The sequence below is a fragment of the Chenopodium album genome, chromosome 8, assembly GCF_948465745.1.
Source record: "Chenopodium album chromosome 8, dcCheAlbu1.1, whole genome shotgun sequence".
Classification (NCBI taxonomy): Eukaryota; Viridiplantae; Streptophyta; class Magnoliopsida; order Caryophyllales; family Amaranthaceae; genus Chenopodium; species Chenopodium album.
In genome coordinates this window covers 11,066,554-11,138,642 of record NC_137841.1, presented here as the reverse complement: position 1 = coordinate 11,138,642, position 72,089 = coordinate 11,066,554, and the positions used below count along the sequence as shown (strand labels likewise).

Genomic DNA, 72,089 nt, shown 5'->3' with positions numbered 1-72,089 from the left:
TAAGAAGTCAGAGGCTTCGAATATAGCGGCTCTTTTAATGGGAATTAATCCCCTGCTTCTCACTCCACAAATCATGCGCATCACAACCTTTAAATCATCAAATTTATAGATCACGACCAACATTTTAACCCAGATTTATTCAAGATCAACGCATGCACTAGAGGTCAATAGGCTGCTAGTTGCGGTTGTTGCAGGTGGCAAGAACAGGGGATGTGGGAGAGAAGGTATTAGGGGGCGGGTTGGCTTGAAAAGGGCACGACATCCGCGCCCGCGGGTTAGAAGCCGCACCCGCGGGCAGACCATGGTGGCTTACTTCCTGATTTGGTGCAACCAATCCCGCGCCCGCGACTTGCAAACCCGCGTCCGTGGCTTGCAAGGCTGCTTTTCTGTTGCGGTGCGCTGCCTGCTCAAGGCTGCTTGATGGTGAAGAGGTGCAGCAGGCCGTGGCTGGTGGTGATGCAGTGCTGGTAGGTGATGGTGGTGCGGCTGCTCTGTTTTTTTGCTGCTAGGTGGTGCGGCTGTTGTGTTGGCTGGGATAGGGGAAGTTGGTTGTTTGGGACCCAAAGCTTCAAACGTTACTTCAAATATAAACACATACCTTGATCCAAACCACACCTACATACACGCAAACCCAAGAGGGTAAATGTAGACAAAATAAAATAAAATAAAAATAAATAAAGTAAAATAGAAAATAAGAGAAATAAAGCTAAAACTATGAATTAAGGACTAAAATCATGGAAAACTAATAAAAACTAATCAAAACCCAAAATGAGTTATTAAAATAGAAAAACAAGGAAAACTAAGAAAAGTATATGAAAATAAAAAAAAAGAAAATATAGAAACATGACCTAAATCTTAATCTTTTGAGTGCCATAAATAGCTTGCATCACATGCCTTCTTCTTTTCTGATGTTAACCATATCATTGTCACTCAAACAAAAAAATTCTTTGAAAAATAGGTTTGGATCTGACAAGCTAGGGGTATATGTCACAGGGAGAGTATTTGCATGGAAACCTCATAGGGCCTCAAACTCCCTAGGTAATGGGATAATTTCATCCCCTTTGAAAAGAAAGAGGTGGTGGTTCGAGTCCCAATGATTAACAGCGGCATGAAGACAATAAAAGTTTATAAATAGTTGCATATAACTCAATAGAGGGTCAAGGTGGTATATTTTGAAGGCTAGTTTATCCTTAGTTAAAAGTGAAGTGATCCATTACTTCAACCGTTGTTTAAAAGTTTTTGCCATTGATCAATGTGTAAAGAAAAAGAGAGAGGGAAAGAATTAAGAGAGTTTAATTCTTTTAAATTCTTCATAGCACTAATTATTGAATGAATGCGAGATGAGCAAAAGCTTACACAAAATAATCATGGACCCTCTATTGACTAAACCATATCCCAAACTTTAGAGAACTAGAGCCATGGTTAGGTTGCAAACTCATTGCATCATATTGTGCCTACTTGACTAACTGTGCATTATTTGTTGTGCATATACTATGATTTCTTAACCGTTTGTTTGACTTGTGTTGAGATTTAATAAATTAATGACTTAAAGAACTTTGCCTAATTAATTAATTAATTAATTAATTTGAGTAAATAAAGTTTAATATTTTAATCAGAATTGACCTAGTACGACTTTAGGCATACCCCTGTTGATTAATAACACCGAAAACAGTCTCAGATTGAAGCTCCAGTAATGGCGCCAAAGTCTGGACTGTAGCGCCACTCTGTAGAGTGTGGCGCCTGGCGACAACTCTATCGTCTGGCGCTACACTACACAGTGCGACGCTAGTCCTGTCGTTTTGCTGACAGTTCAGGTTACTGATTGAGTCATCACCTGGTGTCTAGTTAACCAGTTTACTAATTAATTCGGTTAAATTTCGTTGTCAATAACACTTTGTTAAGTCATTAACTGAGTCTAGTCACATAGTTTAGCCACATGGTCATAACACGAGTGTTAACATATCACCTACACTCACTAGTCTTAGCACACTTTGATTATATGTCACCATGACCATGTCTTAGGTTCATGCATGAGTCGGTTTTTTCCGTCATTTAAGTTGGGGGTACATTCTATTCCTAATTTTCCATATCCCTCCATCTACATCATTTTTCTTCACACTCTATTCCAATCTTTCTTCACTTCCTCCATCCATTGCATGTTGAATAGAGTTAGAGTCAAATAATTAACAATAAATATCCCCAAATTCCTTTTCCACAGTACTTAGTTGAGGAGAGAAGGGCGATTAATCAAGGACAACACCTTAGTTCAAGTTTCACTTTTTGATAAACTAATTCGTCAAAAGAGGAAGGCTAAAAAGATAATGGCAAGTCAAGAAGAAGTCAATAAACTTAGGAGTCAATTGAATGACGTGACTGAGGTGTTAAAGGCTTTAACCCTCAAAATTGATGACCCTGTGAAGCAACAACAAATGAACCTCATGCAAGAAAGTTTGAGCAAGCTATCTAGTGACTATAAATTTCAGGGCATGAGTTCACAAGGGGTCTCGCTGGACAAGGAACTTCTTCCACATAAGTTCAACGCCACTAACATCCCTAAATTCAAAGCAACAGATAACCCTTACTTTCATCTAAGAGCCTTTGAAACTATAATGAACATTAAGGGTATCGATAAGAAGGTTTTCCCCTCACTGTTCTCACTATCTCTTGAGACCGTTTGCTAGCAATGGTTCTTTTCTCTAGAGGAAGAGAAAACCTCTTCTTGGGAATCGATAACAAACGCTTTCATATATAGATATAAGTGCAACATCCAAGACGAAACAGACCACAGACAACTTGAGATGTTAAAACAAAAAGAAAACGAAGGGTTCACATCTTTCTTCAACAAATGGAGGGAAACTTCTGCTAATATGGTCAAAACTCCCACTGAAAAGGAATCTGTGAGGATGTTTATCAAGAATCTCCAAGGAAAGTATTCAAAGCACTTAAAATACCAACACAATTTGAATACTTTCAAGGCTGTCTATAATGTAGGCATTGACATTGAAGATGACCTTCTGAAAGATAATAGTGCGAGATCAAAGAAGAACGACCATCCTTCTTCTTCCTCTCCCATTAATGAAGTACATGCTACAAACACCTCTAAATCGCGAATCCAAAGTTCAAAAAGAGTGTTCACTCCACTTGGTATGAGTTATGAAACAGCTTTCGAGAAGATACATCACAAAGGACTAGTCATGCCCATAGGGCCCATCAAAGATCCAGTTCTTGAAGCCAGGCCACCCAAGTGGGATCCTAACAAGCACTGCAAATATCACCAAGGAAAGGGTCACGACACCGAGGAGTGTTGGAAACTCAAAGAAGCTATTCAAGATCTGATCGATAACAATGAAACTTTCGAAATTCTAGCCATCGAAGAAGATCAGACATCCTTCGATCCATCACTCTTTATCACACCTGTAGGAGAACCCATGATCGAGACAGCTTATATAACCTCTCTCGATGAAGTGGCCATGATTGAGGAGAATGAAAGTCTTTTCTTAGATAATACCAGGGAAGACTCGTCAAGCCTAAAAGAGGACGTTCGAAAACTGCAAGATGTCGTCGCCATGATCTTGAATGTGGTAGAAGGATTAGCAAATCGAGTGATGGCCATCGAACAAAATCCTCGCCAAGGGTTTAATGAAGAACTCAATGCTCCTAAGCCACGGGCAAAACGGACTATTAAAGAATACACACCAATAGGAATGACTCACAACAAAGCTTTTGACTGTCTTCATGATCAAGGTCATATTCACTCCATTGGTCCCAGTCAATACCTTACACATGAAAAACGTTTTCCCAATTGGGATCCAAATTCCTATTGTTGGTACCATAAAGGTCGCGGTCACACTACTAAAAAGTGTCTCACCCTCAAGGATCGTATTCAAGACTTCATTGATTCAAATCTCCTTCATGTTCCTCCGCGCGACAAGAAGGCCAAGATTAATAACAATAGTAATAGTGGCTGTAAAGGGAAGAAGAACGACTATCCTTCTCCTTCTGAAAACACCTACTCTAGCAACAGTGTTGGTACTTTAGACCTTAATGAGATCTTAGGATTTAGAAAGCAACAAAAAAAGGATTTTACCCCTATTGGAATTAGCTACGATGATGCTTTCGATCGACTCCATGCCAAGGGACTCATCACTCCTATTGGACCTCTTCAAGATCCCCCACTTGAAAAGAGAGTGCCTAGTTGGAATCCAAATGTGTGCTGCAAGTACCATCAAGGTAGGGTTCATGCTACTGAGAACTGTTGGAAGCTAAAGGAGGCTATCCAACATTTGATTGATAATAACAAGCTTCCCATACCTCCAGTTAACAAGAAGAGCGAGTGATGGGAAAGCAAACAACACAAGACAAGAGGCGAGCTTCAACGACGAGATCTCATGACATATTTTTTCCTTTTTATTTATTTACCCTTTCCCCAATAAGTCTAGCATAGGCACCTTTTCTTTTCCCTTAGATTAATTTTGTAGATTCTTTATTTTCCCTTTTTTTTTTTTAATAAAGTGAGCATTTATTCTCTTACATATGATCATCACATTGCATTGCAAAAAAAATAAATAAATAAAAATCCACGTCGAACTAAGCACAAGGTATACCAATGATTTGAGGCACCTCTTGTAGCCACATCATATCTCCTTTCACCTTTCAAATATGCAATCCTTTTTGGTAAACCACTTTGAGTCTCGTCTAACGATAGACCCTTCATTTTTTCAAACCATATCTACCTAACCTTGGGATGGGACAGTGTGCAACTTATGCAATTCTAAAAAAGGCTTGAGTGAATTCAAAAGATTAAAATAGCAAAAAAAAAATTAAGCAAAAAAAATATAATAAAAGTGTACAAAAGGGCAAGTGTTCCAATGTCTTTGACATGAAAATGTCTTTGATATGAACACGTCTTAAATTGCGTCTCTTATCGAGTGCTCGGTACCGTGCCTGAGAAACATGAATGCCAAGTGAGTGATAGACCGCATGATCGGGATTGTCCACACTTATAAAAATGAAATAAATGCTAAAGCAAAAGAAAGAGCTAAAAAAGAATAGAAACTCAAGTATAAAAACAAATATTCAAAAGCAAGGTTGCACACCTTGGCGGCTTATCGAGGGTCTTGAGCCTTTATCCCCTTCTTCTTCAAACCTTTAGCCTAACCACGTTACAACCCTTAAAAAGACCTTCTGAGGTATACACATACTTGTGCGAGGTTCGGCTAGAGCTACGTTCGGCCTGATTCCTAACGGATACGTAGGCAACCTCACATCTAGGTACGGCCGTAAAAAAAATGCATTCATATTCACATTCACACACCATGATCATATCAAGGGATCTCCTACGCTCATCCCTATTCATGTAGAGCTGGACTTGGGGGCTTGATCCCTACATCATTAGCTTACCTAGCGTAAGAGTCACCATCATTCGACTCTTCTAAAAACAATATTTTCCCACACACTTAGCTCTTGCGACCTAACTTTAGAATCACTATCACACACCGCACAGATACATGACCAAATATACTTTCCCTTAAGAACCCTTTGTCGTGAAATCTTAACATAACGTTGAAGCATGTATTGTCATGTCAAAATCGCTTATCAATCATAATTGACATTGCATCACGAAGTATGAAGTGCTTAGCCTCCGTGCCTAAGTTACCCAAAATGCTTTCATCATTGAGTCAACAATTGAGATAGCCTAGGATGGATTAATCCTTGCACCTTGAGAGATAGTATCAAACAATATTTGACTAAGCTCATTCAACATGCACCTTCAAAACTTCGATTCTTTTTCGCGTCTTTCTTTTTCGGGAGAAAGTCGGTACCCTCCACAAAAATGACGAAATTTTTTTGCTTTTTTGCGTTTTTGAGTCACATTGAATCAACACTATGCACACACGGGTAATGAGTCACACGTGTCATTTCACCTCAAGTCAGTCAATCACGAGTCAAGTTTATACCTTGAGTCGTGTCAAGTCAATGAGTCAAGCGACATTAAACCTTAGGTCAACCCTAAGATAATTAAAGAGATTAGCAAAGTTCTATAGTAAAAAATAAATACAGGTGTAGCAGAATAAGGAAGATCCTACTCCAGCGCCAGACGAAAACATCTAGCGTCTGGCAATAGTTTTTAGCGCCTGGCGACAGAGTCAATTCTTGGCGCCAGAGATATTTCAGCAGCGACAGAGCTTGAAGCCTCTCAGAAAGGTGATTTCGATCTCATACAGCAATTTCAGTTTCCTTGGTATGCCAGTTAGCTCCTATAAGAAATTTGACATGATAGTCGGTTTGATTACAATCACAATAAGTGATCGACCTGATGAAATATCGTCTCACTTAGCTTAAAGCGCCTAAGAATTGGCTCATCACGGAGACACCGACGTACTGGCATAGCGAAAGCAATGTTCAAGCGAGCTTTAGAGATCGACAGGCGTTGGTCTTCGGAAATTTTTCTTCGGAATATTATCGCAATAAACATTCAAAGCTCTTTTGTTCAGAGACGCGTGGACATATCATTCAAAGCTCTTTTGTTCAGAGACGCGTGGACATATCATTCAAAGCTCTTTTGTTCAGAGACGCGTGGACATATCATTCAAAGATCCTTTATTTAGAGACGCGTGGACATATTAATCAAGCTCTTTTGTTTAGAGATGCGTGGACGTATTATTAAAAAGCTCTATTGTTCAGAGACGCGTGGACATTTTCTTTCAAGCTCTTTTGTTCAGAGACGCGTGAACATTTCCATCAAAGCTCTTTTGTTCAGAGACGCGTGGACATTTCCTTCAAGCTCTATTGCTCAGAGACGCGTGAGCATCCTATCATCAAAAGCTCTTTTGTTCAGAGACGCATGGACACATCATTCAGAAGTTCATGTTAAAAAATAAAGAAGCTCTTCGTTCAGAGGCGCGTGAACATATCCTAAGAAAAGAAACTCTTTGTTCAGAGACGATTGAACATTGAAACAAGCAAGATGGCGTTCCATAGATTGTGGAAAGTTGTCAAAAAGCAACTGAAGGTGATTTCAGGTGAAGTTGTCTTCGATCGTGTTCCCTCAGACGTGGAAGATGGTCATAAAGCGGAAGGGGGTGATTTCAAGCGAAGTTATCTTCGATAGTATTCCCTTGGACGTGGAATATTATCAAAGCGGAAGAGGATTGTTTCAAGTGAAGCAATATTCGATAGTATTCTCTTGGACGTGGAATATTATAAAAGCGGAAGAGGATGATTTCAAGTGAAGCAATCTTCGATGGTATTCCCTTGGACGTGGAATATTATCAAAGCGGGGGAGAATCGTTTCAAGCGAAGCAATCTTCTATATTGGAAGCAGTTACAAGCGTAGCGGTTTTCAAGCGGGATGGCATTATCTTGGCAGGACGTCATCAAAACAGTAAAGCAACGACAAATCGGTTACCTCTAGTGACGTGTGCTCAACGGTGCAAGATACGCATTTATTAACTCTTTTATCTGTTTAACTAATGCTAGTTTTGCAGGTATCGGTGTTATAAGAATGATTTAGGATCGCAGAACGTTCTGAATCATTCTCCGTCCCTATCGATACTTTGACTTTTGTTTTCAAAACTTGCGTTTCTCCAAACTCAGTCAAAGTGGGGGCTTCTGTAGACACCCATTTGTGTCTCCCCAAAACCAAACCCAGTGATGAGTACCTTTTGCGTCGAATCATAATCGAATGAAGTGAAAGTGTGGAAAGTCTAGTGTTGCGGATAGTTTTAATTTCTTTTCTCTTCTCTCTGTTTTTGAAAACTTATTTTAAGAAAAACAGCCAGTCCAGTATGGTTGGTCCATGATATGGGCTCAATAGTAGTGTAGTTGGATAGGGCTTGACAAGAGCTTTCCAACGATATATTATAAGCCCAATTCCGATGAATATTGAGGAAGTTATGGCCAATTTACTAAACTAGGTCCGGTTTGAGCCTTATATGCGGCCCAATGATCTAGGGGAGGGCCTAATATAGATTTATCATTCCTAATACAATTAGGAATGGTTTTAGTCTTCTAGATTCTTCTAGAAGGTTCTTTTCATTCCTAATTTAATTAGCATTGATAAATTGACTGTTGTTGACTTTTCAGAGTTTTAATTAAAATCAAAGAGCATTTTTAAGGGAAATACGATTTTATCCTTCTGTACGCCAATTTTTATCAGATTTTTAGAAAACGCGTGATTTTCTGAATTAGCGCCAAACGCCAGCTGTAACGCCTGACGCTAGCATTGGCGCTTGGCGCTAATGTTGGCGTCTGGCGCCAATAGCCAGCGTTGGCGCCAACATTGTTTTTTGTGCGCCAGAACTCTATTTTGATATTTTATCTTTTTGGCTGATTTTCTCTATAAATAACGTGCTAAAAAATCCGTTTTCATTCACCAACTGTCATCAAGAAATTCTTAATTACTCTCTCTCTCTCTCTTTTCTAAACTAGCTTTTCTCAAATACAAAATTCCGCATTCGCAAGACTTAGATACACCTAGCCACATTCGAAGTTGCCTTCGCCCTAGACGTGAAAGGTTTTAATTTATGAGGGTTTAATCCCAAATCTCTATTTCCATTATTTAATTTAATTGTTGTTTATTATTTTCGTTGAAGTTACTAACGTGTGTATTTTGTTATTAGAAAGAGGTACGAGGCATCAAAGTAAGTGCTTTAATGGTTTTTTTTTTTTTTGATGTTATGATGTAGAGTTCATGCTTAGGTTGTTATTATAAATTCCTAGTATCATGTCTAGGGTAATTTTAATATCAAGTATGATTAAAAGTATGATGCCTTTTATTTTCTTCCTAATATTTATGATCGTTAGTATCATGTTAGGGTTAAAGATTTGATTTTTATTGTTTAGTGACATGCTAGGGTTTGTTATTAATCTTGTTAGTATCATGCCTAGGATCTTGCTATTATTATGCTTTAACATGATTTATGATTATTGGTTATGATTATTTTTATGATTCGTGATTATTGTTATTATTATTATGATTATTTATTATGTTGCTTGATATTTATTGTTATTGCTTGATCACGCCTTTTATGCATGTTTAAAGGGAATTGTACTTGTAATAACGCTTAATAAAATGATTAATAATCTTGTTTAGGGTTAATTTGATTATAATTCAAGTGATCGCCAATATTAGTTTTATTTGTGCATTAAATTCAACCAACATAGATAAACAGGTTTAGGCTAATCCTATTGATTGCATGTTAGTCAAAAAGCGCACATGAATACGATCGGAATAAAGTTGAGGCCTATTATTAGGGCAGGTTCAATCTCTTTTAGGTTGGATTTGTACCTTCATCTCCGAACCCTATTTGGTTCAAGACCTTATGGAGTTGACGATCTCTTGGATCGTTAAGGGGTGTAACCTTCACCTCGTGAAAGGTTTACAAGTTCCTAAAAAAACTTGTTGGCGACTCTTTTGCTTTATCTTCTTTACCTTTGGACGCAACCGTACTTTAGTTTATGATCATAGTGGGGTTCAAGCTAGGGGGTTGACGCTTGAAATATTCCCTACAGGAAGAAAGGTCGAACCACAGGGAAACAAGTCAATTTACTCCTAGTTAATTAAATGCAATCTAAATTATCAAGTAACAATTTGTTGTAAAAAGGTAATTAAATACTAAAAGTAAGAGTAGGAAAGGAATAAAAAGGGTATAAATCAATGAAGGGAAACCTAGGGCATAGGTTCACTAATAAACAATATTCCAGGGAAAATCATAATAAGCAATCATCAAGCATCAATTAATCAGATTATAAAGGGCTTTTGCTACGTATTATAATCACAGAGTTAATTTAACGGTATTAAATCTCATCCGTCGAATCTCGACTTAACCATTTATAAAATTTCTGCCTATTGAAACTAAGCCTAAACATCAATTCTCATCTGTCGAATCTCAAATTAATATTGCTAAACTCATACAATTAAATCTGGCCAAATCTAATTGCTTAGCATTAAATTAATCAATAGGAAATTAATCAAGCATTGATAACTAACAATCACAAATTTATTGTATTAATTTGATTAACCACCTTCAACTATGGATGTAAATGAGGCAAATGAAGTACAAGATTTTATCCATCCTTAGATTGGTGTATTATGACATTCAAGTTGGTTAAACATTTCAGGTCAAACGCTTCAGATCATATTTAGATTGGTTAAAGACTACGAGTCAAACTCTTTGTGTCCAATTTGATTGTTCAACTTCGGGTTGGGTCATTTCGAGTGTGTGGTTAGGATTAGGTTAACTCAATTTTTGGGTCAAGTATGGGTTGGGTTAATTTTGGGTTTTGGGTCTTTTTTTCGGTCAATGATTTTGGGTCAAATTTGAGTTATTCGATTTGTGTCAATTATTTTGATTTGAATACTTTTTCTCATTTCTCCCTTTATTTAATTATAATCATTTTCTATTAAATTAACAGTATTTTTTTGTACTTTAAAATTTTTTAAAAGTTTTTTCCTTTTGCTTTAAACAATGTATTATTTACTTTAATAGTATTTTCATTTACTTATAACATGTTTTTGACTTTAATACTTTTTCCAATCTCCACTTCTACTTTTGATTCATTTTTTATTACTTTAAAAGTATTTATCTTTACTTTAAAATCGAACACCATATTTGAAAGCTTTTTTTTAAAAAAAATTTCTTTTACTTTTAACATATTGTTATTTACTTTAGCATTATGTACTTTTACTTTTATTTGTATTATCATTTTGGAGAAAGAAAAATCCTAGTAATTTAATTAAGATATATAATATGTATTCTTTTTTTAACACAAAGTGCAAATATTATATTAAGTAGCTAAAGCCATAGTTTTAATTACAAATAGCATCATATATTTTTTACATATATAATTGATGCTAACCAAAATAAGGCCCAATATATATACCAGATTGCAATACAACAGTCCTTGAAATTCATTTCCCTAAACCTGCACTAACCCAAAAGCTATTTCATCCATCACAAAAAAAAGACCTAAAACTACAGAGACATAGTAGTAGCTACTGTAGCATTTCTTCAAATTCTTTCTTTTCTTCCCAATCCTCAACATTTGTTAGCAGTTTCTGTTTCATTTGATTTTTTTCACTGAGAAGTAGGTCAAGCACTGTTCTTACATGATGATGATTCATTCTTGCAAATTCCTGTAAAAAATATAAATTATAATTAATTATACACTAAGTATAGATTAGTTCTAAAGTATAACGACTTCAAAAATAAGTTTGTTAATTACCTCTGTTATTGTTCCTAATCCTATACCATTTGCACCATCATAAATCTTCATATGCAGCAGTATATAGCTTGCTGAGAAGTTTTCCTCTCTTTCTTTTTGGAATGGAAGTTCAATTATTCTCAGCTTGTAGGTCAGTATATCATTTGCCTGTGGATGCTTCCATTTTTTAAACAACTTTTGCACTTGTATCACCTGCAATGCAATGAATATTAGTATAATAAATCATATTGAAAAATGAATTTAAAAATAATTTTTTAATCTACTGATTCTTTACCGTTTCTAAGATAAAACTCTGTATAGGCTCATATTCTTTATTTGTCTCATACAAAGTGCTGTCTAGATGATCAATTGTTTCATCTTTGAAGTTTATCACAGCAAGAAAATAATGCTCTTCTAACCTCAAAGGCAAATATACTTGCATATAGATTTGTTTTACATATAGTTACTTTAAACCTGTTTTTAATTACTTTAAACATATATTGTTCTACTTTAATATTAATTCTGTCTTACACATTGAGTTGCATCCATGTCCAATGATTGTGAACTGTTCCAATCAATCCATAGCTTTTGCAGACTTGTTACTCCCTTTTTTCATGAGCATTCAAACACATTGTTAAAGCATCCTTTCAAAAAAAAAAAATCCAATTATTATTTCTAATATTTATTTAATGTAGAATTTTAAATTATAAAAGTTAATTTGAAAAACTTACCATGAAGTCAAATCCAAAAAAGTATCTGACCAAGTCATTTTCAGACCTGTCTCTTTCCATTTCAATGTTATTCAGGTGGTTTGACCAAGCAGTGATCACATTACTTGAAACTTTCCATTCATTGAGCAAAGCATTACAATCTTGCCTTAATATTTCAATTGAATTTATAAACCAACCTACTACTTCGCTGTAATGTAGAATTAAAGTTAAAGTTAAACTTATGCCAAACAATTTTATATATAATGCAATATGATTATTTGTTTTTCAGGAAGTATAAAATATACCTCTTGCTTGGAAAGTTTTCACCGTCATTGATTGCTAAGTAGTCAATCACTTGGTGACATTGCAAACTAATGTTATGCATTACTTCCTTGTGTTTCTTCAAGAAATCATAAACACAAATCATATCTTCCACTCCTTTCTCCTTCTCTAGTTTTCTAACTACCCTGAACCTTGAAATTTTTTTCTCAAGTTGTTTTCTTTTTGTGTTTATGTCTGCCAAAGCAAGAGCAGCACATAATTCTGCACGATACACCTTTCTCTTATTTGCTAAATCAAGGTCAGAATCAAAACTCTCTCCGGAGAAACACAGCATATGGATCATTGCAAAAACACCACAATCAAGAGTATATCTTGGTGTCTTCCACTTGAAGTTAACTTCATCAAACTCATATTCAAGAATTTCATCAGCTTTTTCATGATTAATTCTCTTCAGAAAGTTTGACATTTCCTCCACCTTTAACATTTGTAAAGCAATATATGAGTAAAACAAATTTATAGTATAATTACTTTAATAAACATATTATTTACTTTAATTAAAACATCTGTTACTTTATATTTTATATTATATATTTATAGGAAATACAATGTGTACTTTTAATAGCTATTCTTTAACTTTAATAACAATATTATCTACTTTAATCAGAACATCCTTTACTTTATATATTATCTTATGTTTTAACTGTCATTATAATCTATACTTTTAATACATATTCATTTACTTTTATAGTATTCTTATTTACTTTAATAATTTACTTTTTATAAACCAAAAAAAAATCTTACCACAATAGATCCAAGAATTCTGTAGAAAGACTTGTGCATGTCATCATACTCCCTGTTATCCAAGTATTGAATGGTCAGATTCATAAAATTAACCACTATCAAACTATAGTGGTTACTCATACAGATTGGAATAAAAATCTGTCATTAAAATTACAGTTATTAGTCTAAAAATTCAAAATCATAATTCCATACAATGTAGTTTAATAAACATGTATAATAAAACATACCAACTGAGCTGTTATAATTTTCTCCTTTGCATCACATAGGCACATCCAATCGTACCATGTCTGATTCAATTCTTGTGAGTGTACTGAAGGAGACTTCACCTCTGTTTTATCTGTTGGCTGGGAAGCATCTTCTAACCTGAGAGACAGCTCTAGAGGTCTCTGTGTATTAATGAGAACATAAAACACATTACTTTATGAGATCATACATATTTAATTATGATTAAACTTAACAGTATTTTAAAAACCTTATACTGTGATCAATGCCAAAGAAAAAGCATGAAGGATCTTCTATCAATCGAGAATCATTCATTAGAAATAACCAACATTGAACAATATTAGATTTTATCATTTGAGCAAGGGCTGTAGGAGCTAAGGATGTTGTGTCATCTCTTGTTATCATGAGAGGACCTTCAAATTTCACAATCTCTTTACTGTGCAAAATTATACATTTATAGTAATTAAAATATTATTTAAAGTAAACTACATATAATTTAAAGTAGATAAAATATGTTTAGAATTAAATAATTTATAACTTACTACTTGAATGGGCTATACTTCACAAAGCAGTAATCAGCCACTACTTGATAAAGCTCTGGCATTTCATTCATTCTTGATTTGTTTGCTTTCATTGTCTTACAAACAAAATCAATGTCAACATCTTTCTCTCCATAATCTAATCTGATTTTAACTTTTGAAACTATCTCCTTGTGAATGTCCTTATACTCAATTGTAGTTATTTCTTCCTGAAGTTGTTTTTTAGCAACAACTGTAATAAAATAGCACATATAGTTACAAAATTATGATACACTATTGACTATGTATTGATTAAATATTTACTAAAGTTAACAACTTACCTTCAATTGGTTTTTGTGTTGCTTCCTTTGTATGTGTTGCCTGATTTAGTATACTCTCAGTGACTGAGTGTACAACATTAGAAATATCAGGATCAACACCTTGATTATCAGCATCATCTTTTTTATTTTCAGAATCTTTCTCTCCTTTCTCTTCATTATCAGAATATTTCTCTCCTTTTTTCTAATCCTCCTGTAGTTCTTTGTCTTGCTTATTTTCTTCCTCCTTTTCTTTTTTGTCCTCATCTTCTTTTTGTTCTTCTTCGTTGTCATCTTTCTTTTCTTCCTTTTTCTGTTTTTCTTCCTTCTCCTCCTCATCATCTTCCTCATTATCCTGTTCTTCCTCCTCCTTTTTGTTTTCATCATCTTTCATTTTATTCTTTTCTTCCTCTTCCTTATTTTTCTGTTTTTCTTCTTCCTCCTCCTCATCATCTTCCTCCTCATCCTGTTCTTCCTCCTCCTTTTTGTTTTCATCATCTTCTTTTTTGTCATCCTTCACTTTTTTTCCATCATCCAGATCCTCTATAACAAAATCTTCATCATCAACATCCAAATGGACAGTTTTAGGCTCAACTGCATCTTCTTCAATAGGATCTGTTTCTGTTTTATGTTGCTCCTCCCATGTTGACAGAATCACACTAGATACATCTCTTATATCATCATAAAGCCTGACTATTTCATCCATAGCCCTTTGTACTCTAGGATCTTCCATCAGCCTTTGGGTTTCAGAAACTTGTTGAGAATTAGATGCATTCACATTCTTTTTTTGCTTTTTCATCTTTTCTCCTATTGCAGCTATACGCTCAGCATGTATCATTGCAAAGAGTTGTGAATCTCTTGTCAACAAATGCAGTTCTTCTTCAATTTCCTTGAAAATAAGTAACCACAATTTATTAGTACTTTATTTTTTAACACAAATAATATTTACTTTTAAAGTTAATTTGTTTACTTTTAAGTCAACATTATTTACTTTATGTTTATCATTAACTATATATTATTACTATTAGAAACAGAGCAATTCAATACAATAAAAGTAAACAAATATGAGATAAAAGTAACTACATTTCATTTTAAAGTAAATCATTGTAACTAAAAAAAAAAAAAATTACTCACATCTTTTGCAGCTTCATGTATTTCACTATCTGTCATCACACCTTCTGGTAGGTTGAATGACACCAATCTTTTCTCTCTATCAGAAAAATTTCTATAAGCATTCTCAATTACATCTCCTAAGAATGCTTCCTTTCCCTTTTTTCTACAAACTGGATAGTCATCTTTTTTAAGTTCTCCTTGTCCAAAAGATCTCTTTGCCTCTTTTGCAATTCTTTCTTTGACTTTTTCATCTGTCCAATGTTGGATCAATGGCAGTGTTGTAGGTTCAGGCTGACCTCTGAATGCTAGGTGATGAAAGTAGACAAGTTGAAGAATCAGGACACATCCACTGATTCCTGATCTTGAATCTTTGTTTTTGTTATTCTTGAAGCTCCTCACTGATTTGCACAGATTATTCATCACATAACCACACCAATCTAGGTTATGTATTTCTTTCACATTGTCTGCATAATTGATTATCTTGTAATCAATCACTCTGTTTGCGACAGGGGCTAAGAATGTACTGCAAACATACATCACAACAAATCTTTTAAAATCCTCCCCTCCTTCCTTTAGTGTCTTTAATTTGGTCTCCAAATTATTCACAATTATCTCATCATCTTCTGGAATTCCTAGCTTCTTCTTCCATTCTTTTTGAATCAGCAAGTTAGATAGAGGTTGCTTCCTTAACTGAAAACTCACCTTGTTCTCAGTTACATGTGGAAGCAAGAATATATCTTCAACATCAAAAGAACTAACTGGAAATTCCTTCAGCATGTCAATCTTGAACATGCAGCTACTTTCATTGAAAGGGTGACAAAGCCATGGAAGAATTTTTGTAGAAATTCTTGTTAATTTTAGCTGAAGCAGCCCTCCAAAACCAATACTTATGACATCTTTTTTTTTGCTGCTCACTAAAATCCTTGATCAAATCAACAACTGCATTGGGTCTGCAGTGTGTTTTCTTGATTTCTAGATTACCATCATTATCATCATTAATATCAATAACTTCATATACATCAGGTTCAGAATTGTCAAGCTTCAATTTCTTCTTTAAATGACCTTTTCCCTTTTTTCTGTCTTCTTCTGATGAACCATCAGAGTTCTCATTCTGATCTTCTTCTGGTTCATAATTGCTATCTTTCAATTCAAATTTTACCCTTTCTTTGTTCCTATAATTTGTTAAAACATGTTAACCAACTTTGATAACATTTATATTTACTTTATTAAAGATATCAATAAACATCATAGACATATAACAATAAATAGCTCACTATATAACAATTTATTTTATAAAAGTTTCTATTTACTTTAGAAGAGTTTCTAATTACTTTATAACAGTTTGTACTTACTTTATAACAGTATCTATATATTTACTTTATAATAGTCTCTATTTACTTCAATATTTACTTTATAACAGTTTCTAATTATTTTATAACAGTTTCTATTTACTTTATAACAGTATCTATATATTTACTTTATAACAGTCTCTATTTACTTCAATATTTACTTTATAACAGTTTCTAATTACTTTATAACAGTTTCTATTTACTTTATAAAAGTCTCTATTTACTTTATAATAGATTAATACATTGCTGTAATACATAACATATGAATTTAATTTTATAAACTTTTATGAACCTTTTGATGCTTCTAGTTCCTTAATTCTTCTCTTTATCAATATTTGCCTTTTTGAAATCCTTTGAAGCTTAGCACCTATTACATTTAGTTTACACAATCAGTTTATAAGTATAGACATATTAAAAAACTTTTAAAACATATTCATTTACTTTATAAGCTTCAATTTCTTCTTTAAATGACCTTTTCCCTTTTTTTTTTTTGTCTTCTTCTGATGAACCATCTCAATTCTCATTCTAATCTACTTCTGGGTCATAATTGCTATTTTTCAATTCAGATTTTACCCTTTTCTTTGTTCCTATAATTTGTTAAAACATGTTAACCAACTTTGATAACATTTATATTTACTTTATTAAAGTTATCAATAAACATCATAGACATATAACAGTAAATAGCTCACTATATAACAATTTATTTTATAAAAGTTTCTATTTACTTTAGAAGAGTTTCTAATTACTTTATAAAAGTTTCTATTTACTTTATAACAGTATCTATATATTTACTTTATAACAGTCTCTATTTACTTCAATATTTACTTTACAACAGTTTCTAATTACTTTATAAAAGTTTCTATTTACTTTATAACAGTTTCTATTTACTTTATAATAGATTAATACATTGTTGTAATACTTAACATATGAATTTAATTTTATAAACTTTTATGAACCTTTTGATGCTTCTAGTTCCTTAATTCTTCTCTTTATCAATATTTTCTTTTTTGAAATCCTTTGAAGCTTAGCACCTATTACATTTAGTTTACACAATCAGTTTATAAGTATAGACATATTAATAAACTTTTAAAACATATTCATTTACTTTATAAGCTTTTTTATTTACTTTACTACACTAACCATTGACTTTTTATATTAAAAAATGTAATAGTATGCAATATTTGTAACACAGATTTATACAGATAAATGATTTACTTTATAACTGTTTCTATTCACTTTATAACAGTCTCCATTTACTTTATATTATATACCTTTAATTGGAGATTGCTTTGTATTTGCAGGAACTTTCTTGGCTGTAGGACTCTTTTTGGCTGCAGGAGATTTCTTGGGTGCAGGAGTTTTCTTGGCTGCAGTAACTTTTTTATTTGCAGCAGCCTTCTTTGGTGAAGCAATATCCTTTGGTAGATCTGTTTTTTTCTTTGTTCTTTTGGCCATTTTAATATGTGAGCAATTCAAAACAAATATAATATGATCAAGAATTATGTATATGTTAATGCAATGAGCAAAGATTAACATCATTTTTTATATACACATTTACTCAATTTCTGTATACTTTTAACACATTTCTATCTACTTTTTACAAATTTCTAACTACTTTTAAAAAATTATACACTCAAAACTATATAAACTCAAACAACTACTTATAATTTACTTTTAGTTAATTTTTACTTACTTTTAATAATTTTTTATTTACTCTTAGCAAATTTCTGACACTCAAGTAGAACAGAAGTATTATAGCAACAATAATGCAGTAAAAAATTGCTCATAAATTAAACAAAATTATTATAAATTAGTATGAGCTTAAATAAAATTAATCATAATTTGAACAATAATGAACAAATTTGCGATAATATCTAATTATGAAGAAATCGAAAAGAAAACACTAAAATTAAACTTCAAATACTCCGATTCAAGTTCAGCGATAATATCTAATTTGAACAATAATGAACAAATTTGCATGTCTATTTTAACCTAAATTACAACAAATTTTGCACATAAACGATAAGTATATTAATCATAATTTGAATAAAAATGAACTAATTTGCGATAATACATGATTATGAAGAAATCGAACTGAAAACACCAAAATTGAACTTCGAATTTCTCCGATTCAAGTTCTGCTACTTCAATTTCAACATAATCAAGCAAAAAACACAAATATAAGTAAAAAAATTGCAACAAAAATAAACAAAGTAGTATGAACTTCGAAGTTGTGATAAAATACCTTATTTTCGTCAATTTTCGAAAATTTTTGTTCCAAAATTGAAAAATGAAGACAGTTGAACATGAAAGTGTTACTTTATAGCAAAATTGAGCAGTTGATTTTTACGGTTATGACGGTTTTCGAAGGTTTTTGCAGAGTGAGAAAATGGTGGAAATCGAGAGAAAAATGCGGAAAGAAAGAGAGAGAGAGAGAGAGAGAGAGAGAGAGAAGGCGTTGAAATGAATTTTGCATTTAATTTGTCTGAACGAATATGAGCCGTCAGATCGCGCGCCTCTTTTCCTAGATCTGACGGTCCTCATTGGTTCCTAGTTCCTATTTTACAATTGGTTCTCATTATAACCCGGTCCTATATATATATCTGTGTGTGTGTGTGTGTGTGTGTGTGGTGCATTCACCTATACACATACGTATCACGCGCTTCACGGTTCTTCCTTATAGTTTGCTGATGCTATTTGGTGCTGCATGGTTCTTCCTTATAGTTTGCTGATGCTATTTGGTGCATAAATTGGTGTAATGGTTTGCCTTATAGTTGTATTATCTTAGTATTAATTAAATTTAATTCAATCATGACTATTTACAAGACTTGTACTAATATTAAGGCTTGAACAAATATTATTTAATAGAATTATATATATATTAGACGCTATAATTAATGTATTTTCATTCGAATTTTTAGTTCAAATCCAAATAATCAAATTTTAATTCGGATTAAATCAGATTGAATTGGGAGAATAATTCGGATCGAATCAGATTACAAAATTGAAAACCGAATTATAATTCGGATCAGATTGGATTTTGCCTAAATCCAATCCGAAAACCAAATAGATACCCCTACTATTGTTATTACTAAAGGTTGGCCTGTTAATAACCTGCTTTACTTTATTATGATTTTGAAGTGAAATAGAAAAGGTCTGTTAATGACCCGCTTTACTTTGTACCCAACCCTGACCAGCATAATATTTCTACTGGCACGCTACCAACCCATTTTCCACACCAACCAGCCCCGACTTGCCCAATAATCAGGCCTGTTAACAATACACATGCGCAAGCAAAAGAAATATTAAGCGCAGTTTGGGAATAAGATTTCACTAGTATCAAGCGATTACATAACCACTGAAGTACTGAACACCTGAATGATTTAAATTTGATGGCTGTCAAACAGTAAAAAGTATGCATAGATTAGACAATTAACATGACGAAAACATAATCACACAACTACAAATCAACAGGAATCATAAACAGCTTTTCTGAACTTATACAACAATCTTAACAGTCTGCCGCTATTATTCAGCTGTTGCGACATTCTTTCCATCCTCGGTTTCTTCTTCTTCAGCTTTTGTGGAAGTTTCCTGTCCTGCCACGGCCATGACCTCTCCTGGAGGCGGGTGGTCAAACTTGCAATTAGCCCCATAGCTACATGTGCCAGTTTTCATATAAAAGGGGCAATGTTCAACACCCTGTAAACAATGGATCCAAATTTGTGGACTTAGCAACGAAAGCAGATACAAAGTGTTTATATCAAGTCATACTACAAGAAGATGGCAAGATTAATCAACATTCGACCACAAGCAGTCTTTATATGTCCATGTCTAGCTTCTGTACATTAGACAATATTTTTTCTGTGTCAATTTTGCTACTAAAGATGGTGCAGTATAGACATAATGATTGTAAGCTAGTTTCCCCCCTAAAGTGCTCAACCATTACATTCAAAGTCTCTAGAGACTCAATCAACAAAAAAATAAAAATAATTTAGTAGTAGTAATGATGGTAATAAGAATAAAAACATATATATATTTTCCACTTCTACTATTTGTTTTTAACATACATTAAATTATGTATATTTCATGCGTTAGCATAGATACACTCTAGTTAAATAAAATTCTTAAGATTACTATCTAGGGGACTAAGGGAGTATTGCCAAGCTTGAACAAGTTTGAAGCTCCTTTAATGAACACAAATGAGGTACACTTGTTCATATGAGTTCATTACCAACTTATTTAATTATGTTATGAACAAGCTCTACAGAAATGAAGACAGCTAAAGAAAACTACAACATACTTTAGCAGCTAGCAAACATTTGAACCAATAATTCAGTTCGGAAGATAATCAACAAACATTTTCCGAAAGAGAGATTTGTTTCTTTTTTGTTTTTTAAAAGAAGCTTTAGATCTGCATATGGAGCACAAATGAAAACATAACTAGGTGCAGTAGATGATATCATTCAGGACTACTTTCCAGGCATACGCCAACCATACATACCGCTTTCTCGTTCAGGAGTTTCTAAAAATGAAGGTTCAAAAGCAGCAATAGATATGATTGAATCAGACAGAAGGTTCACCCCTCTCCCTTCAAAGGGGGGGATTGGGGTTCCAAACCTTGCTCTTAAGCCTGCTGTAAGGCACTAAGGCCAATAAGCGAATGAAGGAGATTGGATTCAAAGACTAAAGACGTAACGAGTCCAGAAATCGTTTCAAATAATACTTCAATCCAACAAAATATTTGATGCCAGAAGCCAAAACAACAAAAGAAATTGACAAGTTATTATATTCAATGCCTCTGAAAATAAAAATGTGCAAAACAGAAACTTGGCAACATATTGTACACCAACAATTTAACCCTAGAACATGGCACAGTGAAGATGTTTCCCTTTCAACAATAATTAGATACACAGGCATACCTCTCTCCTCGGAAGACCCGCGAGGGTAAATTTAACATTTTGTTCCAGGGTCTGGTTTCTTGTGGGTGCAGATCTGTCTATAGGATGATGGAACCTGCACTTTTCTCCAAATTTACATTCTCCAGTTTTCATATAGAACTGCATAGAAGAGGGGAAAAAAATAGGGAACATAATCAGAAGCTGCTGCAAACCACAAATCATTAGACCCTAAACCAAACCAAATATAAACCTTCAGTAAAAATTACCAAAGAAACATGATAAATAAAAGTAAAAGTATTTTGATTTTCATTACAATAAAAGTTTCTAGATATTATAATGTTACTTGGTTTTAAATAGGGGAAATTTTATAGGAAAAATGGAAATAAATAATCCCAACTTTCACTGGTCTTCCTAAAACAATCCCACCTATTGATTTTCCCAAAACAATCCTTACCTTTGCCCTCAATCTTCTTCTAATGATCCATTTGACTGGTTACCATTTTTTTTCTCTATATATCACTCTCCTCTCACCTTGCTGCCACGGTGCAACCCCAAAACCCCTTGCACCTGAACTGCCACCGCACCCCCAGAGATAATACCCTTGAACACCCTAACAACCCACATCCCCACCCCATCCCAGAAACCCCACTAGCCACCCCCAAATCACCACAAACATCCCTGAAAATCCCCTAGCCACCCTGAATGATGGTTCAAGCATGGTTCGAAAATGTGGTTTCGGTCGCGATCACGGAAAGGTCGCGGTAATTCGGTAACGGAATTGATGCGTTGATCGCGGAACGCGTCGCGGTTGTCACCCTAATTTATTTTATGTTAGTTTTTATAAGTTTTATAATAAAGTTTCTCATAATTTTTGAAAATCTTATTTTTCAATATATATCCCCTTTTTATCTTGTACAGTACTACAATAGTGCGGTGTACAAGTATACAATATACGTAGTAAACTTACTACTTCATATAAATGTAATACAGTAGTAATCAGAAAAGGAAGTCACGTGGGTGAGAAGGAAAAAATAAAAGAGGGAAGAGGAAGAGGAAGAGTGATGGCCGGTGGGGTCAGGTGAGAAGTCAAAAAAATATAAAGAGGTAACATATAGCTGTCACTATTCATTCCACTACCCAATTTTTATTTAAAAGACAAAAAAGATGTGATAGTTTTCATCGACTTTCATGGAAAAACAGATCCCTCGCCGGAAAACTTATACTTTGGGTTCTTTTTCCTTGGATTCTCCATCGGGAACGCTTGATGCGGCCAATTTTCAATTCATAACGGCCGTAACGGCCAAAATTGCGGAGCTTCGAAATGCAACGTGCTGAATCGGAAAAATTCGGTTCGATAAAATTCAAATCCGTTCCAAAACGGCCGATACGTAACGATGTGGCCGCATTTTAAAACCCAGGGTTCAAGCAAACCGAAAACCCCACCCACCCAGATCCCCAATCATCCACCCTCGAAAACACAACAAACACCCCCGATAATCTCCTAGCCATCCCAAAAATTAGTTCAAGCAAGCTGAAAATCCCACCTACCCTGAAAATACCAACCACCACCCTAAAAAATTGCCCTAGCCACCTCGGAAACTATGGTTGGGTGTTTTGGGAGTGGTTTGTGGCGATTTGGGGGGGGGGGGGGGTCTATTGGGGTTTTGGTGTGGCTGCTAGGGTTTTGGGGGTTGGGTTGGGGATGGGGAGGGGAAGGTGGTGGGTTGTTTAGATCCGGCCGGCGGAGCAAGGGTGGTCGTCTAGGCCATAAACAGGCGGGGCTAGGGGCTTTAAATATTTTTTTTTCGTTTAATTATTTTTGTTTTTTAATTATAAAAAAAATAATAGACCTATTAAACGCTAACACGTGGAAAAAACCTAAGAAAATTGGTCACCAACACCTAATGGTTTGTTAAATGAAGATTGGGAGCAAAGGTGGGATTTTTTGAAAAATCAATAGGTGGGATTATTTATTTATTTATTTTTTTCCAATTATATAACTAGTTCATCCTTTTTAAAAGTTAAATTGCACCCACTCAATGTAATAGCCATGAGCAAAACATCTTTTGTTTTGTTTTTTTTTTTTTTTTTTTTTTTTTTTTTTTTTTTTTTTTTTTTTTTTGTGTGTGTTTAGTATTACATCCACTTATGTAATAGACAAGAGAAAGAGAGATTTTATTTTTTTGAGGGAAAGAGAAAGAGAGATTTTGTTGTAAGGAACTAGTAATATTAATTCTCTATTAAAATTTGAGTAAAATAATAATATGAACAAAACATAATTTTATTTACTTAGAAAATAATTAAAAGCATGTGAAGTTTTTTAAATAGAGAATAATTCTTGGTTAAGAAAATTAAAAAAAAAAAAACTTCGGTTTTTTTTTTTTTTTTTTTTTTTTTTACTGCACCATTTGTGATTTCACACTTGTCAATATATTGGTATTGCTTTTACGATCAATATCTTTAATTACACTTTAATAATAAAAAAAAATATATAAAAAGTTGATATCTTACATGACTATTTTTTTCTTTACGGATAAATCACAAAATATGGTCAAACAATGTAGTGTGAACAATTTGAAAATCCAAATGGTTTAATAATAGAAATAAAATATATTTTTTGAGAAATTTATCTTCATCGATAGGCTACAAGAGGTAGCCCCCTTTTCTATAGAATATAACTAACGGGGTTATTCAAATGTTAAAACTTCAACAATAATACAAGTTATAAGGCACCAGAGTTGAAAAAGAACCAAAAAACAAAAAAATTAAAAAATTAATTTTTTTTTTTTTTTTTTTTTAATGTTTTTCTTAATTTGATTAATATTTTTTTCCTTTGTAATTAAATAAGACTAAAGAAATTTATTGGTTACTAAAGTGAGCATTAATGAATATTTCAGGGTATCAAAGTGAATAAAAAATAAACCCCAGGGCATCAAATTAGAAATTTAAAATTATCAAACCAAAACCATAGTGAGACATCGTTTACAAGCTTGGGGCACCAAAGTGGAGTTATTTATCCATAGGGCACCAAAGTGAAATTATTATAACCAGAGTGGAAATTTACATTAAACATAGTACGTATAGTAAGATGAAAATTGAAAAGGGTGGAGGGCAGATTAGCACCGCCATTAGCAAAAAGAAAAAGCTCTAGTGATGACCACAAAAGGAATTTAACAAGTTTCAATGCAGTCTAAACAAAATTGATGTAAAGGATCCTTCTATAGATTGTGTTGTAGCAAGTGCAAGAAAGATTAACGACGAACATATAAGAACACATGGATATACAAGGTTCACTAAATAATGAGCTAGCTACAACGTTCAGGTACAAGCGAGAGGATGTTTATTGATCTCAAGGAAGAAATCAAATTACATAATAGGCTCGGTTAAAACCTAGGGAGCTTATATATAGTAGTCCTTAAAAAGAAACAGAACAACCCCAAAATAGGCCCAAACAGAATATTGTACACCAAAATAACAGATAGCATCAGGAATAACAGATTTAAGAAATAATTTAGCAAATTGACAACCCTAGGGTAGAAGAAAAAATCAAGTGATGAAGGCTCTGAGATAGATTTTATCACTCCTCACAGATAGGCCAAAAGGCAAATGTAACAAGAGATATATGAGTTTGTTTAATACTTACATCACATTCAATCTGGCCAGGCCGCTGAGGGTACATCATTGGAACCGGTCCATACTGAATTATAAGAAAATAAAATAAAATAATAAGACAGGATATGACACATTGGCAACTGAATAATGGAATGAAACACCACAAGAAAAGAAAGTGAAATAGGTAACCATTATCACAATATAAACTGCACACATCACATGGCATAAATATATGCATAACTTTGAGCAGGAAAGATGCATTTAGCAACATTAAAACATTGCATTCACGAAACAATCATCACAAGTTGACTCTTTCCCATTTATAAGGCAATTACTTCTACTCTAGAGTGTAGAATAATTTACGAAATGTCTAATATGGGATTTTAGATTACAAAATAATGGCTATGACCTTTTAATTCAAAACATAAGAGATGTAGATTTTCAGGTTCTTCTACCATCTGCATGAGCATCCACATTTTTGCACTCAGGAGTTGAAATTTTGCAAAGTTGAACTTTTCACAGTTGATTAACAATTTCAACAATTAACTTCAAATAGCTACATCTCACTCATGTAAAGTTGGATATGGGCTTATGATTTTATGACGGAAAGCTCTTGGACCCAAATTTCATCTTCAAGCCTTGAATGCAGATATGGCTGTCTAAAGTTGATCCGTCAACAGAAATACCAAGCACTTGCATTCTTTGTCAATTCTCATCCTTGCTTCCATATATACTCACATAGCCTTCAAAGCAATCATTACATCATAGACTTCCAATGTATAAAGCCATGATATACTGGCCAAGCTTTTTATAGCTAAAATAAAATGGAACAGTTTTATATTGAGGATGGAGAGTGTAACAGTTACACGATGATAAATTCTAATGAATTCCAGGTTGAGTGGTTAATTGAAAGAGGACCCCCAAGTTTTGCTTAGATATAATTTAGGGACTATATTCTTTAACCAAAACACATTCTACCACTACATATCAAATTGTGAAGATATAATTTATTTATCTTTTGCAGTGTGTGTGTGTTGTGGCGGGGTGGGGTTGAAGAAAGTGATGTATATGTATTAAACAGTTGCTCTGAGCTTTACTAAGCCATCGGTAGTTATAAATAGGAAATTATACTATTGCTGCCATTCTTAAAAAAAACAGCCAACGAAACAGCGAACTTTCAGTTTTAAGAGCCATGTACCCTTTTCTTTCTGTATGTTTCCCATAATTTTTGCTGCTTTTGTTTTAGTCAATAAGCCTGATCCAAGAAGCGTTAAATTTTGACTTAAGTTGCATGCCTCTGTACCCCCAGGTCAGGTCTGCAACTTGGGTTCCTTAGCATCTCAAATGGCTCCTCGCTATGCCCTGAACCTAGGTATATATCTAAGAATCCCCTTACGGGGCATTTGGTATGTGGGATTATGGGTTGGGAATGGGATTATTAATACCAAGTCTTTATAAACCTTTTTTTTTTTGGGTGGAAATTAGATTAGAGAGTGGGGAAGGGCATGGGATCATTTGGCCTCTATTCCCTAGAATTTATGCAGCCCGTAGTGCATTTCACATATGCTCGGAGAAGGCCCAAACAGAAGGCAGATATGGAAATAGGAGCTGGACAGTGAGCTGGAAGTTAGTTACAGGGAGGGGTAATTTGGTAATCTAGGAAATAAGTTTGTTAGTCCTTGTTTTGTGTGCTGAGATTGTTATCACAGCTGGTAGTTAGTTTTGGGTATTTAAGGAGAGAATTGTAATGGGGGGGAAATCATCTAGAAAATTATTGTAAAAAATATTCCTTGGAGAGCATCCTTTCCTCTCGAAATAAGGGAGTTTTATTATGGTTACTCTGACTTGCAATACAATCTATCTTTGGTTTGGCTAATTTTCTATTGCTCTGCTTGAATTACTCTGTTTTTCTAAACTAATCTCTAGCAAATTGATATCAGAGCAATGACGTGAGACAGAAGATGGCCCGCCTGAATCATGGTCAGTGTCTGGATTTGCCGGAGCAAGAGATCGCTGGACTGCCGTCGCGCGTTGCTCGGTATCGCCGGATTTGCTGGCTCAGGAGATCACCACGGCAATGGCAGCGTCCAAGACAGACTTTAAATCCCAAATCGCTGCTTGTCACCGTTCTGAACTTCCCTCTTCTCTGGTTAACGAACCACAACCTCAGTGAGATAATTCGTTCGCCTCGTAACATCAATTAGATTACAGTGATAGTGGTTTTCAAGGTGGTTAGTCGAATTGGAAGCTTCGCAAGCTTGACTTGCTGCTCTTCGATGGAACCAACCTTGATAGGTGGATCCTCATGCGGAGTGTTTTTTCCAATTTTATCGGCTTACTGATGAGGACAAGCTCGAGGCAGAGTAATGGCACTTGAGGGTGATGCTTCGTTATGGTATCAATGGGAGCACAGGCGGCACCCTTGCAAACCTGGGAAGCGATGAAGAACCTCCTTCGCCGTTTCAGGACCACCGCGACGAGCACTTTGCATGAGCAGCCACCAGGGTCGGTGGCGGAGTATCAAAGCTGATTCATCGAGCTCTTAGCTCCAATTGAAGATGCTCCCGAGGAAATCACGAAAGGACAGCTTAATAAGGGGCTACAAGAAGAAATTTGGGTCGAGGTTCGGAATCTGGACCCGGTTACTCTGGATCGGGCCATGGAGCTGGCAATGCGTGAGGAGAAGTTGAGGCTTAGCCCACGGCCCAAACCCATTGGAAGCTTACCTAGTTGGCGAATTCCATCTCCAAACCTCCGACCTCACTCACATTCCACACCTCAGACCCTTACGACCCTAAACACAAAACCAACCCACCACACCCGCACCAACCATCTCTACTCAAATCATACCACCCCCTTCAACCACAAATCCACCGGCGAAATAAGGCGGTTATCGGAGAAAGAGCTTTAGCAAAAACGGGAACAAGGCCCTTGTTTCCGATGTGACGAAAAGTGGAACCTCGAACAACGCTGTCAACGTCTTTCTGATGGTGGATGACGAAGAGTGGGATAGTTCCGGTGAGTTATCGACGGTCGAAACCCTCCGCGAACCAACACCACCTGCAATCACTCTTGAGCCTACACCCGATGTTTTCCTAAGTTCTGTTGTGGGTTTGACCAGCCCTAAGACAATGAGATTGCTGGGTTCGATCGAGGGCAAGGACATGGTAATTATGATTGATCCGGGAGCAACGCACAATTTCTTTTCAACAATAGCCGCGCAACCGCTCCAAATTCCGGTGACGGAGGCGATGAGCTTTGGGGTAACATTGGGCACGGGAGGAGGCGGTGCAAGGAAGTGGCGTTTGTAGAGGAGTCGTGCTGGATGTTTAGTGCGTTACCATAGTCGAGGATTTCTTGGTTCTTCCACTGGGAAATTCTGACTTGATTTTGCGAATACAGTGGCTTGAGAAATTGGGCACGACCACTTCCAATTGTAAAACCCAGACCCTCTCCTCGGGTGGGAGGAGAATCGATGACTCTGAAGGGCGGTCCTCATTTAGGCAGAAAGTTTCAACTGGCATCTCACTAAAGGCCATGTTTAAGTCATTAAAGAAAGAAGGCCAAGGATTCTAACTTGAATTCAATCAGAGGAGGAAAAAATCAGGAAGTTCCCAAAGCATTTCGGGCCTTAATTCAGGAGTTTTAACAAGTTTTTAACATGCTTGATGGTTTACCTCCGAGGAGGCAGATTGAACTCTCCATTGTTTTGAAAAATGGTGCAGATCCCATCAATGTGCGACCCTATCGCTACCCCGGAAAGATGAGATCGAGAAGCTGGTAACTGATATGTTGCAGCAGGTATCATACTACCCTCTACTAGTGCATATTCTAGTCTTGTTCTACTAGTTAAAAAGAAAGATGGTAGTTGGCGTTTTTGTGTAGATTATAGGGCATTAAATAAAGACACCGTCCTGATAAATTCCCTATGCCTATGATTGATGAGTTGTTGGATGAATTATGTGGGTCTACAATTTTTACAAAACTGGATTTAAAAGTGCAGAAGACAGCTTTCTGCACCCACAAGGCGCATTACGAGTTCTTGGTAATGCCCTTCGGCCTCACGAATGCCTAGGTTGCACGGAAACGGATACGGGTACAAATACAGGTACGGAGACAGGATACGGCAAAATCAAAATTCCAAAAAACGGATACGGCAAAAAAAAATCACCAAAATATAAAACCATAAAATGTTTTTTTTTTAAATTATTCCATACACTACAAATTAAAAGAAATATAGGTAAAAAAAAAAAAAAAAAAAAAAAAAAAAAAAAAAAAAAAAAAAAAAAAACCACCTACTGACTACAAGCTAAAGGCTATAGCTACAGTAAAAAAAATAAATTAAAAAAAAAAAAAAAAAAAAAAAAACCCTTATTAATACAGTAATACAAAGTACTTTATAGTTTATACTATAAAAAAAATTATAAAAAAAAAAAGAAAAAAACAAAACTTATAAATATCTAAACCTCAATCAATTTAATTGAAGAAAAGAGGAAGAGAGAGAGGCAAGAACTCGTTAAGGTTTGCTGCTGGTCTCCAGTCGCCGATTTCCAGCTATGGGTGTCCGTCGTAGGCAGAGAAGCCTCCAAGGAATCGTGGGTCGCACATTGTAGGTGGCTTCTCCAATTTTTAGGGTTCTTGAGAAATTGAAATCAGAAAGTAGATTAGGGGTTTTTTAGTTTTAAATGGCTGGGGGCGTCAAAAAAGAAGCAAATCCGTCCCCGAAACGTACAAAATATCTCCACGTACCACTTTTCAAGGGTACGCCATGGGGACGTATTCGGGACGTACCCGTCCCCGATACGTCCCCGGTACGGGAGACGGCTGAAGATTGGCGTATCCGTGCATCATTGACGAATGCTCCTACAACTTTTCAGTCATTAATGAATGAAGTTTTCCGGCCCTTCTTGCGCAAGTTCGTATTAGTTTTCTTTGACGACATTCCGGTGTATAGTCGTTGTGAAAAGTCTCACCAAGGCCATCACAAACAAGTGCTGGAAACACTGGTAGCTCATTAGTAGCTCATCAACTTTATGCCAATTTTAAAAAGTGAGGTGGGCAAGTCAAGGGTGGCTTATTTGGGGCATGTCATCTCAAAAGCGGGTGTTGAAGTTGATGCTTCGAAGGTGCAAGCTATGGTGGAGTGGCCCCTACCGACCACCATCAAAGAGCTACACAGGCTACTACCGTAAATTTATTCAAGGTTATGCTATGGTTGCACAACCCTTGACTCTCAATTGCACAAAGATTGTTTTGGGTGGTCTGATGAGGCTATTTCTGCGTTTGAAGCACTCAATCTTGGCAACTCCCGACTTCACACTACCTTTTATAGTGGAAACCGATGCTTCGGGGCATGGTTTAGGGGCTGTCCTGCTGCAAAAGAACCACCCAGTGGTGTATTTTAGCAAGGTCTTAGGCTTTAGAGCTTGGTCTAAGCCAATATATGAAAAAGAACTTATGGCTATTGTCTTCGCCATCGAGAAATGGAGGCAGTACCTGCTACGTAGACAGTTCATTGTAAGGACTGATCAACGCAACCTCATAGAGCAGAAGGAAGTGGGTCAGACATACCAAAAATAGGTAAGCAAGCTATTGGGGTATACATTTGACATACACTACAAACCTGGCCCTACTAATAGGGTGGCGGATGTTGTGTCCAAGCACCATGGGACAGCAATTGAGTTGCTACTCTGGTCACTTGTTGCGGAGTTCAATGGAAATTCATACTCTCTTTTATAGAAAAGGACACCACCATTTAGAAGCTCATTTATGGAAATCAGTCCCGAAAGGGTTCACACCAATGTATAAAAAAGCTCAAGGCGCGCTAAGGCGATAAGGGATATTGCGCACCATTGAAGTGAGGCGCACTATATAAATTCTTGAAAAAAATTGGCAGAATTTTGCTTCATGTGCGCCTCGGGCGCCTTAGGTGTGGCTCGGGCACCTCAAGTGCGCCTAATCAAAATCGCCTCGCCAAGGCCAAAAAATGCGCTTACCCCCTATCGCCTTGCGCCTCATCGCCTAGGCGCGCCTTAGGCGCGCTTTTTCAAACACTGGTTCACACTTGACAACGGGGTGCTAAAGTATAAAGATAGGGTAGTCATCCCCAAGCAAGACGACCTCACAACAAAGTTATACCATGACTCTCCCGTTGGGGCATGCGGGGGACTTCAAAACATACCAGAGGCTTGCAAGTGAGTGGTACTAGCAAGCATACACAAGGACATGACGAAATATGTTCAGAATTGTCATTTATGCCACCATAACAAGGCGTCAACCTTGTCTCCTCTAGGGTTCCTCCAGCCCCTTCCTATCCCAAAAGAGTTTGGGAAGACATCTACATGGATTTTGTGGAAGGTCTTCCAAAGTCACTTAAATGGGACACCATACTTGTAGTCGTGGATAGGTTAACTAAGTATGGTCATTTCATTCTTCTACGGCACCCCTACACAGCTCAAATTGCTCAGACCTTGTGAAGGAAGTGGTGAGGCTACTTCCTCAATTGTGTCAGATCGAGACAAAGTCTTTCTTAGCATTTTCTAGAAAGAATTGTTCAGTTTGCAGGGTACTCAACTTCAACGAAGCACGGCATACCACCCTCAAACGGATGGTCAGACCGAGGTGGTAAACAAGGGAGTGGAATCATACTTGCGTTGTTTTGTGAATGGAAAGCCTTCTAGTTGGGCAAACTGGTTGCATTGGCAGAGTATCCGTACAACACAGCCTTCCATACCGCCACTTATTGCACACCTTTTAAAGATCTTCCTTGGAGGATTAGTTGCAAGAACGAGATGCTATCTAGGATGATTTAAAATACAACCTGGTGCAGGCCAAGGTCTATATGCAGCAATATGAGAATAAGTCTCGCAGGAACGGGTTCTTTGAAGTTGGGGATTTGGTCTATCTCAGGTGCACAATCTGTTGCTAAGAGGCGTTCTGAGAAGCTGTCACCTCGTTTCCATGGACCTTACCCTGTCCTTGAACGTCTTGGGAAGGTGGCTTATAAGCTGCAGCTCCCCCCCCCCCCCCCACAATACATCCTATCTTCCACATTTCTCAGTTGAAAAAAGTTGTGGGGCCAGAGCAATTGCCTACCCAACTGCCACAGCTAACCTGGTCATGGAGGTGGAGCCGGAGTCAGTCCTTGGTGTGCGAAATTAACAGGCAGCCACTAAGGTTTTGATTAAATGGACTGGGCTACAGGATTTTGAAGCCACTAGGGAGAACTATGATGAGATTGCAGCTCGGTTTCCTCACTTCCACCTTGAGGACAAGATGCTTTTTTGGGTGGGAGGTATTGCAAGAGATCAGCCCAGCCAGTAGTGCATTTCACATATTCTCGGAGAAGGCCCAAACAGAAGCCATATATGGAAATAGGAGCTGGAGAGAGTTGGAAGTAAGTTACAGGGAGGGGTAATTTGGTATTCTAGGAAATAAGTTTGTTAGACCTTGTATTGTGTGCTGAGTTTGGTAATTAGTTTTGGGTATTTAAGGAGGGAATTGTAATGGGGGAAACCATCTAGAAAATTACTGTGGAAAATATTCCTTGGGGAGCGTCCTTTCCTCTCAAAAGAAGGGAGTTGTATTGTAGTTACTCTGACTTGAAATACAATCTATCTTTGGTTTGGCTAATTTTCTCTTGCTCTGCTTGAATTACTCTGTTTTCTAAACTAATCTCTAGCAATTTTTTACCTTGGGGAGAGGGGGAGAGGCAGGTAATAAGATGTTAGTACTCTCTATTTTAGTAAAATAGACAATATTACCCTGATCTAATGACACATATTTTGCCTAACACTTGTAATACACAATAATAAAAGGTTCAGATCATAAATTTAGACTTTAAGCCCTATCTTTTCTTCACATAAGATGGTGCACCTGAAGTAGAAGAAGGATGAAAGATTTAAAAAATCGCTAATGAGAGCGCTGTGGAATGGAAGCAAATAAGTAGAAAGGTATAGTAGCACAGGGCAAATATATACTGATGAAAAGCATGCAATGTTGTAATATCATGCTTGTTCAATATGCAACAGAGATTATGTTGCAAGAAGCACAATGAAATTACCATTGTTTGAGCCAGCCCAGGTTGAAGACTTTGGAAAATGGAGGCAGCTGGATTGACAAGCCCCACATTAAAGTTTGCTAATGAAGGAAAAACTGTATGGCCAACCATTGCAGCAGTGGGATTGATAACTGAGTAGGGAGACAACAATTCTGTGAAGCAATTCCACAATATTAAGCACTTGCTATGTAATCTTCAAGCATAGATGAAATTAAAGAAAAAAGAAAAGCAAACACAACTATTACCATTCCTATCAGGATGATTGTATCGGCAAGTGATCCCATATTTACAGCTGAGAGAGATTAGAAATATATAGTAAGTAATATAACCAAAACTTTGAAGCCAAAAGACCTAGATCAGCACTGTCATGTTCACCTGCCAGTTTTCATGTAGAATGGGCAATCAACTTCATCCTGTCACAAGTAGGCTATAAAGCATCAGTTCTGACTAAAATATTATGAGAAGACCAGGGCCAAATACATTGTCAACAGGCACAAAGCCAAGTATAGAATTTCTACCTTTCACTTTTTTTTAGGAAGAAAACATGGGACATACATGAACTACTGATAAATCACTCGTCACCTAACAATCACTTCATCTAATTCCTGATCCAGCTCATGAAGAAAATGAGAATACTTGTTGAATTTAACAGCATGTAGGTGTTCTACAATTATAACTAAATTCATATACCCCATCATATAGCATTTATTGACAAAGACTAGTCAGCTTATTGTTACTCAGGAGGGCTGTGAACTATGGTTTAATAAATAAACTGAATGAATTATTCCAGCTAAATCAAAAGGTTATTCAGATGGTTAACGTAAGAATTTGTGCATGGAACTACAGAAGTGCAGACAAATTATTTTATTTATGGACGATTAAAAACTCTTTCTACAAATACAATAAGGGACTAAGGTTATTTATCTCTCCAAATACAATAAGGGACTAAGTTTATTTATCTCTACAACCCCAATTTGATTAAAGGCAGATGGTAAGAATAGACTAATAAAATACTTCTGGAATGTGTTATGAACTGGGTCAACGGGGTCAACACCGTAAGTCAACCACCACTTTTGGTGTATACGAGGCGCGCAAAGAAGGGGCAGCAAGGGCCAACAGAACCAAGGACAAAGCCAATTAAAGAGGAAATAGGGGAAGAAAACAGCTTCCTTTAATCATACTTTTGTGGGTTTCCATTTTAGTTAATTAAAATGTCATATGTATTAGCTAAGCTCTGAGTATAAGTATTGTAGTCTAACGTTAGGAAGAAATCATCCAGAAATTTGAGTGAAGTTCCTTGTGAGAGTTGTGGCCTAAAGTCACTAAGAGACTCATAGCCTAAAGTTATGCCTATCTTTTGTAATCTGTAATTCAGCCTGTTGATCAATCAAAATACTCAAGCTTTCCCCTTTTATTGCCTTTAATTACCGTTAATTGCATTGTGAGAATTTGGTACATAACATCTTGGTATCAGAGCGGTGGTCCTGCGGCCGTCGGTACCACCACCCTATTAAAAAAAATAAATAAAAAAAAAAATGGAAGACAATACCTCGCAGAGGATGGACGCCATGGAAGGAACACTAGCTGATCTGAAAACTCAGATAGCTACAATCGTGGAAAAATTGCAAACCCCAGATGACAACCTTTCACGAGCTGTGACGGCAGCCGTAAGGGCGGCCATGGAGGAGGAATGGCAGAAAATCGCCGAAGAAAGGAAGAAAACAGAGGAGATCGTGGCAGCCGCCATTGACAAGATGGAGGATCAGTTGGATCGCTTCAGAGTTACCGTAGATACCCAAGTCGCAATTGATCGTGGGAAGATCACCAAGTTGCAGGAAGAGATGGAGAAAACGAGACAAACCCCACAGCAAATTCCGCAAGCCATTCCTTTGACGGGAGAGAGCAGCCCACGGCATGAGATGGAAAACATCCGTACACCGGTCAAAGAACGGTCGTACGAAGAGCAAGACTAGCAGCCACCTCCAGAGTGGTTGGCGTTGGCGTGGCGGCGGAGACGGCGGTGGAGGTAGCGGCGGTGGTCATTGGAAGCGTAGGAAGTTGGAGATGCAAATATTCGACGGGACCGACCCGGATAGCTGGACCGCTCGAGCCGAAATGTATTTCGATTTCTATCGCCTGACCGAGAGAGAGAAGATGGAGGCATTCGTGGTTGCCATGGACGGAGCAGCACTTAAGTGGTTCCAGTGGGAACAGAAGCGGCGGCCGTTTTACGGTTGGCTGGATTTCAAACAACGGGTCTTGAACGAATTTCGGTCGTCTCACGTGGGGACCTTACACGAGCAGTGGCGGCGGCTTCACAGGGCGGCGGTTCGGTGGCGGAGTTCCGCCGGCGGTTCATAGAATTGGCGGCTCCATTGGAGGACGTTCCGGAGATTTTGATGCTTGGTCAATTCATAAATGGCCTGAGGAAGGGGATTAAGGCGGAACTGAGGTTGCTTAATCCACCAAATTTAGAGAGGGCCATGGAAATAGCCAATAGAATTGAAGAGCGGAATAGAGTGCAACAAAGTAAGGGTCCTGTCATGAATTGGAGGGGAGGAACTAGTGGTGGGCCCCCAATTACAAGTTCAGCCCACGGTGGGTCTACACTGAATAAGGGGTTGGTTCAAAATTACGGGCTACCCAGTAACAATGGGCCACCCAAAGCTTGGCCAAGGCTCCTGAATCTCAAGGCTCCATGAATGTGGGCCGAACCAGCCTAGCCCAGCTCAAAGCTCTAGTGGAGGAACCCGACGGCTCACGGAGTCCGAGTTGGCGAAGAGGCGGTCAAAGGGACTGTGTTTCAAATGTGATGAACGGTGGGGTGTGGGCCATCGGTGCAAACGGAAGGAGCTTAGTGTGTTAATTGTGAGCGAAGGGGCGAAGGAGGAAGAAGTCAAGGAGGAGGACGAGCTAGTGGTGTACGATCCACCACCGATGGAGGTGTCACTTTGCTCGGTCGTGGGATTAACGAATCCTAAAACCATGAAATTGAGAGGCGTAGTGAAGGGAAGAGAGGTAGTTGTCATGGTGGACCCGGGGGCCACTCATAATTTTATTTCCCGGAAGGTGGTGGAGGACGCGGCAATCGAGGTGGAGAAGGGTGGAGAGTTCTCGGTAGCTTTGGGAAATGGGGATAAGGTGCATGGTGTTGGAGTTTGTAAGGGTGTGAAGGTGGAACTAAAAGGGGGAGTCACGGTGGTGGAGGATTTCCTACCTCTAGCACTAGGTAATGCGGAGGTAATCCTAGGGGTGCAATGGTTGGAGAAGCTAGGGTCGGTGGTCACAAATTGGCGGACGCACGTGATGAAATTCAGGGTGGGGGGTACTCCGGTGACAATCACCAGCGATCCATCCTTGGAAAAATCCCAAGTATCCTTGAAAGCCATGCTACGGGTTCTATCCAAGGAGAAGCAAGGGATTTTGGTGGAAGTGAACAAGTTGGAAGAAGAAGGGCTAGGCCCAACTAAATCAGGCCCACCGAAATTCTTGGAAGGTTTGTTGGATCAGTACAAGCAAGTGTTTGAATTTCCTAGTGGGCTTCCACCACAAAGGGGCCATGAACACTCCATTCTTTTGAAGGATGGGTGTGACCCAATTTCAGTAAGGCCCTATAGATACCCTCAAGCTTGAGGCCGGGATCATCACCCCGTCAAGTAGTCCGTTCTCTAGCCCGGTGCTCTTAGTCAAGAAAAAAGACGGGTCATGGAGATTTTGCGTGGATTATCAGAACAAGGAGACTGTCCCCGATAAATATCCTATTCCCGTGATTGAGGAGTTATTAGATGAGTTGCACGGGTCAAAAATATTCTCGAAGTTAGACTTGAAATTGGGGTACCATCAAATACGAGTGAGGCCGGAAGATACACACAAAACCGCATTTCGGACCCACGAGGGGCACTATGAGTTTTTAGTAATGCCTTTTGGGCTTACTAATGCTCCGGCGACATTCCAATCGTTAATGAACGATGTATTTCGGCCGTTTTTGAGGAAATTCGTCTTGGTTTTCTTCGACGATATTCTTATTGTTAGTAAGGGGTGTGAGGAGCACCGAGAGTATCTAAAATTAGTGTTGCAAAAGTTAGCGGAGCATAGCCTCTACGCTAATTGGAATAAAAATGTGAGTTCGGTGAGAGGGAGGTGGCCTATTTAGGTCATGTAATATCCGAGCACGGGGTTGCTATGGATCAAGAGAAGGTTAAGGCGGTTCTTGACTGGGAGGTGCCGAAGAATCTCAAGGAACTCCGGGGATTCTTGGGACTTACGGGGTATTACCGCAAGTTTGTGCATCACTACGCTCAAATTGCGGAACCCTTGACTTCACAATTAAAGAAGGACTCGTATGGTTGGACGGAGGCAGCCACACATGCCTTCAATAGACTCAAGGCAGCCATGACTACCGCGCCGATATTGGCGATGCCCGACTTTCGGGAGCAATTTATTGTGGAAACCGATGCCTCGGGCTTTGGCTTCGGAGCGGTAATGATGCAAAAGGGGCGCCCAATAGCTTATTATATCAAGGTTTTGGGAGTCCGAGCTCAAGGGAGGTCCATCTACGAGAAGGAGCTCATGGCCATAGCTCTTGCGGTGACTAAGTGGTGACATTACTTGTTGGGTAGGAAGTTCGTGATTCGAACGGACCAACAAAGTTTGAAGTTCTTGATACAACAGCGTGAGGTGGGGAGCGAATATCAAAGATGGCTTCGCAAATTAGTGGGATTCGACTTCGAAATCCACTACAAACCCGGAGCTGCGAACAGAGTTGCTGATGCTCTGTCGCGAAAAGGGAAGCAGGGGAGTGAAGGAGATGGTGAGTTCTGAAGGGCTAAGTTACAAATTATGGTTCATTCACAATTTATGGACTGGGTCGAATTGGAAAAAGTGCTGGCATAAGATAAATGGTTGGGCAATATCCTAGTGGGCTTGAAAGAAGGAAAGGGTGGGCCTAAGGGTTTCCACCTTGAAGGGAATCGAGCTTTCTACAAGAACAGGGTTGTCTTGCCCAGTAACTCTAAATTCATCCCTCTACTCTTACATGAGTACCACAATACACCAGTGGGAGGCCACGATGGAGAGATCAAAACATATCTCCGACTCTCCGCCGATTGGTTCTGGGATGCGGAAGGCTGTCGGAAGGCATGTCAGAGAATGCGAAGTTTGCCAACGGAATAAATCCACCACCAAGAATCCACTCGGGTTGCTTCAACCACTTCCGATTCCCGAGGCGATTTGGGAAGACATCTCCATGGACTTTGTGGAGGGATTACCGCTATAACGAGGGGTTGACACCGTGACGATGGTTGTCGATCGGTTGTCAAAGTACGGCCACTTTATTGGGCTAAAACACCCCTTTAACGCGCTCAAAGTGACCGATTGTTTCGTGAGGGAGGTTGTTCGACTCCATGGTTTTCCTTTGTCCATTGTCTCCGACTGAGACCGTGTGTTCAAAAGTACCTTCTGGAAGGAAACTCTTGCGGCTACAAGGCACGCACCTCAAAAGAAGCACGGCCTACCACCCTCAGACCGACGGCCAGACGTCAACAAATGTTTAGAATCATATCTCAGGTACTTCATTGCTGAATGGTTGCCGTGAGCGGAATATTCTTATAATACGTCCCCTCACACATCTACCAAAATGGCCCCATTTAAAGTTGTTTATGGGAGAGATCCTCCAAAGTTATGGCGTTTAGGGGCGAACGAGACAGTCAGCAGCCTAGAGGAAGGGCTGAGGAAAGGGATGCAATCTTAGATGAGCTTCGAATGAATCTCAACCGAGCACAACAGATCATGAAGGGGAACGCTGATAAGAGTAGAAGAGAGGAGCAATTTGAAGAAGGGGAATTGGTGTTTCTGAAATTACGGTCATACCGTCAGAAATCTCCCGCAAAGAGGCCATTTGAGAAGCTTGCGGCGAGGTTCCATGGTCCATTTGAAGTCTTGGAAAAAATTGGACGAGTGGCATATAAACTCCGACTACCCAACAATTGCAAAATTCATCCTGTATTTCATATTTCACAACTGAAACGCGCATTTGGGAGCCTCACCAGCCAACCCCTCATCCCGCAACAATTGTCTCCGGACTTGGAGATGATCGTCGAGCCGGAGGAGCTCTTGTCGGTACGATAGAAGAAGCAGGGCACGACCCCGGAACTTGAGGTTTTAATTAAATGGAAGGAGTTACCCGAATTTGAAGCAACTTGGGAGGAGTATGGCGCCATTCAGCAGCGGTTCCCGGCATTCCACCTTGAGGACAAGGTGAAACTCAAAGGGGGGAGTGATGTTATGAACTGGGGCAACGGGGTCAACACCGTAAGTCAACCACCACTTTTGGTGTATACGAGGCGCACAAGGAAGGGGCAGCAAGGGCCAACAGAACCAAGGAACAAGGAGCAACAGGACAAAGCTAATTAAAGAGGAAATAGGGGAAGAAAACAGCTTCCTTTAATCATACTTTTGTGGGTTTCCATTTTAGTTAATTAAAATGTCACGTGTATTAACTAAGCTCTGAGTATAAGTATTGTAGTCTAACGTTAGGAAGAAATCATCCAGAAATTTGAGTGAAGTTCCTTGTGAGAGTAGTGGCCTAAAGTCACTAAGAGACTCATAGCCTAAAGTTATGCCTATTTTTTGTAATTTGTAATTCAGCCTGTTGATCAATCAAAATACTCAAGCTTTCCCCTTTTATTGCCTTTAATTACCGTTAATTGCATTGTGAGAATTTGGTACATAACAGAATGTAAACAAATGAACATATAAATAGTCTAATCTTTAAATGAGATCAAAGTTTTTCATTTTGGACTAACCGGGCGCATAGGCAGTCCTTTCGAGTTATATGATAATGCAGCATTTGAGGTGGGTTTGATTATATTTCCATCACCAGCAGTACCATCACTACCATTCTGATCAATTGAATGAGTCTGCACTCCATCACCAGCTTCTTGTTTATTTGATGGGACTTTAATATCTTTAGGATGATGAAATTTGCATGATGTACCAAATTTACATTTTCCCATTTTCATGTAGAACTGTTCACATAAGCACATATGTAAAATCACCATATTATGTAGAAGATATAAAAAATTGAGAATAAAAGAGACAAAAACTAGAAGAGAGTCATGGCCAGAAAATGGTTGAGCAACACACCGAACAAACAGGCTCAGATGGTCTATCAGGTAAATCTGGATCATCGGTTTTACAGCTAGATGAATCCTGGGGGAAAAAAATCTAACTATTAGTCACCAACAGTAATAGTCTGACAAAATTAAACAATGTAAGCCTATTTTCCTACCAGTTTATCCTTCGGATGATTAAATTTGCACATCTGACCAAACTTGCATTTTTGAGTCTTTAGGAAGTACTGAAAATATAGCAAGAGTAAGGAAGCACATAAATTAACTCACAAAGGCATTTTAAAGAGAAAATATACAATTATACATACCGGACAGTCTGGTTCTCCAGGTCTTTCAGGAAGGGAATCAGAAGAAGGAACTGAGGCAGGCTGCATCAAGCAATTGACATAGATCACAAAAGTTTAATTTCAGAATCCAATCACCCAAATTTCATACAGTAAGAAAAAATTTTGTTTATAAATCAGGAATTCAAAAAGTAAGGGTCATGAATAGGTAAGAAAGAAGATTGTGCATGTCACATTAGATTCTCCCCCTCCCTCCCTCCCTCGCACATACAACCGGCACTTAACCAAGAGCACCCATAATGAAGAAATAGATTTTAGCGATTAAAAAAAAAAAGAAAAAAAATAGATGGGCAGGAATTAATTGACAGTTAGGTTTACTGTCAAAGGTTCAAAGTTTCAAACTGCCATTTACAGATGTTTTCTAAGAAAAATACTGCATATTAGAAATGGGACTACTGATATGATACTCAGTATATTAAAAGGTAATTTCATACTAAATGTAGCTTAGAAAAAACAACAAAAACATTTTCGGAGATCTAGATGTGCATAGATCATTGATGCACTCCCAATCAATTGGAATTAGCAAGACATGTTTTTCAGAAAATAAAACCATAGGTTAAGCTCTTCTGAACAATAATAGTGGAGAATATCGAACAAGTAAAACACTCAGCAGGAAACAGCTGCAACCTAGGGTAACATGAAGCAAAAGCACAAGTGCAGAGTGTGGAGAGTCTAAACTCAAGAACTACAGAATTTTTTGCCAACATAAAGGATACGGTCCAAAAGAAGGACTTCCACCGATACCTCAAAACGACTTTTAAGGTTCATATTTGTCATATGTGTCACACAATTATAAATGAACAATGAGCAAAATTCTCGATGTTGAAACACAATGTGTAACCTAAATATGTGTAGGAGCCAAAACCCTAACCGTGCTTAACTTATCATTGCTTAGTAACCTACGACATATTATAAAGATTGCTCAATGAAGGTGACGCATGGAGTTATTCAATGACCCCCTTTGTATAACTTCGACAACAATCAACCACAAAGGTAATAAATAATCCTTTTAGACCTCATCCTTATCATGATGTCTTCTCTGATCATACTTCAACTATCCCAAAATAGCTAACCTACATAAATATTAGTGAAGGTCATAAGCCCACCTCCTCTTTATATTCATCGTATTTTTATATTTATCGCATTTTTAGTCATGTCCATCCTTTATACTTATCGCATTTTTAGTCATGTCCATCCTTTATATTTATCGCATTTTTAGTCATGTCCATCCTTGAATCCGAAGCTGATAGGCCAATTGCACCATCATACTGAAAAGCCAATACTACTTATACTATCATTAATGAAGGCCATAATCCCACCTCCTCTTTTTTATTACAGTGGTTCTCTGGTGCCACGAGAAATCAGAATATGATTGCATCAATTCACCGAAAATCTGCAACAGTAATGTATAGCAATATCTATGATGTTATCATCTAATACAGCAATGACTTGAAAACTCAATCCAATGTATCCATGTTGTCTGTGTCATAATCATGATTTCAAGATATATTCATTGTTATAGTACTTAAATTTGCATGCGCCATGATGCACATTAGAAAACCAATCATATGCAGCAAACAAATACAGACAAAGAGGTCACGCTGTCCAGAAACTTAGAAACCCTAAACTGCCTAACAATGCATAACCCTTAGTCCCTCGGTCCCTCCCCCCACCCCCTCCAAATAAGATGGCAACCTCTGAAGCAATGTGATGCACCCTGTTTAGGTGCACTAATAACTTGAAGAAATAGGCATATTAAGATGTAACTGTGGTAAAATGTGTGCATGTGTGTGTGTGTGTGTGTGTGTGTGTGTGTGTGTGTGTGAGAGAGAGAGAGAGAGGGAGAGAGCAAGGATTTTGTCAAACATATTAGACAGTGTCAAATACATTTTTTTTTTTACTCATTGTAAATGGATAGCATTGTCATTGCATCAACAGTGTGAGGTTAAAACTCCATCTTCAAAGCAATTAGATACGTAAAGGTAAGATAGGAAGCAAATTCGATAGGTACATGCCATGTGATCCAGCAACCTAAGCATAGAAACATAGCTTGGCACGAATTGGAAAATTTGTCAAAAATTAGCCAAACTTTAGTCAACCTTTTGATTAACTAAAAATAAATCGACCTTTACATAGTATCTTCTTAAAATGAGTCATGACCTACTTAATTTTGGGATCACCGGTTATTGCGGTGAATTGTGCCACATGTCATTATGTGGTCGGTCCTTCTTCACACAAAAAAAATTAATTAGGATTTATTTTTTATTAATTTTTTTTAAAAACAAATCAATCAACAATTATATCATATAAACAAAAAAAAAAAACTTGTTAAAAAAGTCCCGACACTCTCAAAGTACCTATCCACTGCAGCACCTAAAGGTGGGCACGGGCCGTGCCGGCACGACCACCGGCACGGCACGGCACGGCGGCCCACCTGTGGGTCGTGGGCCGTGCCGTGAACAAAAAAAATAGTTTTGGCACGGGCACGGCACGCGGCACGGTGGCCGGCACGTGGGCCGGCACGCCGGCACGGCACGAGCCCGCCATATAATAAAATAATTAAATTATTTTGTATTATTAAATTATCGTACCGGCTACCGTCATATAATAAAATAAGTTATTCTTCAATTTTTTGTGTTTTCGGATTATCGCACTCGTATTTTTTTTTTATTATATGCATTGTTGTTTTTTGCTAAATTAATAAAATTGTTTTTATTTGTTTATATAAACTTAAACATAATTATTAATTAGATAAATAATTTATATAACCTAAATTAAAATAAAGTTGTTCAAAAAATGTAAACAAATTATATTAACATTAACATAAACATAAATTAATCACATATATTAAGTTGTACTAAAAAATATATATATATCGTTTAATTCTTTTTTTTTTCATTTATTAAAAAAAAAATAAAATAAAAATAAATAAATAAAAAGGGTGGCACGATTTGGCCCGCGGCCCGGCACGGCACGGCCCGCAAGGCACGTGGGCCGTGCCGTGCCGTGGGGTGGGGTGTGCCAATTTCAGGCACGGCCCGCCGCGGAGCCGGCACGGCATGGCACGGCCCGTTGCCCATGTTTAGCAGCACCCCTCCCTACCTGCTCCCTTGCCAAATGTCCTACAGCCGGCGACCACCCTTTTCTTGGCAGCGGAGACCCCACTCCCCTCCTTTTCTCCGATCTACAACATCCAAACTCTCCTTTTCCCCTTACTCGCTTCCCCAAATCTCCAACTTGACACCCAACCCTCTTCCCTCTTTCTAGGGGTGAGCAAGACCGGGAACCCGGTCAAATTGAAGGGAATTGGAACCGAACCCGGTTAGTGCCGGGTCAAAAATTTTGGACCCGATATTGGAACTGGTCCTAACCAGGTCTAATAAACTCGGAACTGGTCCCTGAACTAGTTCCAAAACTGGGTACCCAGCTTATCATCATCTAATTGGATCACGACACTATGGCTTCAACCAAAAAATAATCTCTGACTTCAAAATCAAATCTCATGTAATCATCTCTCTTAAATCAACCTCAAAAATTAGTTAATCATTAATAATAGTGGATTTATTAATATATATAAAAATAAAAAAAATAAAAAAATCAAAGAAACAACTCAAAAGCAGAGTTATTTTATACACATTTGCTTTCATCTAATTGTAAGCATTTACTAATTTAGTTACATTTGTAGAGATAATTGAAAAGAGAGAGGAAAAAAAAAAAGAATTATACTGAGACTAGCTAGGAGATGCAAGAGCAAGAATGGAAGACTACGTGAGAAAAAGAGAGTGAATGTGAGGTATGACGGCGGTAAAGATTGTTTAACTTTTAGGGTTTGGTAGATAGGATTCATTACATATATGGGTAAGAAAACGGTATATTATTGGATTATTGGGCTTACAAAAAACATGTGTTGCAAGCTCCAATTAACTCTCATGGTCTAAAAAAACTGACATAGAACGAACTAGTTAATCGGGTACCCACTGAGTACCGGTTCCAAAAACTTAGGACATGGAATTGGAATTGGTTGCAATCGGGTCCTTGTTTTTGGAACCGGACCCAAACGCAGTTGAACCAGTTCCGGGTCTGGACCCACCGGGTCTCAACCAGTTCCGGTTTCGGAATCGGGTACCCGTATTTTATGCTCACCCCTACCTCTTTCTCTTTCGCTCTAGTTCGCCGGAAATTCATCGCACAAATTACGGGAATGAAGTCGTTTTTTTGAAGTTTCACAAGAATCACACTTGCCTATCAAGAACCTTCCTCACGAGATAAACTAGGTTGGTTTAAGGGTTTGATTTTTGAGGGAGGGGGTGGTGTGAGGGTGCGGGAAGCGAGAAAGGAGTCGGGAAGGGGGTGTCGTGAGTGGGGAAATGGATGAGGGTTGGGTCGGCGCCGCCAGAGAGGAGGTGGCAGTGATGGACCGGTGGGGAAGGGGAGTGACTGGGATTTTTTTTTTTTTGAAGATTTTTTTTAAATTGTTTGTTTAATTTAATTATAATTAACTTTTAATTAAAAAAAAATTTAAAAATTGCTTTGACTTGTTTAGTAGGTTGTAGATCATTGGACCTATTGAAAGAAAATACCCTTTAAAAGTTTACTTATTTTGAGTTAATTAAAAACTTGACTTATTTTGAGTTAATTAAAAACCTGACTTATTTTGAGCTAATCACGCAAAGGTTGGCATATTCTAGACAAATTTTCCAAATGAATTTATGCCCTCCAACTCAAAACTTCTAGATTAAGCAACATAAGAATTTCCTATCTAGTCAGACAAAAGGTTTTACGGAAAAAAATGGATTAGCAACTATTATGATATAATTCGAAATTATAGCATCACAAATAGGTTTGCATATAGCTTTTTCATATGCTTTTTTTAAAAAAAAAAAAAATTTCCTTTGTTTTCTATTAGAGTACCTAATTGATTAGTTGTATTTCAATTTTTCAAGGAAAGAAAGTAATAGTGTTCTTAAATATGCCCCTCCACTAATTGATACTCGTAGTTTAGAGAATGAAAGGAGGAATAATTGTGAAATGTAAGAGAATCATATTGCTAGAACACTGAATTTTTATCAATGCTCCAAGTAGTGTTGGGTAACAAATGTAACATTTTGCAACCAGCAAAGCACAGCTTGAATCGAGAAGGATAAGCTCACTAGAGAAAAAAAAAAAAAAAAAAAAAAAAAAAAAAAAAAAAAAAAAAAAAAAGAAGAAGAAGAAAAAGAAGAAAGTATAGGACTGTGTTATAGTTACAAAATATATAATTTAGCAAATATAATGTAACATATCCAGTCTTTGACTGGCTGACACAATTCTAAATGTTGGGAGTAAAGGAGATTGCTACACAAATTATAGTTGAATAGTTCTGAATAATAAGCATAAAGTTACCACCCTCTTATTTTATTTTCTAAAATTATTTAGCCAGGCTGATACTACAATGCTAATACCCATTATATAAATATAAATATAATAAGCGTATTAAATTATAATAAACAGTAGAAATAATATACTTGATAAGTATCAAAGATTCACCTCTTTCCAATCAGGAATTCCACCTGCAGGAACCCAGATAGGGTGATCAAACTTGCAATTATCTCCAAACTTACAGATTCTAGTAAGCATATAGTGCGAGCAGTCCTTTTCTCCAGGTCTTTGTGGATAAATTGGTAAATTGCTTGCACTCTCCAATCTAGGGCGCTTGGCCAAAAAATCAGAAGCAAACCAAGCCTCATTTTGCCCAATCATATGGGCACCCAGAACAGGATGATCGTAGAGAGCTTTAGTAGATAATATGAGTATAAACAAAAAAACCACAATATGTGTGTTACTATATAACTTCAAATAGCTTTAAAGTAAGAACTAATCAGATAGAAAAAAAAGATAGAATTGTATTATAAGAAAAGTTTAAATATATACAAGAAAAAGGCATATATTACAGAATATAGGAGAGATGGAGAAAGAGAGATTGTCCGCTATGTCAGAGTAAGAATATTTTATTTATTATTATATTATATACCACCTATTCTCTAATAATTGTCCTACATAGCATTTTTTTGGTCTTCAAACATTTAGCATCTTACCTTAAATGGAAGATCCATCTCACTTAATTCATGCAACCCATGATAAGGGCCCCAACACTATCTCACTCTCTTCCTTTATACCTCACGCAATGTGGAACCATCCATCTTAATATGCATGCCCAATGCTAAGAGGACAATAACTTGAGGACAAAGGGAATATAAAGAAATGGCAAGGAACCAATATACATGCCAAAGGAGCAGAATCCTCACAAATAGAATAACCATTGACACCACCCAATAGACATTCAGCATCTCTATAATCCAAGAGACCCCATGAAAGACGTTTAGTGCATATACCATAGAAAAGCTAGTTTGGCACCATTTCAAAATTCAAACTATAAATTATAAGGGTAGAATGATTTTTAAAATCCTGCTATTTATATCCAAATGAATGAGATGTATTTCCTCCAACCTACAACTCGCACATTACGAAGTATAGGTTTGAGATAAATCGAACATGCCTTTGTGTCTTACACAACGATGACAAAATGAATGTAAAAAGAGTGGTTTTTAATGATCTCCTCGTGAAACATAATCTATATCATAAAGGATTATTCCTTACAGTTCTCCCTACAACCCTTATTATAGCTAAGTGGGGAGAAATTTAACCATAAAAAAGCTCTAACTCTAGCTAGAAATTATCTGCAAAAGCTCTAATCTAAGGTGGAAATCATCCTTTGAAAATTTTCAACACACTTCATCTGTAGCACTACATATTGTAAGGGACATCAACAGATAACATAACAAGAAACTCCAGATGCAATCTTAAGAGACAGCTCAAGATAATTTCTAGCTAGAGTTAGAGACTGCAAGATCAAGCTAAAACATTCATCAGTGGACAAATTTACAATAACTCAAACATGTGACATTACCATTTGCAATAGTATTAAACCAACTTCATTAAAGATTATCTTTGTTTTCATGTCACACCTCCCATCAAAACAAATATATTTTAGCATTACAGTTTAAAGACCTAACCTATGTTACATGGACTCAGTTAGGAGAGTCGGGTATGGGTACGGATCCGAGTGTCTGGTAAGGCATTTTCTATAAATAAGACACGGGAACTCTGTCCTGATTTCGAACACAGTTACGAGTACGAGATATATAAATATAAAATAAAAAAAATTTAGATACTTCGTTAAAAAATAATAGTAATAAACTAATAATTATCATTTAATATGAGTTAACAAAATAAAATGGAGTAAAAGAGGACTAAAGTTGTTGACTAGATTTAAGTCCACTCACATAATGAATCAAAAACCTAGCCACCACTAGCATAAATAAATAAATAATATAATAAAAATAAAAAACTTTTAAAGTGACTTACGAGTGGCTATGTGAACGAGAGAGGGGAGAGATAAAAAACTAAGATACTTTTATCACATGCACATGAGAAAAAAAGAGAGAAAAACTTAGAAATGTCGGGAAGAAGCCATTGAAAGTTGCAAAGCTTTGAACTTAATTCTCTCTTTTTTCTTCAATGTCATGTCCGAGTGTAAAAAGTTGGTTCGGACCCTGATTTCATACCCGTGCAGGGTAAGGTCGACAGAGATATGGAGGGGGGAAATGTCGATTCCATGTAACAGAGGACCTAACCACCATCCGCCAAAAGCCTAGAAACTTTTGCAAACTCACTAAGTAATTTTTAGATTTCTTCCCAACTCATATCTAAGAGAGGCATTAATATGGTCAATCTGCCAAATAATAGCTTGAGGAAAAACTTATAAGCAATGTCACACCCACATCAAACTTTCTGCCATTTTTGTGGCAATACAGCACAACACCTACAATGACATGGAATAAGCACCTGGTTCACCAATGTCATCAGATTACACCATATTTAATCCGAGCAATGATACAACAGGGAGACAATATCTGCATTTTCATTAATTCCCACCAAGCATCTTCAACATTACGATCATTTAGCCCCTTTTTCCCCTCCTTTAAATCCCTTCAAGCATCTTCAACGTGAGATCTGCTAACACATCTACCAAAGATTAGGGGTGAGCAAAAATTCCGGGTACCCGGAATTGGAACCGGAACCGGTTAGGAACTGGCGGGTCTGGAACCGGAATTGGACCCGGTGGTTCCAATTCTGGGTAATAAATTAAGGACCCGGTTATAACCAATTCCAATTCCAATTCTCAACTTTTTGAACCCGGAACCGGTTGGGTACCCGGTTACCCAATATATACTAAACTAAATTAAATTTAAATAATAAAAATACATTGAATGTATCTAATTTGTAAAATAAAAAAGTATTATTAATACCTAACATAATTACAAATAGCTTAATGCACATATAAATATAAGTGTTAAATGCTAAAAATGAACCTAACTAAAATAAAATTATAATTTGTATTATATTTTTAAAATTACATACATAAGTGGGTACCCGGAACCGGAACCGGTACCTGGTGGTTCCAATTCCAATTCCTAAATTTTAGGACCCGGTTGAACCAATTCCAATTCCGGTTCCGAATTTTAGGACCCGGTTCCAACCAATTCCAAGTTCGGGTCCTAAAATTTTGACCGGGTACCCGGTTTGCTCACCCCTACCAAAGATTCTATCTCTGGTGGTTGCCGACAAAGATCATCTTCTTCCATTCAATTCTATGAATTCCATAAGTGCTTTCATACTTACTCCACCTATCCACATCTTAAACCTTACACTGAATATCTACATTAAGATTTCTATCCCATACATCCATCTCTGACATATGTATGTGCTTCACTCAACAATCAACCCATGGTCCCATGCTAGACTAATAGTCATCCAAAAGATTTTTCCTACAATCATAAAGCTGAGCTACAGTCACACCATATTCCACTTGCAACTCTTGATTTGAGCCACCCACACTTATCGTGATTGATATATTGGTAAATATCTCTATTCTTGTGTAGAACCGAATCAAGTACTTATAGAGCTAACTGATGGGAATTCCTTACAGTTGCACTGTATACATCTTCATTTGACTCACTCTAGACATTAAATTGGCACTCCATGTAATTAGTTTCACATTAAATAAGTATAAAGCCTCAAGATTCTAACGTATACCCCTATCTCTCTAATTTATCACTAAGCCTAAAAGTCTAAAAACACAATATTACCTGCAAGCAACAAACACTGTAATATCTCACCTTGAATATAACCATCTATGAATGTTACATAGAGAAAATGACAATTGGCAGAAACATAGCCATGGCTCAATCCTCTTTATATAATTTTTCATAGCAAATTTTGTTCTCCAATTCTAACTATATAATTAAATTATCATTTCATGAAGTTATCCCCCAAGGCCCCAAAATAGACATTGTTACGGCATTCTTCACATTGGGTTTTGACCAAAGTGTGTACCTGTATAATGAATAGGTACCTTAGCCCATTTAACATAACCTAACACCTAGTGTTATTCAGCCATAAATCTGATGTGAGCCAAAGAGGAGACAGCAACTTTCCACTCATCCAATCTATTACAGCCCCATATATAACTCATAGATGGAAGGTTTTATAACACCACAAGACAACCACGGATGTAAAAATACAAACTTAGCATAAAATACCAACCACGGGAAATAAGACGCCCATTCTTATTCTTGTGCAACAAACATTCTAAGCGATTACTTGTTTAATCAGTTTATTACGGAACTTGGTTTTGGGTCCATTTGATTTAGGGATCAGGCAACCATTTTTTTCTTTTTCCACTTGAAATATGGTTCATATCTTAGCATTAAAGTTCAGATTTCAAACATATAAAGTAAATCTTCCCAATCTAGATGAAGGGAAACCTTGACGAACCTATATTTAAGTAGAGAATAATTGTAGTCATTGTACACACTTAACAATCACAAAAAAGAAACTGCAATCCTTTAAATAACATATCATTCCACACCTAAAAGGTTCATAGAAAGAACTAGTGACCACACTAACCAGCAAGAAAAACACAACTCCCAAAGAGAATGTCTATACTAAATTACTTACTCCATATGATCTAAGTTATTTCAGCATTTATTTTCAAATTATGACAATTTTTACTTTATAATGTTACATAAAACAAAATAATTCATGGTCAATGTATTCAGGAGACTGTGTAAAGTCAGCTGGAGCAAGTAACTTGAGACAGGGGCTAACACAAGTGAACCATTTACTAATAAATACATTATACCAATTGTACCAAAGAGATAAAAGCAGCGAAAACCTAAACTAAACCTTCTACCCAACAACGTTCCCAACATAGTTAAATCACCATCAAAGCTCCAATAAGCAATAAGATTGACAAACCTATGAATTACTGCATACATAAAATGTTCAACATCAATCCAGTAATTACATATACACATACACATTAAAAAAAAGGGGCATTCCAGCTACTTCCAGCTACTTCAAGACTAAAATTATGATGAATTATCAAGGTATTCAAAAAAGCGCATTCATCGTTTCAAGTTTTCAACCTAAGCAATAGCTTCACAAACACAAAAACATTAATACAAGTAAATTTCAAAGCTAATTATTGTCGAAGTTCAATTTCCGCAATTGTAATTGCAGTTGCCATTGCCATTGAATGTGGTACAACTTCAAAGCCCTAAACAATGCTCAAAATTGAAGACAAGATCTAAAGAAGATATGATTGCTAACCTTTAGAAGGGCGCTTACTGAGAGTAGAAGAAGCGTCGAAAGAAGGCCACAAAGAGGTGGAAGTAGCAGTAGGAACGTACATTCTGGAAGCAGCAGAGGTGAGTCCAAGGTTGTCAATGGAGGAGAGAGAGTGGCGGTCAGAGGAGGAGTAGCGAAGAGGATGAGAATCGGAAGGAGTAGTTCGATAGAAAGAGGAAGGAGGGTCACAGGAGAGAGAGTGAGGGTCGAAGAGGTAGCGAGAAGAGGTTCGAAGGGAAGATGGTTGTTGTTGTTGTTCTGGATGGTATGCATCAATGGCGGATCTTGAAGAGGAATTGTAGATGCTGGAGGATTGTTTTTGGTGGCCGTAGAGTTGATTCGCCATTGTTGAATGCTTGATTTTCAGGGACTCACTACTCAAATTGAAATTAGAATCGGAAATTGAAATTTAGGTGGCTACTGGCCTACTGCTACATATACATTACACTCTCTGAGATGGGTGAAAACTTAACTGCCCAAATACCGGACTAATTATATACTACGTCCGTTAATAGTTATTTTCAACTTTTGCCCTTTTTGTCCGCTCGGGGTTATGTGCAACTTTCCATTTTGTTTCTATTTTTAGTATAAAAAAAAGAGCAAAATTACAATTTTACCCTTAATTATAATTGTTTTATTTTTTAATCAACACCATTATAATATCCTAATCTAATTTAACCTAAACTAATCAGATTCACCTAATCTAATTGTTCCCTCCTTTTATCTTCCAATTCCCCTCCTCTCTCTTCATTTACACAACTTCCCAACTACCCAATTAATTGCTGATGATTCATGCTCCCTATATGTTCTGGAGAGTTCATAAGATGGTCATTCTCTCTCCTCTGTTCTTCCGATTTTCTCTATTTTTCACTCCAGATCTACTCTGCTCTTCTCCTTTCTTTCTCAATCAGAGTCCCTCCATAAAAATGTTGAACTTAGATCCTCTTAAGGATGCATATATGGCTACGGATGACAAGGGAGAGGAGAATTTGATCCTAAATTTCATGCACTGCTTCGAGGTTGGATCTTCTTTTCCTCGTGAATTTTACGAGTCTAGTGAGACGGGTCCGTACTGTACTCTGTACACTTACAGAGCCCTTGGTCAAGTCCTCAAAAGCCTCGATGAGGAAGAAAAAGCGAAGAAGGAGGAGGGTGTTGGTGAGTCCCGTCGTAAATCGCTTGATTTCTCTAAGATGGTTGTAGATCTGGTTGCTGAGCAAGGTGAGGGCAATGCTGTTGTGCCCACTAAGCCTAGATATAAGAGGGAAAGGCCACCCCCAAGAGTTAAGGCTACCAGGAAGGCCGCGCGTGTTGCTCTGAGAAGGATGCGTGGCCTCCCTGACCATGAGTTGATTGTGCTGTCTTCTGATGAGGAACCTCCAGCCAAGAAACCAGAAGTGCCCTCTTGTTTTGTTCTTGTTGTGACGTGCTATGTGAAGCGGATGAACCCTACGGTTCAACCCTCTAAGTAGCTGCACTCGTAACGCTTCCTAACCCTAACTTGTTTAATTAATTTTTGTTATTGAGTCTCATTTTTAAGTTGATTGTGTATGCTTGTGACATGAATTGTTTAAGGTGGTTAAGTTATGCACATATACTCCGTATTTGATTATGTTGTGGTGGCGTTGTTGTGCTGTGATGTTGTATGTGGTGTTGGTGATTTTGTCCTGTTAATGTTGGATATTTTGATGGACATGGTGTTGCTGATTCTGTCCTGTTAGTGTTGGATATTTTGATGGATATGGTTTTGGTGCTTCTGTCCTGTTACTGTTGGATATTTTGATGGATATGGGTTTGGTGCTTCTGTCCTGTTTATGTTGGATATTACGATGGATATGGGTTTGGTGCTTCTGTCCTGTTTATGTTGGATATGGTTTTGGTGCTTCTGTCCTTTTTATGTTGGATACTATGTTGTACATGGTTTTGGTGCTTCTGTCCTTTGATTGTTGGATATTATGTTGGATTTTGGTGAGGACTGGGATTTCTTTCTGGTTTGGTTGCCTTCTGTGTTGGATACATTGTTTTTGGGTGTTTGATGGTTTGTTGATGCATTTTATGAGTTGGCTAATGATGCATTTTATGAGTTGGATAATGATTGGTTGATGTTGTAATCATGGCATATGGCATATGGGAATTTGGTTGTTAAATGATGATCCTTTTTATGGTTTCTTGATTTGGGTGTTTGGGTTGTTGTGTGAAAAATGTTCTCAATGATCATAGTGTAGAGAACATTTTGTAATGGAGTTCCCTTGACATGCCCCTTTTTGTTATTATTGAACAGTCCCCATTGGCTCTACATTATTTGTGTTGTAATTGAATCCAAATGATGAAGGGACTCCTATGAAATACTATTTGAACAAAGGTATAGCTCCACCAATCACTATATTGTGATTGATGTTGAGGTAACCATGTTTGAAAGGTTGTGTGTACAAATAAAATGATCTCCTGATGGATTCATGTGATTAAGTACTTCCATTAACTTGAAAATATGGCTACAAAAAGCCTGTTACAAATGCACTAGAACTAAACCACCACTGCCTTTCATGTGTGTTTCAATAATCTACCATACAAAATACACCTAACCACCTATTGATTGGTACCCAAAAATAACTAAACAAAAGTGAAATTTAACATATCATTCTTCACTCCTAAGTGGTTATGTGTGGCAGTGTGTGGTTATTTGCTGTGTGTCTTTGTAATTAGTCTGCATCTACCTCCATGTCTTCTGTTTCTGCTTCATGATTTCCCTAGGGTGCTGGCCTGAACATTGTGTTCAGGTATTCCACAGCTTCCACCACTATACTCCTTTCTACTTCAATCTGATTTGGGAGAATGCCTAAATTCTCCAGCTTTTTCTTGTTCATATGTGGGATTTTGTACTTGTTCCCTCCTTCTGCCTTTAGAATCTTGATCATGCATCTTTGTAATGTCACCCAAATGTACTTGTTTTACTTCTGGTTTGAAATTGTTATAAGACTCAATGACCTTTTTAACAAGTTCATCTACATTCTTTGGAAAAGATTGATATTGCAAAGATTGAATAGATCTAAACAGACCTAAGTCTAACACATTCAAATCTGGTGATTGTGCTGGTTGGAACACAAACTCAATGTTAAATCCATTTGCTTGTGTTGCTTTAATGAACTCTTCATCTCTTGGTATTTGATGTGGCCTTGCATTATCCCATTGAATCACCACAATTTTGGGCAAACTTGCTGGCCATTTTGACACTATTGCTGGTATGACTTTGTTAAGTAGCATGTCCCTTATTGCATCTCTGTTGACATTTTGAAGTGCTTTTATGACCAATGTGCCAGCTGGTCTTTTTTGCTTGACTTCTTTTCCCTTTCTTACTGTGTGAATGGGAATATCCCATATTTCCCATCATGTAGGAGTTCCCCATGTGTCCCATAAAGAGGCTTCCCTATAATGGCCATGAACATAGCTTTTAATTTGAACCTCCTTGATTGTTGAGCCATATAGGGATCTTCCTCACTTGGTAGCAGATAAAATCTTCTATTATCTGGGTTTAGATAAAACCATTTCTCATCAATGTGGATGGAATACTTCATGTCATCAAATGTGGGGTTCTCATTCTCTTGGATTGGGTTTATGTGAGACAAAACCCACTTCATTCTTGCCACCTTGTGATCTGATGTTAGTGCTGGCTTGCTGCTTGCTGTGTGTATTCTGATTCTCCCCTTTTTCTTCAAATAATGAAGAGTAACATGTGAAATGTTGAGTGCTGCAGCATATGATCTTTCTGTCTGCCTTAAGTGCAGTGGGACTGACTGTAGGAATTCATCAGAAAATTCCATTGGCTTTGGACCTGTCCTGCCTATCTTTTTGGACCTGACATCAATCAAATTCCCTTCTGCCATCTGCCTTTTTATTTCATTGAAAAGTCTTGTGATTGTTGATTTATGAACCTTGAACTTGATTGATAATTCTACCTTGTAGCCTCTTGGTAGGTTACCATCTTGCATTTTCAATAGCATTGCATCCACAATCTCTCTCTTTTGATGCATGTTAAGCTGTTTTCTATTTGGTTGGTGAGTCCCTTCTTCAAACAATGATGCTTGTGTTTCATCTTGCTGAGTTTGATTGTTGTTGTTAATGGTTGTGTCTTCTCTTTCTGCCTCTTCTTCCATGTTCTCATTGTCTGAGTTGTATGCTTCAAAATCTGCATCTTGCATCTGCTCTTCATAGTCGTAGTACATTTCTGCAATTTCTTCCTCTGAAATTAAGTGTTCAATGTCGAAAAAAGGGTCTTCATTTATTGCTGCCATGTCTTTTGTTTCTTTTGTTCACTTGTAGATTGTTGTAGATGGTGAAGGGGGGGTGGGCGGATGAAGGTTTTTTATGAGATGATGCTGCCCTCAAGCTGATGCCTTGATGATTTGATGACTAACTTCAGTTTAGCACTAATTTTAGATTAGGAGTAATTTTTTGGGTTGTTTATGGGCTAAACGTATGTAATTAGTGCTAACTTTTGGTGAAATTCAGCTAGCTTTTGAACAAACATTGTTATGTAATTATTGAGAAGCATTCAATGCTTTATGAATGATGGAGGCTGCTATTTATAAGCCTCATAAATGCTGTAATGAAATCAGAATACTTGGTTTTTAACTTTCTTTTTTTAAAAAAAAAGTTATAGGGAATTTTAAATTTCCCAAAATCAAAATTTTTGTGAAAATTTGGGGGGGGGGGAACAAACCCCTCCAAAAAAATCAGATTTCCCCTCCATATTTGCAAGTGGGGGGGGGGACCACCTTTATCTCTCCACTCACTTTAATTAACTCTCTTAAATCCCTCTAATCTTTGCCCTCCATCTTTTGCCTTGGTAACCGTAATCATGTGCAAAGTTGCACATAACTATTAACGTAGGGAGTAATTTCTTTCTCCTACTTTTATCATACCCCACCATATATTTTCTCTCTTCTATCTAACCATATAATTTAAAATTATTGTTAAAAAAATAATCAATCTAATATATATATATATAAAGGGGAGTTTTTTCCCGAGTTTTTAGAGAGCCACGTAGGATCTAATTTTCTCAGCGCCATGTAGGATTATAAATCTTAGTAGTAGCCAATTAAATAAGAGATTATTAATTTCTTTTAGAATTAAATAATTTAAATGCCATGTAAACAAAACTGGCGAATGAGATTTTTAAGTTTAAATTAATTAAATATTATATATTATCTTTTAACATTAGGAATTTTATCTAAATATATAACAAATTTTAGGCTCATAAATACAAAAAAAAAACATTATTTAAAAAAAATCAAACAAACCGTGCATCGCACGGGCTTCATCTAGTAACTATATACTAAAATCAATCATCAATAACTATATACTAAAAGACACAACAGCAATGACACGTTTCATCTCCTGATGTGTCTTTAGTTATTTTTTATTTTTTTAAAAAAAATATTTATTGATTAAGGAAATCATATTATTTACAAAAATAACATTATTTTATATACATATTCCATATTAATAAGTAGTAATCATAATATTTACAATAAAAATATTTCACAAATCTTTCTAAAATATAAACCAAAAATCATACTCGCATTAATTTGTGACCTACTTTATAGCAAGAAAATATATAGCTTTGATTTTTTGCCTACTTTTATTTTAGTTGTGTATTAGAAGCTACAATTAAAAAAACGACATATTACATATATACTTTTATTATTTCTTGACTAATTTATAATAAAATACTTATCAATCAATAATCTATAATTATATATAACTGTATATTACCATGCATTGCACGGGAGCTGACCTAGTAATTCCTATAATTGTTACATATAATTAAAATTTAAAATACTTAATTATAAATATAATTATACACTAAGGGGCCGTTTGGTTCGCACGAGGTAATCGGAATGGAATGAACAAAGGGAAAGGAGAAGAATGAAATAAAAATACCCTATTTTGCTTTGTTGTTTGTTTTTAATACAAAGAGAATCAATCACACCACCACACCACCACCACAACCACCACACAACCACACATTTCATTAATTTTTCATCTTTCTCAACCACCAAACCCCTCTTCGCCCCTCCCCGCCCCTCGGCGGCTCTCCCCCTCCCCTCGCTGCCCTTCGCAAGCCCTCCCCCACCACGCGCTGGGCCCAACGCGACTCATCTCTCCCTCAAAAAACCTCCCTTCGGAAGGATTTGGGATAATGAGAGGGTAAAGGGAATGAAAATAAAGTGCTTAACAAACAACAACAAAGGGAATCGGGGCAGTTGATTCCCATTCCCTTTCCTGAATACCCCCAACCAAATGGCCCCTAATTATAATCAATGATGTATTATTGAAGCACAAATGTAAAGTACATGGACACTTAATTTAAAACCTCATTAACTAATAATAATACACGATAGTACGATAACACATGCATGATTAGAACACATTATTTAGCATTAACTAAAACATACACTAAACATAATTACTTAAAGAAACTACTCTTAAAGGCCCAATAATACATCAATTACTGTCTATTATTAGACTCCCCATATCTAAGCCATAGATGTTCCACTAAATCTGACTTCAAGGCTCTATGCGTAACTTCATCACGAACTCGAGCTTTATTAGCCATGTAAGTGTCCAAATTAGCTAGTCAGTTACTACTTTTGCTAAATTGAAACGGTCCTTCAGAATTTGTGATACTTGAAGACGAGGGTTCAGCTTGCTCATATTCATTTGGATCATCATACCTTGGATCATAATATCTTGCGTATGTATCTCGCTTATCCTCAACGATCATGTTATGTAAGATGATGCAAGCTATCATAATTTTTCCAAGCATTGATACATCACGAGCCAGAGCAGGATGTCGAATTATGGCAAAACGAGCTTGTAGTACTCCAAATGCACGTTCGACATCCTTTCGCCAACCTTCTTGCTTTTTGGCGAAAAGACCCTCTTTTTCATTTTGGGGGAGGGATATTGTGGGAATGAATGTCGCCCATGTAGAATATATACCATCAGTGAGATAATATCCCATATTGTATTGGTGGCCATTAACGACATAGTTAACCGAAGGTGCACGACCTTCGAATATATCATTAAATAATGGAGACCTGTCAAGAACATTTATATCATTACACCTACCTGGCGTCCCGAAAAAAGCATGCCAGATCCAAAAGTCTTGTGATGCCACAACTTCTAAAATCAAAGTGGGGCTTATTAGCTCTCCCGAAAAACATGCCCTTTAATCTTAAAGGATAATTCTTCCATCGCTAATGCATATAATCAATGGATCCCATCATCCCTGGAAAGTCTCGACGTTCTCCATCTCGTAGGAGTCTGGCCATATCCTCTTCATTAGGTCTTCTCATATATTCGTCACTAAAATAAGAGACAACTCCTTCAACAAAATGTTGTAAGGAGTCTCTCGCAAGAGATGCACTAATCCGTAAGTAGTCATCAACGGAATCAGCAGCAGTTCCATATGCAAGTGGTCTTAAAGCCGCGGTGCATTTCTACAATGCTGATGCTCCAAATCTACCAGTAGCATATTGCCTTTGTTGAAAGAACTGATGACGTTCTTCTATAGTATGCACAATACGGAGAAAGACGTGCCTTTTCATGCGGAATCTCCGACGGAACAAGTTTGGAGGGAACACTTAAGGATCAACAAAATAGTCATTCCATAAACGGTTGTGTCCGTCTTCACGATCCCTTTCGACCAGCGTCCTTGGTGCCCTTGGAACTTGATTAACCATTTAAAAGAATTCAACTGGATTGTTCATTATGAATTCATCCATCATTAAATCAACAAGACGATTTGCTTGCCTCCGATCTGTCTCTCATAACGTCGGTTGTAGTCATCATTGGAATTTTGATTTGTGTTGGCAGATGAATTGGAAGAGTTAGAAGATGAGTTGGACGAATTAGAACTCTCAGACATTTTCAAAGCTAAGGAAGCTACTTTGATGAGAGAGCTAATATATTATTGATTGGTTGAGTGAAACCAAATTAAAACATATAGCAATATATAGAACTATGTACGAACTTTAATAATAGTGTGTTGTTATAATGCTATCATTCACCATAAAAAATAATGTACTGAAAAGCTTCAATGTGATTTCATATCAATAGGTTGTGTGGTCATTTTTATGTCTTATCAAAATCAATAATTGCTTCACTTTTTTAGAAGGGTAAGTCTTTAGTTTTTCCAGTGAGCAATCACATAAAATTAAATACCTACATTTATCAGAAAAATACAAATACATAAGTTCATGTGAGCAATGCACAATTTTTGTTATTGTTACATCTCATCAATGTCAGTAATTCCATTAATGCAATACTTTTTAAAAATAGTAAGCAATTAATTGATAATAAATAACAACTTAAACAACATGATTACAACTTCAAGTACAAAAGTTGACACTAAACAACATTCTAATCATTCTAGAATCTAACACTACTACATTTTGAAGACAATAAGTTAATTGGATGGGAATAATATCTTCACTAAATTGTATTCCTTCGTTCTTGATCCTCTTCTGATAAGTATGGCTTTGCTTTAAGTATCTTGAACAATTCCAAGTTGATTTTCCTTTGCTTTTGTGCTTCTCTCTCCCTTTCTAGATGAGCATTTTCAGCTTCTGTCTCTCTCGGGAACCTCAACTTCATCATCTCCATCTCAGTTTCAGATTGCCTTGTTATGTTCATGTTTTGAATAGTAAGCAACCATTGTTGAGAATTTTCCGTCGCCATGTTCATAACTTTGTTCTTACCTTTATTTTTGCTATAATCATCAATAGAGGGGAAGCCTAAACACCCAACATCACCACTGGTCGGTGTATCTAGGTTTGTTGAAGACGAGTAATTACTAGCTTCATTAATCCGAGATCTCAATGAAACACCGGATTGGGTTGCTGTCTTCTGCTTACATGTCTCGACTGGATCTTCATTTTCGCTTATGTTTGTTCATTTTTCATAATATCCCAAGCATGCATATCTTGGAAAACTCTACTGGTATTTTTCCTAGTTTTGTCGTCCCTATAAATTCTACACGCAACCTTAATAACATCGTCGTCAGAATGACCACTTCCTCTCCTTGATGCAGCATGTGCATACGCACCTGAAAATTTTGAACAATTAGCACTTAGCCTTTTGCACCGACATCTAAGTGGCTCCAAAGCCCTTAATTACTCTTAGCAAATCATCCTTCTTAATCTCTTCGGTACCTTGTTCAAATTGCCTCTCTCTATATAATCTAAAATTATTAAACATTGCCTAAACTTTTGCCCAGAATTCATTCCCCTTTTGGTTGGTATTAGTTTTTTTTATATTTACTTACCTCAAGCCAAGCTCTCACAAGGACCTCATCTTCAGCATGCGACCAAAAATTCCTTCGATCTGTATTGCCTCTACCTCCGCCTCCTACATACCCTCCTTCATTTTCTTCAGCTTCGTCATCATTATCGTCATCAGAGGCAATAGTTGATCTATATGACTAATTAAAATTTGAATTTGCACCTTCATGTCCTGACATGTTAAAGTGTTGTGACATAGGGAAGGATGTTTCATTTTCAGCAAATTGACGATTTTGAAAAGGTGAGTGTCCTTCAGATGGAAGAACATTTTGAGAATAGGAGAAGTTAAGAACTTGTTGTGGTCGTAAAGGGAATTGTGAGATAGAACTTGGATTTGTGAAATTGATGTTATTCATTCCATAATTTGGAAACTGTGAAAAAATTTGTGAGTTTGGTTCCACTTGAGAGTTGAGATTCATTTGATAATCGGAAAATGAAGGTTGAGTATTTGAATTTTTTTTTCGATTTTGAAGAATTTTTTTCTGATTTGATTTATCCATATTCAATAGTTTTTTGAATTTTGTAGATAAAAAATAAATTACTTTAAAGGAATGAATTGAGCTAAATAAAGAAATTAAGCTAAATGAAGAAATTGAGCTTAATGAGAAGTTGTTCAAAAATACCTCAATATTGGTCTCTTTTTATAGAGAAAAAAAAAAGAGAAAGACGTTGGTGATTTTTTTTTTATTTGTATTTTTCAAATTATTACCGTTGCAAAAATTTGCAACGATTATAATTCTTGCCGTTGAATTGCATGCGTGGTCATCCAACAATATTACCGTTGGCACCTTTCATTTGTTGCTAGTACATGCAAGTTTGCCCTCTTCTTCTTCCAATAATACACTGCCACTTGTCATTTACATCTTTATGACCAAATTTTTAGCTTGGTCATCTTCAAGACCAGGTCATTAACTATTTCATCCAATTTTTTCTTTGTTTCATCTTTTTAATATAAAAACTCCTCTCTCTCTCCTCATGACTACTGACCTGGTCATCCAATGGCCACACTCTAAAAAAAACGTGAGGGTTGAGGTTCACTCATGTCCTTCTCTTTACCGTTAAAAAATTAAAAAAAAATGATGACCTTGGCTCAACCCAACATGTTGTTGTGCTCTATATTCAAGCACAAGTGTAGCATGGTAAGTTCATAAGCGGTTATTTTGGGGCTACTAAATGCAAGGACAATTTTACCTCAATGGAGAATAAGGTAAAATTTTTAAAAAGCTTATATTTCAATTTATCCTTTACTTTAATTTAATCCTTTATACTTCTAACTATATAATCATCCATATCGTTTAATTTACAACCATATTATGGTTTCAAAAAAAAAAATACAACCATATTTTAAAGTAGTCAATGATGAGTGTCATTTATGGCACTTATAGGGTAGTCTTTTAGGGTTATTTCTCTCCCTTTTTAATGCTTTCTTCTCTTATTTTTGGTCCTTTTTCCTTTAGTTTCTCTTTTTCCTCTTTTCTTTATGATTCTCGTGTTTTTATCGTGTTTTCCTTTATTTGGCTCTTTTTCCCTTTTATTTCCTTTCTTTGTTTACTTGTGTAGGTATTGTGAGAATCACCTTGGCAAAGGATTCAATTTGGGACCTTAATGATCAAGCAAGGAAGAAGCATTTGGCTAGAGAGGGCTTAGAGAGGCCTTGGAGAGGCCTCGGAGAGGTTTCCAAGGCAATACCAGCAGGCCGCGGGCGCAGGTCATCTTGCTGCGGGCGCGGGCCTATGTTACTCAAAACTGCCAAAACTTGGCAGGAACTTGCCGCGGTTGCCCCGCGGGCTCTCCGCGGGCGCGGGTAAAATGGAGAGGCCGCTTTATTCAGAGAGACCGCGACCCCCCTGATCAGGCTTTGGGAGCAGGGGATTAGCCGCGGGCGCGGGTTTCACTGCCGCGGGCGAGGGTCTCTGCTGCCGCGGGCGCGGGGTCTGCCCAGATAGCCCGCGGAGGGTTCCGTACCCATTTCTCCGCGGGCGCGGGTCTATCGAGAGAGGGCGCGGGAGCTGCCGATTTCTTCTTTGCTTATAAATAGAATTGTATTTCCTTTTTGAAACCAACTTTTTGATAATTTTCATTAGCTTAGTTTTAGAGAGAGAATCTAGAGAGAAGTTAGAGAGAAGTTCTTGGTTTTGGATTTGTAACTCAACATTTGATCAATCAAGTTTGGATTTCTTCATTTTCAATCATCAATATTAGTGAGAATCTCTTCCTTCTTTCATCTTTTACTTACTTGCTATTTGATTTTTGCTTGTTGCTTGTTCTTCTTTGGATTTGAATTTGATATTGTTGATTATTTTGATTTCTCTTAGATTTTGATATAGAAATGAAGATTAAAGCAATTTCTAGTTATTTGTTCTTGAATTTCACCATGATTAGTGAGTAGATTAGTTGATAGGGAAAGGGGGAAGCATGTTTGATTAATGAAATTGCTAGTTGATGCTCTTTGATTGATTGATTTCTTGCAATTAAATTGGTTGACATAGTTTTGCATGATATTGATTAGACTAGGAGTGATCAACCTATAAGATTAATCTAGATTGCATTGCAACTCTTAATGACATGAACAATATATTGAATTGAAAGTTGCTCTAATTGATTGGGTTTGCTTGTGATCCTTCTTGATTTGCCTTTCATAGTGACACCTAGATTGGCCTATAGGAGATAGCATTTGAACTCTCTTGATTGCTACTATTGTTTGTCCATTGCAATACTTGAATTAATTGATTGAGCTCTAAACTAGCATTATCATTGAACTTGCATGTGAAACCCATATCCCTAGTGTTTAGACCTTTGTTTTGCTTGATTAGACTTGCTTTAGTTTACCATAGTGCCAACCATAATCTCAACTCCATCTTCGAGGTAGCTTGACTTAGACTCTAGTTTTCATCATTGCATTCCCTAGGGATCGACCCTTAACTTGCCCTATATTCATATAAGGTTGGTTAGGTGTTTACAAATTTTGTTTGACTTGGGGGAAGGGTAGATAACGACATACATTTTCCTCTTGTCAAAATGGCGCCGTTTCCGGGGAGTGCTATTGGTGCTTAGCTTTTGTTGTTGAGTCTACTTCATTTTAATTGAAAAAAAAATAAAAATATAAAAAGATTTTGTTTCTTTAGGCTACACTTGTAGCCGTGCTACTAATATTTTCTTTGAAGTTTTGCATGCATAGAGCTCGTGATCGATCCATTGTGCCTTTTGACCCGGAAATTGAAAGGACTCTCTCAAGGAGAAGAATAGCTAATCGATTCTCCTTGGGGTATAGTTCTTCAAGTGAAGAAGAGATTGAAGAAGAGCAAGGCATGGGAGAAAATCCGAGAGTGGCCTTGAAGGAGCTAGGAATACCCGGTGCCTATAGGTTTGAGAGCGGCATAGCTCTGCCTACAACACCGGCAAATGATTTCGAGATTCGGCCGGCCATGATCACCTTAATTGAGAGGAGGCAATATAGTGGGGCTAAGAATGAGAGCCCGTTGAACCATCTTAAAGAATTTGAAAAATATTGCAACACCATCAAAGTCAACGGAGTTTCTCAAGAGTTCATACGCCTCAAGTTGTTCCCCTTCTCTCTCATAGGAAGATCCTTAGAGTGGCTAGATAAAGAAGTGAAGCCCAACTCCTTGAGAACATGGGATGATGTTACAAAAGCCTTTTTGTCCCGCTTCTACCCTCAAAAGAAGACGGCGGAGGCAAGAGCCTTGATTCAAGGGTTCAAGCAAAGGCCAAATGAAAGCCTTTACGAAGCATGGGAGAGATACAAAGAGTATCAAAGGGAGTGCCCTCACCACGGAATCCCAACATACCAAGTGGTCCAAATCTTCTATGGCGGTTTAAGTCCCCAAGGCAAGTCATGCCTTGATGGGGGGGCCGGGGGTCCTATCATGAACAAGACCGAAGAAGAAGTGGTGGACATCATTGAGGACGTGGTGACGTACTATAGATATTGGCAAGATGGGGAGAGAGACTCTTCAAGCAAGCAATCTTCATTGTACTCGGTAGACCATCTAAATGCGATCAACAACCTTTCCTCCCAAATGACAAACTTGGGAAAGGAGATGACCGCAATCAAAGCCAAGTTGGAGAGCACTTCTACTTCATCCCAAGCTTCGAATTTTCCCTCCCAATTTAAGGGGAGAGGTACTCCTTCTAACTCTCAACCCCCTCCCTCTTCACATAATATGCCTATGGGTTGTTTGTTTTGTGATGCATGTGGATCGTATGATCATGACTCTAGTAATTGTCCTAATGAATGTGTTGATGAGTTTGATAACAATGAGAGTGAGCATGTGAATTATGTGTCAAATAATAATGCTCAAAGGTTTGATAATCAAAGAGGTCAATGGAATAGGAATTACCAAAACCAAGGCAATTTTGACAATTATAATCAAGGTGGTGGTTATAGAAACCAAGGGAACTAAGGTTTTCGTGGTAGCTATAATAATCAAGGTTATAGTGGCCAAAATCAAAGCCAAAATTATGGTAATCAAAACCAAGGTTATGGAAATCACAACCAAGGTAGTGGTAACCATAATCAAGGTGGTGGTAACCATAATCAAGGTTATGGACAAAATCAAAATAGGGGTACTTGGAACAACCAAGGGAAGGGCAATTTTCAAAATAATGCTCAAAGAGGTCCCCCACCCGGATTTGTTCCAAGGACTCAAGGAGAAAATTCCTATTCCCAACCTTCTTCACCTAGGACCAATTTGGAAGAAATAATTGAGAATCAAACCAAGTTGTTGAACACATACATGGCCATTAGTGATAAGAAGTTCAATGAAATGATGACCCACAATAAAATGCTTGAAAATCAAATTTCTCAACTTGCTAATGCTTTGAAAGATCATGCAAGCCCTTCTTCTTTACCTTCCCAAGGTCTTGATCCCAAGAAACACGTGAATGCTATTGTTACTAGGAGTGGTAAGGTTCTTGAGGAGAGATTGCCTAGGAAGGGTGAGGATAAGGAGATTCCTAAGGAAGCCTTGGTTGAGAATGAGAGGGATAGGGCATCATTGGATGAGGTTGTGGTTGAGACACCTAGAGAGGTGAGAGTAGAGAAAGAAATTGTGAAACCCAAGCTCCCTTACCCACAAAAATTCACGAGACACAAATTGGATGAGCAATTTGGGAGATTCATTGATATGTTAAAACAACTTCATCTTTCTCTACCTTTTACCGATGTGATCAACCAAATGCCAAATTATGCCAAATTCCTCAAGGACATTTTGAGTGGGAAAAGGACTTGTGAGGTTGTGGAAACTATCAATTTGACCGAAAATTGTAGTGCTATCATCATGAACAAAATGCCACCCAAATTGAAAGACCCCGGAAACTTCTCCATCCCTTGTGCCATTAACAAGATGCAAATTGATAATGCCTTATGTGACTTGGGAGCTAGTGTTAGCATAATGCCATATTCGGTTTATCAAAGGCTTGAACTAGGGGAACTCTTACCTTCTAACATTACCTTGCAATTAGCCGATAGGTCAATCAAGTTTCCAAAAGGTAAGGTAGAAGATGTTCCATTGAGGGTTGGGAAGTTTGTGTTCCCGGTGGATTTTATTGTGCTTGAAATGGATGAAGATGCTACCATTCCAATCATTTTAGGTAGACCCTTTCTTGCTACCTCGGGTGCTATGATTGATGTGAGGAGTGCAAAGATTTCCCTTAAGGTAGGAGATGAGGTCATTGAATTTGATTTGAATGAAAGCATGAAATATCCATCTTCTTCTCTAGAAAATTGCATGATGATTGATTCACTTGATCATGTTGTGTCTTCCATGCATGAGCACTTGCTCACCTCTAACGATGCTCTTGAGAATGTTTTGTTGAACAAGGACAAAGTTGGTACACCATGCAAGGAAGTGGCATTCTATGAAGAGTTGCTTAATGGAAGCATGGAGGAAGTGGATGAGCAAATGTGCTTGAAAATCTCAAGCCAAGAGGCTTTGCAAGCGGCCACATCAAAGGAAGGTAATGGTGTGCCTATGGTAGAGCTCAAACCTCTACCATCACACCTTAGGTATGAGTTCTTGGGCCCTCATTCCACTTATCCCGTGATAGTTAGTGCATCCTTGAGCTTGAGCCAAGCTCAAGCGTTATGTGGTGTTTTGAGAAAGCACCAAGGTGCTTTGGGGTACACAATTGATGATCTTAAAGGTATAAGCCCCGCCTTGTGCCAACACCATGTAACACTTGAGGAAGGCGCCCTTCCTTCTATCGAACGACAAAGAAAACTACATCCCCAAATGGGAGAGGTAGTTAAGAAGGAGATCACCAAGCTATTGAATGTGGGAATCATATTCCCCATCTCTAGCTCAAGGTGGGTCTCCCCCGTGCATGTCGTTCCAAAGAAGGGGGGCATGACCATGGTTGAGAATGAGAAGGGTGAGCTCATTCCAACTAGGACGGTCACGGGTTGGCGGATGTGTATAGACTATAGACGTCTAAACACATCCACCAAGAAGGATCACTTCCCTCTTCCATTTATTGATCAAATGCTTGAAAGACTAACAAGGCACAAGTTCTATTATTTCCTCGATGGATATTCGGGATTCTTTCAAATCCCTATTCACCCCGATGATCAAGAGAAAACTACCTTCACATGTCCTTATGGGACCTTTGCCTATCGAAGAATGCCCTTTGGGTTATGCAATGCACCCGCTACATTCCAAAGGTGCATGATGAGTATTTTTGGGGATATGTTGGAGGAGGAAATGGAGGTCTTCATGGATGACTTTTCGGTGGGGGGTGTCTCATTTGAGGAGTGCCTTGTGAACCTTGAGAAGTGTTTGGAAAGATGTGTTAAGGTCAATCTTATTTTGAATTGGGAGAAATGCCACTTCATGGTGGAAGAAGGTATAGTGCTTGGGCACAAGATTTCAAATAGAGGCATTGAGGTGGATAAGGCAAAAATAGAAGTTATTGAGAAACTTCCACCTCCGGTGAATGTCAAGGGTGTGAGATCGTTCCTTGGTCATGCGGGTTTCTATAGAAGATTCATCAAGGATTTTTCACTTATTGCTAAGCCCCTAAATGACCTTCTTCAAAAGGATGTTGAGTTCATTTTTTATGACAAATGCTTGAAGGCATTTGATAAATTGAAGAAGGCCCTTATCTCCACTCCTATTATTCAAGCCCCAAGGTGGGATCTTCCTTTTGAATTGATGTGTGATGCAAGTGATTGGGCTATTGGAGGTGTTTTGGGACAACGTGTAGAAAAGAAGCTTCATGTGATCTATTATATGTCCAAGACACTCAATGGGGCTCAAAAGAACTACACAACAACGGAAAAGGAATTTTTAGCAATTGTGCACTCTTTTGAGAAATTCCGTTGTTACTTGTTGGGTTCCAAGACCATAGTCTTCACGGATCACGCGGCCCTCAAGTATCTCTTTGCCAAGAAAGAGTCCAAGCCTAGGTTGATTCGATGGGTGCTTGAATTGCAAACTTTTGAGATTGAGATTAGGGATAAGAAGGGTGCGGAGAATTTTGTGGCGGACCATCTTTCTCGCCTTGAGGGTGATCACATTCATGATGATGGTTCACCAATTGAGGATAGAATGCTTGATGACTTCTTATATGCCATAGAGGAGAAGGAACTCCCATGGTATGCCGACTTGGTGAATTTTCTAGCATGTGGGGAGTTTCCACCCTCTTTCTCAAAGAACCAAAGGAAGAAAATCAAAAGGGAGGCAAGACATTACTTGTGGGATGATCCCATCCTATACAAACGAGGGGTTGATGGCTTACTTAGGCGTTGTGTTCCAAATGAAGAGGTGCCTAGTGTTTTAAGGATGTGCCACTCGGACCCTAGTGGTGGGCATATGGGTGTTTCCAAGACCGCTACCAAGGTTCTTCAATGTGGTTTGTGGTGGCCGCATCTCTTCAAGGACTCATGGGGCTTTGTGAAGTCATGTGACCGATGTCAAAGGGTTGGGAATATCTCCAAGAGGAATGAGATGCCTCAACAGCCCATTCTTGAGTTAGAGGTGTTCGATGTTTAGGGGATTGACTTCATGGGACCGTTCCCATCTTCATATGGTAATCAATTCATACTTGTGGCTGTGGACTATGTTTCTAAATGGGTTGAGGCCATTGCCTCCCCTACTAATGACCACAAAGTAGTGTTGAAGTTGTTCAACAAAATCATCTTCCCAAGGTTTGGCGTGCCTAAGGCTGTGATAAGCGATAACGGATCTCATTTTGTTCACAACGCTTTCCAAAAGATGTTGAGGAAACATGGAGTGCATCAACGGTTCGGCCTTCCATATCATCCTCAATCGAGTGGCCAAGTCGAGGTCTCCAATCGTCAAATAAAGCTCATTCTTGAGAAGACGGTTGCAAGGAATAGAAAGGATTGGTCGAACAAGTTAGATGATGCTCTTTGGGCTTATAGAACGGCTTTTAAGACGCCTATTGGTACCACTCCATATCGCCTTGTCTATGGCAAATCGTGCCATCTCCCGGTAGAGCTTGAACATCGTGCCTTATGGGCTATCAAGAAGATAAATTTTGACTTAGCTAGTGCGGGGGAGAAGAGGTGGTTGGATCTTCATATGAGCTAGAGGAACTTCGACTTGATGCTTACGATTGTGCTAGCACCTACAAGGCTCGCTCCAAAGAGGTTCATGACAAGTTGATTGAGAAAAAGGAGTTTTGTGTAGGTGACAAAGTCCTCCTCTACAATTCAAGGATGAAGTTGTTTCCCGGAAAGCTCATGTCAAGATGGAGTGGACCATTCTTGGTGAAAGATGTTTTTGATACTGGTGCCGTGGAGATTTCTCCTTTGAACTCCTCATCTTCATTCAAAGTTAATGGTCATCGGCTCAAGAAGTACTATGAGGGAGTGTTTGTTGGACTTGTTCACAAAATGATTCTTTTTAAGCCACCTTGAGATGGTGGTGCACGTCGAGCTAACGACGTTAACCAAAAGCGCTTACGGGAGGCAACCCAGATTCTCATCTCATTTTTTTTTCCTTTCTTTTCTTTTATTTTTCCTTGATTGGTTTTTGAATTTATTTTTGAGTTAGTTTTGTGTTTGTCTTGTAGGTCGCCCATTATCATCTCTTGTTGGAAAAAAAAGGGGTTTGAAGAAAAGTTAAGAGTGCTGGGGAGAGGGCTCCCCGAGGGCAAGGAGAGACCTCGGGGGCAATTTCTCCTTTTGAGGCAAATTGAAATGTCATTTCCAGGGACTTCCCGCGGTTGCCCCGCGGTCTCTCCGCGGGCACGGGAGGTTCTGAGAGGGCGCCTCCTGTTGGAGAGGGCGCGGGCCTTAATTCGGCAAAATTTGGAACCCCAATCCAGGATGTTCCCGCGGTTGCCCCGCGGTCTCTCCGCGGGCGCGGGAGATTTTCCGCGGTCGCGGAATTTTCGGGAGAGGGCGCGGCCTAAATTCAAGCAAATTTGGAACCCCATTCCAGGGACTTCCCGCGGTTGCCCCGCGGTCTCTCCGCGGGCGCGGGAGGATTTGGAGAGGGCGCGGCCCCCCATCAGGTATTAAAATTCTAAAATTCCAGGAAGTCCCCGCGGTTGCCCCGCGGTCTCTCCGCGGGCGCGGGAGATTTGCCGCGGGCGCGACATTTTCTGGAGAGGGCGCGGCGATCTGGGTTTTAACCCGGGGCACGTCTCTCTTCTCTCTCTCTCCTCTCTTATTTCCTCCTCTTCTCCTTATTTTTCCCCTTTCTCTCTCTACCTCCTCTCAAACCCTAACCCCATAAACATCAATTTCTCACAAATTTCTTCACCTTTTGCCCAAATTTTTCACAATTTCTTCCATATTCCTCCATTTTCAACACTCCTCCTCTTATTTCTCGTGCTTCTTCGGGAAAATTCGGGTCTTTGAAGTGCTTTGAGTTTAATTTGAGTCTCCAATCTTGGTATACTTCTAACCTTTGTAATATTTTTATCAATTTCAATTGATTTCTTTACATTGGTTTGTTTACCTTGAATTTGAGCATGATTTTTGTGTTTTATGGTTGATTTATGGGAAAATTGGTATATTTGGGTGATTGTTACTTTTTCTTGTTGATTCATGATTATATTGTTGAATGATTGTTGATATTGTTGTTTGTTGTTGGATTTTGGTTGTTGTGTTGATTGGAACAGGTACCTTGTAGTTTGTGGTGGTTTGGTTGGATTTGTAAGGAGGTTTGTGAGTAATTTTTGGTGGAAGTTGTTTTGTTTGAGGGAGTTTGTTGTGTTCTTGTGACTTGTGTGAATTTTGTTAAAATGGATTTGATAAGAAGAGTCAAAAGTAGCAAGAAGCGCTCAAACCAATCCCCCGACCAATCTTCTCAAGGCCAATCCTCAAACCCTCAACCCCAACCGCATTCCACAACTCAAGATGATGCTCCTCCTCCTCCTTTACCCCCTCTCAAATTTTGGAACCGGTCTAAATAAACCCCCATCTATAACAAAATGAAAGACCGGAAGTTTAGACCCTCCCGGCATTACTTTCGTGAGGATATGGCCAAGTTAGGAATTGAAAATGACCTTGACATACTCCTAGATAACCTAAGCTTGGGTGAGTTTCTAAAATCGGCCCCTAGAACCTATTTGGAGCCTTCCATTGGATTTTTCTCCACATTTGAGTTCAATAAGGTGGGGGAAACCGATTTTATTATTTCCTTCCAACTCTTCAATGTCAAACACACCATGAACCTAGCCGAGTTCAATGTAGCCCTTGGTTTCAACCCCAATGGTGATATCTTCGAGCCCCTTATCCCCCTAGTCTAATATGAGTACAATGAGGTTTCTTGGTGGAGAACCATAGCCAACAAGAGGGAGTTTGATTCGAAAAAGTCTCTTGCTAGTGAGATTATCCATCCGGCCCTTAGGATCCTTCATAGAATTCTTGGGTATTCGGTTTTTAATAAGCAAGATTTGGGGAAGTTGTCTCGAGAGGAGATTATGGTGTTATGGATGGCTACCAAGCCGGAGTTAGGGTCAAGGATTAATTTTGGCTATATCTTCATGAATTGTTGCAAGGATATAATGCATGGGGTCAAAATGGGGGAAATTCATTGTGGGGGCATGGTGACACGTCTTGTGTCGTATTTTAAGCAAGAGGGGTTCTTGAAGTCTTGCACTCCGGTTGGAAGGAGTGAAGACGTGTGGATTAGTTTGAAGCAAGTTAACACTTTACGTTTCATAACTAGCACTAGGAGACCCGACACCTACTCTTGGCTAGTGAGAAATACCCACCATTGCCTACTCCCTAACCCGGCCGCCACCTCCATCCTTCGTGAGGCTAGGAACATTTGGATGGTCCCTAGGGACAATAGGAGGATTGAAGATGAGATGAAGGAGGATGATGAGATTGATGGGGGTGATGAGAATGATGAAGAAGAGGAGGAAGGAGGAGGAGGAGATGAGTATGATGAAGAGCAACAACAACCGCCACTACAACAACAACATGAGCATTTTCATTATGATGCTCAAAGA

At 37.8% G+C, this 72,089-nt stretch overlaps 1 protein-coding gene and 1 pseudogene across 3 annotated transcripts; both read right to left on the bottom strand.

Annotated features, from left to right (window-relative positions):
* Positions 1–19,818: 19,818 nt before the first annotated feature.
* LOC145555832 (zinc finger CCCH domain-containing protein 37-like) lies at positions 19,819–51,741 on the bottom strand. 3 transcript variants are annotated; one of them, XM_081617550.1, is made up of 12 exons: positions 51,277–51,741; positions 46,090–46,334; positions 40,528–40,587; positions 40,378–40,446; positions 40,233–40,298; positions 39,893–40,114; positions 33,465–33,502; positions 33,335–33,381; positions 33,093–33,241; positions 25,062–25,115; positions 21,440–21,577; positions 19,819–20,219 (listed from the first exon to the last, which is right to left on the bottom strand). In XM_081617550.1, exons 1-12 carry the CDS (start codon positions 51,638–51,640, stop codon positions 20,046–20,048), a joined length of 1,626 nt encoding a protein of 541 aa, XP_081473676.1. In that variant the 5' UTR covers positions 51,641–51,741; the 3' UTR covers positions 19,819–20,045. The 3 variants fall into 3 exon arrangements, with proteins under 3 accessions (XP_081473676.1, XP_081473677.1, XP_081473678.1); XM_081617551.1 differs by having other exon boundaries at positions 33,093–33,220; XM_081617552.1 differs by lacking the exon at positions 46,090–46,334 and having other exon boundaries at positions 51,277–51,697.
* A 12,597-nt stretch (positions 51,742–64,338) lies between these two features.
* On the bottom strand, positions 64,339–64,437 carry LOC145557119 (small nucleolar RNA R71; annotated as a pseudogene).
* Positions 64,438–72,089: the final 7,652 nt, after the last annotated feature.

Excerpts from the sequence above, each read along its gene's own strand:
- LOC145555832 (XM_081617550.1), bottom strand. The coding sequence starts at position 51,640 with ATGGCGAATCAACTCTACGGCCACCAAAAACAATCCTCCAGCATCTAC. Across the intron at positions 46,335-51,276 it reads CAGTAAGCGCCCTTCTAAAG|CTCTCTACGATCATCCTGTT; the intron begins GTTAGCAATCAT and ends TATCTACTAAAG. Across the intron at positions 40,115-40,232 it reads CATCTGAGCCTGTTTGTTCG|TTCTACATGAAAATGGGAAA; the intron begins GTGTGTTGCTCA and ends TTATGTGAACAG.